Source organism: Alosa sapidissima, chromosome 7, assembly GCF_018492685.1.
Source record: "Alosa sapidissima isolate fAloSap1 chromosome 7, fAloSap1.pri, whole genome shotgun sequence".
In the NCBI taxonomy this organism is placed as follows: domain Eukaryota; kingdom Metazoa; phylum Chordata; class Actinopteri; order Clupeiformes; family Clupeidae; genus Alosa; species Alosa sapidissima.
This window is the reverse complement of record NC_055963.1, coordinates 2,226,580-2,281,385: the sequence shown is the minus strand read 5'-3', so window position 1 is coordinate 2,281,385 and position 54,806 is coordinate 2,226,580. Positions and strand designations below refer to the sequence as shown.

The 54,806-nt window shown below is 40.5% G+C and overlaps 1 protein-coding gene and 1 long non-coding RNA gene across 3 annotated transcripts; both read right to left on the bottom strand.

Moving 5' to 3' along the window:
- Positions 1–7,224: 7,224 nt before the first annotated feature.
- LOC121713296 lies at positions 7,225–50,324 on the bottom strand. 2 transcript variants are annotated; one of them, XM_042097820.1, is made up of 11 exons: positions 50,152–50,324; positions 49,780–49,985; positions 49,561–49,698; positions 15,815–15,944; positions 10,601–10,772; positions 10,147–10,288; positions 9,838–9,990; positions 9,164–9,226; positions 8,906–8,982; positions 8,389–8,527; positions 7,225–7,521 (listed from the first exon to the last, which is right to left on the bottom strand). In XM_042097820.1, the coding sequence occupies exons 1-9, from the start codon at positions 50,272–50,274 to the stop codon at positions 8,952–8,954; spliced, it is 1,158 nt and encodes a 385-aa protein (XP_041953754.1). In that variant the 5' UTR covers positions 50,275–50,324; the 3' UTR covers positions 7,225–7,521; positions 8,389–8,527; positions 8,906–8,951. The 2 variants fall into 2 exon arrangements, with proteins under 2 accessions (XP_041953754.1, XP_041953755.1); XM_042097821.1 differs by lacking the exons at positions 7,225–7,521; positions 8,389–8,527; positions 8,906–8,982; positions 9,164–9,226 and adding an exon at positions 9,757–9,771 and having other exon boundaries at positions 9,808–9,990.
- Positions 50,325–52,568: 2,244 nt separating this feature from the next.
- On the bottom strand, positions 52,569–53,801 carry LOC121713305. The gene is made up of 3 exons (XR_006032781.1): positions 53,626–53,801; positions 53,463–53,536; positions 52,569–52,960 (listed from the first exon to the last, which is right to left on the bottom strand). It is a non-coding gene; the product is annotated as an uncharacterized LOC121713305 (long non-coding RNA).
- Between the last annotated feature and the right edge of the window lie 1,005 nt (positions 53,802–54,806).

Below are 54,806 nucleotides of genomic sequence, written 5' to 3'. Positions count from 1 at the left end.
AGCCTACATTATTCAACTCACGTACTGTCATCTGATCTTGGGCACTGCCAGTCAAAAAAACCAAACAGGTGCGCGCTCTGCACCTCTATATGCAAATCCGACGCAACACTAAATATGAAGATGCCCTGCTTTCAGAAGATAACTTCCGTCCCTTGGTTGTGTAGGCTATATGTGATATAGCATATCTATAGCCTACACTGTATAGCTTACATTCAAATATTAACATTAGTTAATATTAATTAATATTTACTTTCTGTTACGAAGCTGGGAATAGGCCTATGAGCGCAAATTAGGATGTAGTGGAGGCTAAACGCGAGTAAACGCAGTTTATCCACCTCGGAAATTTCAGAAATAGGGTTTAGGCCTACCCACTTCTTATTAGAGTTTATCCACCTTTATTCACTTTTAACATTCAAAACTGTATTATCCAATACTATCCTATATTCCCAATACTGTACAATAACCTCCACCATTATCAAACATGTTCTGAATGCCTTTTTAAAAAATCCAATACCGCATGGCGCAGTCCACCTCACCGAGATTGCAGAATTCATAGTTCACCCACCTCTTATTTTACGACAACCTCCCTGGCACAAATGTACTTTTCCTCTCCTAAACAAGGGCAATTAGACATATTATGGTCAATATTAGATTGGTGAGAACACTAAATATACTAGATCACCTGTAAGAAATTTCAATCATTCTATCGTAGGTCTTGATGTTTTTTTTAGATATTATGAAATAAGTAAGCTATATGTTTTTTCACTTTCTTAAGTGGGCTATAGTTCTCATTAGCAGTTTGTCAGGAACCTGCCTGGACTTTGACCATCCTGGTGGTCATTCTGTGTATTACCTTGTGTTTGTGTCTTATTCCCTTGTGCCATGTGTTCATGTTTACCTGGTCAGGGGTCCGTTGCACAAAAGCAGAATTAAGACATCCGGGATAAGTTACTGAGCTGCGCTCAATGAATCCAAAACAAGAGCGTACAGGCTTAATTGGTTGCACAAAGACCAAGCCAGGATGAGCAGACACGGATTCATCAAGCCAGGTGAAACCTATCCTGGATAAGTGCGCGTTCACGGCTCCCTCAAATAGACCCCGCCACCGATCACAGATTCACCATGCCAACTAGCGGCTTCATTGCTTCTTCTACGGTGTGAAGTGGGTAGCGATAGCCTTTTCACAACAGCAACAAACAGCAACACCTCTGTTTAGGAGAATATTGCAGCTAGTGCCACGACCACCACGCGCGAAATGGTTAGGCACTCCCGTGACCAGGGTAGGAATTTCACGGCAGCCACGACGGCCATGGCCGTCGTAGCCCCTTGCGTTGGCCGTGAGGCCCCTTTGAAAATCAGAGGTTTACAGGCCACGGTGGCCTTGGTGCCTCCTTCTTTCAATATTCTGCTTTGCGTCCTACTAATAGCAATTTTATTTAGCCTGTGGCCTGTCAAAATAATCTTAGCATTTACAGCGCAAATTTATTTAGTCTTTTACGCAGTGGAGAAAGTGACAGCGCAAGAAAGAAATTGCGTCCAAATTCACCCATTCTCAGTTGAACTACTCGCGAAGTAGCCTATTCATCACACAGACATCACAAGTATCACATGAAAGAGCTTTTTCTCAGCTTTTAAACGATGTTAGCCGATAATTGCTGTGTTGAACAGTTCGCGAGAAAAGTAAATAATATAATTCAATTTAATCATACATTCTACTGAAGGTTTTGCGTCCCATGATCTCCCTACCCATTCATCTTGGTGGAATACTTTACGAACCCTTCTTTTAACACATGACAAACCATATATCAGAATAAACAGGAGATCTTACCGAACACAGTCCCCTGTACAGTTAGCCGTTCCAGAGTAATCCAGTTTTGAGTTTGCAGTAAAGTTCGACATACATGGATGTCTCCAAATTTGGGCTTTAAGTTTTACAATGTGTTTAAATTGTTCCACATGATTTCATAACGGGCCAAATACAAAATAAATGTTACAAATATCGCCTAGATATTGGTAAATCAGAGTACAGCTGACTAAGAATTTGTGAAAGTAGCCTTAATGATCACAAAATGCTAAGCATGCATCTAGGCTATTTGAGTTTCTTAAAGCTGAGCTGTGATTAAATTGTTCAATACATGATTTCATAACAGGCCAAATATAAAATAAATGTTATATATAGCCTAGATAGTCAGATGATTTACAGTTCTATGTAATATGTCATGTTTTCATTTAATGTTTTTGTAATGTTTCATACAGTGATGCAGGTCTACTGCAGTGAATAGGCTAAACTTTGATCATTGTTATAGCCTACTACTGTATAGTTAACTTTGGCCTTGGTGCCCTGACATGTGGCCTTTGTGCCCCCCACCAAATATGCCTAACTGAAGGCCAAGTGGCCTTGCCCCCAGAATGGTGAAATTCCAAGCCTGCCCGTGACGTCATATTGTCGCATGACAGGTCAGGAATGGTGAGTATGTAACAGTTAATTAATGATCACAAACGTTTAAATAATGACAGTGGGTCTAGGTATATGTGATAACAATGTGTAGTGGGCAGTGGAATAACTATTGGTTTCCGTTTGTGGTGACTGCTGACTGAGATAAGGGATGAGATTAAATAGATCCTGGAACTTAGCCTGGTCTGGAGCAGGCTAGCTCCACAGAATAAATCGCCATGGTAACTTATACCATAACATATCCTGCTGCCGCCTATCCCGCTTTTGTGCAACTGGATCACGGATAAATTGAGCCAGAATAACCAAGATATCCCGGCTTAATCCCTTATCCTAGTTTTGTGCAATAGGCCCCGGTTCTTGCCCCTTGTGTATTTCCTGGTTTGTCATGTGATGCCTGTGCTATGTTTGTCATGAGATTCACTTCCTGTTCTTTGTTAGTTTGCCATGTGCTTAGTATTTCCATTTTCCTGTCCTGTCTGCTTGTCCCCACCCCTTGCCATATTTGGACTTCCTGTCCTCCTGTTTGATGTTTGTCACCTGTGCCCTGTTATATCCTCATTGTCTGTAACTTGTCTTGTATTTAAGTCTTGTGCCTGCCTTTGTTCTCTGTCGGATTGTCGTCTTTTCTGTCTGTTGTTAGTGCCTGGTAACCAGTGGGGTATTCCAGAAAGCAGGTTTACTGGCTTAACTGGGTATGTTAACCCAGAGTTTGCGGTAAACCTGGGATTTCAGTTCCAGAACGCTCAAATATGATCAGGCTATGTAAGTAACTATGGTAACATACTGTAGGCTCTGAAGTTAACTGGGTACAGTATGTAAACCCAGAGTAAACGGTAAACCTGGGATTTCAGTTCCAGAAAGCTCAAAAATGATCAGGCTATGTAAGTAACTATGGTAACATAGGCTCTGAACTTAACCTGGTAGGGGGTAGGTTTTGTTCAACTCATGTTCGGTTATTTCAGTGCATGTTCAACCAGGCCGCTATTTTTTCACTTGTCACACAATGACGTTTCATTTTGAAGAAGGTCCGATTGACAAAGAAGCACAAAATCATGTAATATTTATCTGTGGAATTAGCCGTGAGAGGGCGATAAGACCACAACATCCCATGATAGCCCATCCTTTCTTTTCCAAACGAGTTTTTCAAGAGCGCTAGAGTTTTTCCACTGAATCCTAAATTTGGCTACTTGAAAAGCATTCTCGACTCCATCCCTACATTAGGCTACGCATGGATTAGACTAGAATAAAATAAATCTTAGCTAGCCAACACCATAGTGGACATTTGCCTTTGGATCATCAAACATCGGATGGACAAAAAACATCTCAGACACACTGAAGATATAATTACAGTGCAGTAAGCTACAAAAAAGGGAAAACCTATCATATAGAAAATGAATAAATAAGTTTAAATATAGACTACATAACAGCTCAGCCAGGTATGCGTGTTGTCACTATGGTTAAGAATGTCGATGGCATTTGGGATAAAATAGTTTTACAATAGGCTACACTTTTTGCCTCTCCAAATTATGTGCATCGATGATCGCTCTCCGACTGGGAGTTTTTGTAACGTTAGTGTTGGAGACGCAGAGCAAGCTGTCGGTCTGTGCGTAAAGTTTGCCTTGTGCTAAAGCAGTTCCTGCGCAACTTCATTCGTTTTCCTGGACACAAACCCACGAGGATCATTAAAGTGTAGTTTCACCAACTGGCAGGTCAGCATCACTTATTAAATTTTCTAAATGTGCACCGAAATGTGTCCAATAGGCTACCCATGCCTTCCGACATTCTTCACCCTTCCGATGATGGAGGCGCAAAAGTGTAACTTGGCCCACAGCTGCAGAACCCGCGTTAAAATAGAAAATTACATTTGGGATTCTCAAAGAATTCTATGGCCCACTCAATCTGTGACAACGTAGGCTAGTTTAAGAAGGCATCATTCAAAGCAGTCAATACAATACGTGATGTCCACTGAATTATTTAATTGTGCTTTTGGCATTAAATAGGCTATCCTAAACGTACGCATTTACACGGTCAGTTAGGCTATTCTCTGCCAAGCAAGGTCTCGGACGCAGACGTTTAAGTATCGCTCTTTTTTTGTTATTACAGTTCTCTCCGCCTTGTAAGCCTCGACTACTCCGCCTCTGAAAAATACGGTGCTCCTAGTTTTGGCGGTTTCACTCATGGTTTCGACTCTCAACCCTTTATAAGTTCGCCGTGAACGCGCACAACTCTAGGTTATCTAACACAGGGTTGATTGAACTAACTGGTAACCAGTGTTTTGGAACCGACAGCTCGGGTTTAGTTGCCACAGGTTCAGACAACCCAGAGGTTAAGTTTTATCTCAGTGTTTGTTAAACCTCCTTTCTGGAACACCCCTCAGTAAGTTTTGCTGAGGTTTTTGATTTGTTTTGTGATGTTTGTTTGACCCTGGAATCCTGTGTTTTGCTGACATATGACTCGGTTAATAGTTTTTGATTCAATAAAGTTCTTCTCGGAGAAATCCACATTTTTGGCATCCTGCATTTGGGTCCTCCATTAAGAAACGTGACGCTGTTTTATGCTAAACTATGAAACATTAAGCTGCGTCCAAAAACGTCTTTAAAAATCTTCTGATATTGATCATGCATATGGCAAAGAAAGACATGAGATCGTTGGTCTTGGAATTTTGATCGCACTTAGACCTCAGATTACTTGCAGTACCCCGGCATTACCACAAGGAAATGGTCGTACGTCAAGTTGGAACCTGACGTGGAAATAAGCACTTTTCCAAGTCCAAGACGTTTTTTATAAATATGAACGTTGGCATGGATTTGAGCGTACGCACCGTCTAAGATCAAATCTGTGCGTAAGAATGCTTTATAAATGGTCTTTAATAGCTGTAGAGACAATGAGACCCTTTGTGATAAGGTCGAGGGTATGGCCGAGAGAATGTGTTGGCACCTGTACATGCTGTGTTGGGGAGAAAGTCTCGATTAGTGCAATTAATTCCTTGGCATAATTGTTTTCAGGATTATCCACATGCAAGTTTGGATATAATCCAAATATATCCCCCTTATTATATCCCCAGATATAATAAGACCGTCAAACTCTATGCAAACGACTGATAGCAGTTCACCTAGCTCTTCAAGAAAAACTTTAGCTGAATGTTTTGAGGTCTGTAAATTGTCAGTAATACAATCTGAGGAGAAGACTTAATGCGTGCACACAGATATTCAAATGAAGTGAAGTCACCGAATGACGACTGCTTGCACTGAAAAGACGTCTTGAAAATTGTGGCTATCCCCCCACCTCTTTTATTTGCTCTGGTAGCACTCAAAAAACTGAAATTTTGGGGAGCTGATTCAATGAGAGAAGCAGCACTGTTTGCTTGATCTAACCATGTCTCAGTTAAAAATAAAAAAATCAAGGTTGTGTGTGCAAATCAGATCATTAATTAAGAATGATTTTTTTTAAAGAGTTTTGCTGTAAGTGTTGGGGAAATATGACCCACGGGGGAAATCTGAGGTTGTTGTGGTATGGGTATGAGATTTGACTGGTTTAACCTGTAAGCTTGATGCATTTGTCTTCTATTATTTGTCTTCTATTATATCTATCTCTGCTGGTTGTATAACAAATTGCAGACACCTTGAACAGGCGTATATGTAATGGTCAGTTCACTTCTGTTTGTTGGTTTAGTAACTCTAACACTCTTTCTCTTTGAACCTCTTTGGCTGCAAATCACTCTGTAAATGTTTGCTTTTTTCAGCATTACTGACATGGTGCAGAAAACTATAGTATAAAGCTAGGGCTTCATCTTTCATTCTCATAGGGAATGCTATTAAAATCTAGTAATCTGTAAAAAGTAGTAATAATGAGGCGCATCACAATAATGCTTCTGTAACAAGGTGTCGCTCAGCGTTCCTGAGAGACATTTTCCTGTTCCTATATTCTGTTTATGTAGGCTTATGTATTTGTGAATGTAGCCTACACAGTGCAAAGAAATAAAAGATGAACTATGGCACATTTCCAATATGAAATAGAAACCTATGACAACCATCACTTTCTCTGTGTGTGTGGAGGGTCAATAAAATTCTATGATTGCCACTGATGTGAATGATCACACAATATTCAATATTACTGATGGCGTCAAGGTGGTGGGGGCCCCCAAACCAAATTTCAAAAAATCGCAAAGGTATGGAAATCAAGATTCTTCACTTGGTATTGAAACAATTATGTTGGTATTGTGACAGCAGGAGTTGGAGATGTGTCCCCACCAAAGCTGAGACCAAACCTATGCCCTTGCATTATTGAACCTGTTGAACTAGATGTGTTGAAACAGGTCTTTGCTGGATGCCTTAAAAAAGCAGCCAAGTTATTGTTCTGTGGTACAATGAACAAGCAGAATGCCTGCAGTAGGGAATCAGGAACATCAAGTGCTAGTCATCAGGGCCAAAGGAGGACAAATGGCAGAATGAGAGTGTTTACAGACTCATGCTGCAAACCCCATCTGTCTTGTTTGTTCTGCATTACATTGACATGCGTTTTGCACATGGATACTTGTAGAATACATTAGCTTTACATTTAGAATCATCCCTGTGAGGTTGAACAAATATTCAATATGCATATGATAAATCAGGATACGTTGGGGGAAAAAAATGAAATATCACCTGATGCATGAAACATGGCATCAGGAGTCAGCTTGTAAATGGTATACCTGAGTGATGTCAATACATGGTTATGTATTTTGCAGGATATAAACATTACATTAGTAAAAACTAATAGTGTTTTTTTTCCATTAAAACAGCCTACATTAAAGTTTCTTTTTGATTGCTTAAACACTAAAATCAAGTATTCCACAGTTAGCGACACTAAAGGAGCAAAACATCAGCCCAGATTTCACAACTATGAGCACACTGTAGAGAAAGAGGAGTAGGGGGTAGACCTGGAGGAACATGTGAACAAAGACAAGGATCACATGTCAGATTTGAGCAACATTGGTTGTAGAGATTGGGTTAGTCACATGACATGTGTCCAAATGTATGCAAGGTCTGTGAAATGATGTGTATAGGATTTAAGAGAAGGTCAACATTTTTTAAGATGAACTAGGAGTCCTCTATTGCCCCCTAGTGTCTAACAAAGGCATTGCAGCCCGTATGGATTCCTCAAGGGTTGATCTGATGAACTCGCTTAAGGACTAAATACAATTGGGAACGAGACACAGAGGCAATGGAGGTGGAGACACAGGTGAAACAAAAACACTGAAACAATAATCAGGGACAGGTGAGGGGCGGAGACAGGGAAAATCAGGAACAGAACGCACAGGTTACCATCGGAAACATAGCCTGAAAAAAGCAACACTTACCCCAATAATGTTCGAATAACTGAATAAAAAACGTTTATCCTGCAGAGGAGTTGCTTACATCTCGTGACAGTGCGTCTTCAGGTGTGCTTCATATTTGCCTCTCGCCTAATCACTTTTAAACGTCATTACCAATTTGCAAATGATGGTGAGTAACTACTCCTTGTGAAAAAAAAAAGTATTTCGTAATGTCTTTATTCTAATTATGTTTCCCATTGTAATCGTGTAATTTGTAATGTTTTGCAAGGATGTGCGCCTGTGGATGATAGAAGGATGGTGCGTTGTGATGGTGCGCCCTTAAAATAACAAATAATAACACGTCATGGACTTCTGACCAGGTTTCTCTTGGTCGGTGGCGTAATTAATTTTTTAGTAGTGTACGATAGTGATTTTTAGAGTGATTTTTTTTTCAGGGTATAAAATGAATTTAGCACAGTGAAACATGCAGTCAGGAGTAAACATGCAAATTATATAGGCTACCTGTCAGTGATGTCAAATGAACATAACAAAACGGGTACAAAAATGAGGAGAAGAAGAAGAAAATTTGAGAGATGAACATGGAAGTGCACTAGGAACCTCATTAGTTTAGGAACAAGATAAGAGTCCTCTATTGCCCCCTAGTGTGTGGCAAATGCATTGCAGCCCGTATGGATTCCTCAAGGGTTGATCTGATGAACTCGCCTCAGACTGAGAGTGGTGCTGTTGGATAGACCTTTACGGATAAGCTCCTCTCGAAACTGACAATTAAGAAAAACAGCAGTTAGAAAAGACAGTATGGAGTTTGTCTGAAAGTAATTAATTTTTGTTATAATTGGCAACAAATCACACTGTAAATGTTTGCTTTTTTCAACATTACAGACATGGTGCACAAAACTATAGTGAATAGCTAGGGCTTCATCTTTCATTCTCATACCTGTGAAATCACAGTTTGTGGGAATGCTATTAAAATCTAGTAATCTACAAAAATGCCTTTAAAATAGTAATAATGTGGCGCGTCACAAAAATGCTTAAACAAGGTCCGCTGCGTGTCGGGGTCCGGTTCGCCCTGTCGGGACTTATTTTCCCAATAATGACCAGCGTTCTATACATTATCTCTTACATGTTGAGGAGCTCACCTGCTTTAGGACGGTTTCTTCAATCTCCCTCTCAGTCAGTGGAGTTTTAGACCGAACCCTCATCCTCAGGCCAACCACTATCAACATTAAAACACTCTAACTGATGAATGGCAGAAATATAAAGATGAGTCATCATGTATTGCGTTTATATTTTAACACATTACATTTGCATATTCCCCAGCACAATGATGTAATGAAACAAAATGAAGTATCTATTATATATATCCAGTTCATAACAATATGAACAAACAAGAGTACAAACCCGCTTTGTCTTCAACTTCAACAATGATGCATCTCATGTCAGATTGATAGTAGGTGTTGCTGAAAACAACAGCAGAATTAAAACTTGAATTTGTGTTTTACACTTGATATGTATTTAGAATAAAGGAAAGATTGCACAGCATTTGCCAGTATTCGATTCCTCATTTTGTAAACATCTGCAAAATCAATGTACAAGTAGATAAATATTAAAACCAAACTTAAGTAATTGTCTCTGACTCTGACTGGGGTGGTTCAGAATATTGGACATGGGACCTCATTTCCAAGTTAGCAAGTGTGATATTTATCAGTGGAGACCATTTTCAACACATTTCATCCAGTCCTTCTACACAGACATTTACATCGATAGTCTGCCGTTATAATTTATTTGCCTCGGGTGTACTGTGGAGTGGGTAAGACTGTTTTTAGTGGCAGGCTAACACATGCTGATGACTTCCACTAGCCTAGCACCTGCGAACTCTGCAACTAGAAGGACTGGATGAAATGTGTTGAAAATGGTCTCCACTGATAAATATCACACTTGCTAACTTGGAAATGAGCAAAATCCTGAACCACCCCTTTAAAAACCTGATCAAATATGAAGTAAACAAGCCTATTGAATACTTTCACTAAAAGTATACATGAAAAACAAAAGATATCCTTAATTTCCATACTTCACTTGGTTACTTTCAGCAATGAAACAGATTGGGAAATATTCCCCAAGATCATCACTCCTTGGAGTCCACCTCAAAACAAACTCTTCAGAGCCGTCTGTGTACTTGTCAACTGTGATGTTCAGGGGTCCACTTATGATGATACCACGAACCCTTCAAGATGGAGGACATTATGCCACAGTTAGTCAGAAACCCAGAGGTGTTGTTTTCACTGTTGTTTTTACTGTACTGTATAAGCACTGCAACTCAGAAACCCAGAGGTGTTGTTTTCACTGTAGTGTATAAGCACTGCAGCACTGTAGGCCTTACCCCACTGCAGTGGCTGTTGCCTTGACTACGATCTCAAGCTCCTGGTTGGTCACAGCTTGAATTTGCTCTCCATTCTCAGGTGTCGGGTGAAGGAACGTTGGCAAGTACACTCCCTCATCACACGAGGCAACAGCAGGGTCAACTGTACAACAACATAACTGGATTTGTTATTACAAATCATGCCAGAAGGGCTGAGGATAGTAATGCAACATGTCATATTCTTTAGTTACACATTACTGTCTTCAGTGGTAGAGGTGTAGGATGTAATAAATGGAACATATGAGGTGTGGATGTAGCTCCACCCACATTTCCCTACCAGTCAGGGTCACTGGTCTGTGGCTACATATTGATTTCCTACCAGTCAGGGTCACTGGTCTGTTATGATTATACACCGTTAGTGGTAGAGATGTAAGATGTAAATAAATGGAGCATATGAGGCATCAGAAAATCTCACCCTTGACAGCAAACACCTGAGAAAGTGCAGCAAGTGCTGAACCTTGAGGATGTTGAACGTTGGAAGAGACGGAGTGGGTGACAGTGACAGGTTGTTGGAGGAGATCTAACACAATCAGGTTTACCCCATAGAGTCCAACTGAGGCATTGCTGTAACTCACTGTGCAGAAATCCTAAACAGAGAAAATATGTTCAAAGTATGAAATGCATGTCTACCCAATTTGCTTATAATGAGTTTATAGCAGGATGCCTAATTGGCAAGAATGTTCTGATTGGGCAAAAGCATAGGCCTCAAATAATAAAGAAAATAATAGGTTCTCAAAAACTTTCTAAGGTCCCGTCCCCTTCTTAAAGGAGAACTATGCAACATTTTAAACTTAATAAAATAGTTTAGAAATAATTTTGATAATAATAATGCTTAAATTTCTATAGCGCCTTTCAGGATACCCATGGTCGCTTAACAGAGGGAAGTGCAGGTATGCATGAACATCAGTAGATGATGAATAGCCTACAGTAGGTAGTTACACTGACAAGATTCAGCATCAAAAAAGGATGAATAGCCTACAGTAGGTAGTTACACTGACAAGATTCAGCATCAAAAAAGGATGAATAGACTACAGTAGGTAGTTACACTGACAAGATTCAGCATCAAAAAAGGATGAATAGACTACAGTAGGTAGTTACACTGACAAGATTCAGCATCAAAAAAGGATGAATAGACTACAGTAGGTAGTTACCCTGACAAGATTCAGCATCAAAAAAGGATGAATAGACTACAGTAGGTAGTTACCCTGACAAGATTCAGCATCAAAAAAGGATGAATAGACTACAGTAGGTAGTTACACTGACAAGATTCAGCATCAAAAAAGGATGAATAGACTACAGTAGGTAGTTACACTGACAAGATTCAGCATCAAAAAAGGATGAATAGACTACAGTAGGTAGTTACACTGACAAGATTTAGCGTCAATAGAGGGTGAATAGACTACAGTAGGTAGTTACACTGACAAGATTCAGCAGTAAAAGAATCAATACGCGACAGGGAGGGTATGCATACAATATTGACAGGGGTCCAAGGTTTTTTTTTTTAAATTCTGGCTGCTAAACACACCATTTTAACAATTTGGAAGGGGCAGAAATGTAATTTACATTACATAAGAATACATATTGAATATTGCAACCCCCCCAGACTGTTTTTTTTTTTATCTCTTTTGGGGGGTCCAGGTCCTAATCCAGGAGCTATTGGTTGATCTCACTGCCGTAAAAGGAGGTTCAACCAGTAATTAAGGGGTTAAATCAATTAAGTCAAGGGTTTACATACTTTTCTCACTGGCATTTTAAATGTTTTATGGATGTATTTAATAAGGACATGAAAGACAATAATTAATGTTACACATTCACATTTTGGGTCCATTTAATGCAAAAACCAAATCACAAAGGTTTACAAACATTTTATTTTGAATGTATATTTGATATTGACAGTCTTTGTTAGTAAGTAAATAATTTCCAGTCACAGGACATACAATTTCATCGTTTAAATTTAGTAGCAAAGCATGCATCATATTTTACCCCCTACACTAACAATTTGCTTGACTTCAGGAACCCCATGCCATTTACCGTGTCTGCTGTCCAGACACGTTTACTCAAATGAACATAGTGTATGTGAACATAAATAACAATTGTCCTAACAACAATAAAGAAACCTGTGACCTCCATCATGTGGAGAAATATCTTAAGGGATTATTTCAACAGTAATTCACAAAGGCCTAAGAAACCAAGGCAGAACGCCGTAACTCCCGATACTCTGGTACTCTGCCTTTGTTTATCTATGCGCTAAAGTTGAGTTAAGGAACTTCGCCTTTGTTTAGCCGCGCATCAAAGGTAAGTTACTGTAGGCTACTGCTTAATTTAGCTAGCTAGGCTACTTAGTAACACATACCAAACTGCTCCATATCCAGTGTTGGGAGTAACGTGTTACTGTAATTCCACTACTTTTAGCGGTAATGAGCATTTAACAAACTATTAAAATACTTTACTTTAAATCAAGTAACGCAGTTACAATTACTGAATTTGTTATTCGCTCTACTCTGTTTATCTTGTGTGAAAAAGGATGACCTCAGAATCAGCAGACAAGATGACAGATGCCCATTTGCTGCTTCTGATCTAACGTCACCCGACCTTAGCAGTGTTTCCTGTTTCCATTGCAGATGCATTCTTTACAGTGAACAGCAGTCTCCCACATTCCTCTTCCTCATCTTAAACGCCTTTCCCTTTTGTTTCCAACTCATAAACTCCAAGTGGTAGCCTGTAGCGACTCTCCAGGCCTACACATACACAAACTCTTACATACATACACACGTACATACAGTATATATAGTAGGCGTTAACGTAAACCTATTTTAACGGCGTCAATTTTTTTATCGCGAGATTAACGTTCTTTTTGGTGTAACAAACTTTGTAGTTTTTTCACATGCTGTTGCAACAACTAGTAACGTTAGAACAACTACAACACCACACCGGATCTAGCTAGACCGGAAACTAAAACAATACACACTGACGAATGGAATGGAACGTTGTATGTGCTGCATGTACACGCCCCCTTTTAGGGGAAACTTGTGCTGCATCAAAGTAGGGAGCGAAAAGGGCTTATAGTAAATTTACTAAATCTTGAAACAAACGTGAATAAAAGGCACAAAATAAGGTTGGTGTAAGAGTTATCTGTGTGTTTATGGGATTAATGTGACCATGTTCCTATGTTTTGCTCTTTCCAGTTTACTAACAGGAGTGTCACGAATGTATCGATAGGCAGGCACAGTCAAACTGCCCGTGGCTGACTATAATTAAGTTCAGCAAGCTTAACTTTACAGGTCATAACATCAACTAAACATAAGTCACACATTTATGCTATCACTTGTAATATGAACGTAGCCTATTTCCTAAAACTAGGTGAGATAATTGGCTATGTTATACTGAATTTCCACAGTTAGCTAGCTAGCAAGCTAACCGTTTTGCATGGAATATTATGGTAAGTGTAGCTACAAATTTGTACAATACATGGGGTATTGCAAACGAATAAGGTTGGTAATGTAGATAGTTTCGACATGAGTAAGTTACATAAACATAATTCTTCATAACTTCCGTGTTAGTATATATATATATATATAGTATATAAACTATGTACATTACCAACCTAATTCGAGCAGCCGTGGCCTACTGGTTAGGACTTGTGACCGGAGGGTTGCCGGTTCGAACCCCGACCAGTAGGCACGGCTGAAGTGCCCTTGAGCAAGGCACCTAACCCCTCACTGCTCCCCGAGCGCCGCTGTTGTTGCAGGCAGCTCACTGTGCCGGGATTAGTGTGGGCTTCATCTCACTGTGTGTTCACTGTGTGCTGAGTGTGTTTCACTAATTCACGGATTGGGATAAATGCAGAGACCAAATTTCCCTCACGGGATCAAAAGAGTATATATACTTATACTTAAGTATATGGGATATACTTTTCCCAATCCAGACAACCAAGCAATGTTTGGTAAACAACAACGTTTTGGTTAGGTTGATGCCCGGAGGGGTATTTCACAAAACCTAGATAAGGGATTAAGCTGGGATTTTTATAGCCTAGAAATCTAGACGCACCCTAGCGGCGGCAAATTAATTTGCTCAGCCTGTACGTCTAGTATCAAACCATAGGGATTTCTATTGGCTGACGCCGTGGACGTCATCCAATCACAGCACTCTATTTTGTTAGAGCGTCTTAAGGCGGGCTTAACAGGATTAACGACAGTCCTGTGACGGTGAACAACAAGGAAGGTGGCTATGGCGAACGAAGAGCGGTTGTTTGAATCGGCGTTGGCGTCAACTTTGGAGGAGTTGGACTTGTGCTTTTCTTTGAAAGTTGAGCAACACAATGCATTTAAGTCATTGCTTTCGAAGAAGGATGTATTTGCCGTTTTGCCGACCGGATACGGATATGGTCGTAGCGCTGGCCTATTGCATGCCTAGGCAGTTTGAAAGACAATTCTCTGCACGCCCCTTGGATTAAGCGAGGTGAATGGTTCGATTCCAGACTATACATTTCAATGATATAGGATGGCCCGCCAGGCTAGGATTTTTAGGTTATCCTGGATGAATTTAGCCTTGACTTGGTTTCACAAAAGAGATGGCACATAAGTTACCATGGGGATTTATTATCTGCACCTAGCATGGTCCCGACCAGGCTAACAGCTAAGTTAATTCTAATGGTAATTATGTGGTCTTATTGGTTCAGCTAGCTGTCATTCACATCAGACCTCCGTGCTAATTTTAAGGAGCTTTATTCCATTTATAAACTATTTGGTAAATGTATTTGCTCGCAAAACAAAACAGATTGTCTGCCTACTACCATATGGTTATTTTAATTGTGATAACCTTATAATTATTAACATAGGCCTAGGTACTCATTGTTTGCTTATTTTATTGGAGGGGCAAGTTTTCGAAGGTATTTTCAACTATAATATTGAGGTATATCATACTATGTGCATCTTTGTAGTGGCAAGCGCTTTCTTAATGATGTTGCGTGCCGAGACAAGGAAGCACTCACACGTGGGTGCATACGTAAATTTGCATTCAGTTGATCTACCACGCCTACTTCTGCTGTTTTACAGAAATAGCCATGATTCCCCATTCCAAAAAGGATAACTTGTTAGTCTATATCAAAAGCGGTTGTTCACTTTGTGTGAATGACGCTATTTTCCACTTCTTTTTTATTCCAACCGTGGGCACTTTGGAGCAGAAACGAGAACGCGCACAGCCGCACACATCCTGAATTACTTACACCTGGCTTGACATAGTTGCTCCTACTCATCCTGGATTGGCATTAGTGAAACGAGTGGAGCTAGGATGACCAGACAACGCTATGTCAAACCTCGCTTTATCACTTATCTTGGATGTCTTAATTCTGCCTTTGTGAAATACCCCTCGGGTCAGCAATCCCCCCGCCCTCCACCACACACACACACACACACACACGCACACATACACACACACGCACACATACACACACACACGCGCACATACACACACACACGCACACACACACACACAGAAGGGAACACAGGAGTAATGATAAGAATAATAATTATAGTACAGGAAAAAAATAAAAAGTACCCTGAGACAAATGAGGGGATTATACATGACAATTTCTAACGAATTGGCTTAGGTGAGAGGCATGTTGACATACCTTCTCTTTGATTCTGGTTTGGCTCAGGGTAAACCCTGCAGGAATCTCATTCCACGCCCAGCATGTGGCATGGTCCTTGTCTGGATCAAACATGATCAGCTTGTAGGTCCGTAGGCAGTTCTGAGGGACTCTAGAGGGTGAATCAGTATCATTAAATGCTGTTTTATATGTTACTGTATGTAGCAGAATGGTATACTGTGTTCGTGCACCTTCCGATTTCCGGTTTCATGTAGGGTTGCCAACTTCCTCACCCCCCCCCCCCCCCCCCAACCATTAAAAAAAGAATAATAATAATAACTAGAAATGCAATTCCAAGGAATTACCAGTGCATGAAAATGCTAAAGTTGTGATGTAAAATATCATGTATAGTTAAAACAGATAATACAGAGATGGTTACTACGGTGATGCTAGGATAGACATGGTGGTTGCATAGCTTAATAATAGTTTAAAAGTAGACTGTTTAAAAGCTGAATGTAGATAGTTTAAAAGTTGTTGATAGACAGTAGATAGTTTAAAAGTTGTTGATAGACAGCTAGTTTAATAGATAGTTTAATGATAGTTTAAAAGTAGACCGTTTAAAAGTTATATAGGTATTTAAAAGTTAAAAGTTATATAGGTATTTAAAAGTTATATAGGTTAAAAGGTATATAGTTTAAAAGTTGTTGACAGACTGGAAGTTTAATGAATGTTGATATTCAAATAGTTTAATGGCTGTGTATAGGTAGATATTTGACGATAACTGAAAGTTGGAATGGCTCTAATGTTTGCTAGCAGTTATGCTAAGATTTTAACTATGCTAACCATGCTACTTAGCTAATGTTTTATAGCAGTGCTAGCAATGCTAACATGCTAACCATGCTACTTAGCTAACGTTTTCTAGCAGTTTAATGAATGTTGATATTCAAATAGTTTAATGGCTGTGTATAGGTAGATATTTGACGATAACTGAAAGTTGGAATGGCTCTAATGTTTGCTAGCAGTTATGCTAAGATTTTTAACTATGCTAACCATGCTACTTAGCTAACTTAACTAACATTTTCTAGCAGTTTTGCTAAACATGTTAACTATGCTAGCAATATGAACTATGTTAACCATGTGACTTAGCTAACCAAGCTTATCATTTTAATAGTTATGTTAACTATGCTAACCATGTGACTTAGCTAACCTAGCTAATCATTAGTAGTAGTTATGCTAACTATGCTAATTAGCGTGCTAACAATGCTAACTATGCTAACCATGTGACTTAGCTAACCTAGCTAATCATTTTTAGTTGTTATGCTAACTATGCTAACTATGCTAGCCATGTGACTTAGCTAACCTAGCTAATCATTTTTAGCAGTTTTGCTAAAAATGTTAACAATGCTAGCAATGCTAACATGTTAACTTTGCTAACCATGCTAACTAGCTACAGTGGGTAGGAGTCATAGTTGATGAAAAGTGTTGACGTAGTTGATGACAAGTTAAAAGTTGTTGTTAGACAGCTAGTGAATGTATATAGTTTAAAAGCTTAAAAGTTGAATGTAGATAGTTTAAAAGTTGTTGATAGACAGCTAGTTTAATAGATAGATAGTTTAATGATAGTTTAAAAGTAGACCGTTTAAAAGTTGAATGTAAAAAGTTCAGTAGTTTAATGGGTTACATTGTTTAACAGTGGATTATTGTAGTGAGGACTTTTATTTTGAAACAGTTTTGGGCAGAGGAAACAGTTGAATAGGATGTGTAGTCTTAATTGACTCAGATTGTATGCTTAAAGCCTGAGGCTGCAGGTGGCCTGAACACCTGCCATAGGATTCTAATTGCTTAACGGCCGTATTATGATGTCACAATCGGCAATGTTAAGTCTATGGGGATTTTCAAAAAGTTTTTCTTTAATAGTTTAAAAAGTATAAAAGTTTCAAAGTTGAAAAGACATAGCAGCTTGGTCCGTTTGAAGACCTACGTTACAAAGTTTGAACGAAGTTTCTAAGTTAAACTGTTCAAGAGAAATTGCGTACAGAAAAAGTGGTAAGCGGAATAATAATAATAAGTTGTTGTTGATGTTGTTGCCTTGGAAGAACAGTACAGTAAGAAGAAAAAGTTGTTGTTGTTGCCTAGGAAGAACAGTACAGTGCATTTTCATGCACTGTAATAATAGTATATGTAAGGCAGTGTATGTGTAGCGCCACTAGGTGTCTCTGCAGGACTATGTATTATTTATATTTTCATTAGTTTAACTCTGATTGTTCCTTTTGATACACTGTAGGGTTGATGCGTGTTTAGCCTAGAACGCCATCTTTTCTTTAGTATATGCCATCAACCTTATAGGTAAGTCACATTATTTTCATGAGTTTATAAAATAGAAATTATCTTGGGTAATACTACTTAGAAAGTTCGTTTTGTTGAACTATTGTTTATACGTCCTGTGCGTGCAGCCCTTGTGGCTACACTTGTGCAGTTAATTGGAGTGCGAGTCAGAGGGTTGCATGCACAGACCAGTGGATGGGGAGGCAGAGATTTGAAAGGAACCCCTTCTGTTCTGTGGACTGTTTGTGCCGTTTGTGTGTTCAGAAACCGTAAGTGTTGGCATTTCTTGTTTGTGCAGGACGTGTTTAATGTTCGTTTGTAGAATGTCATTGTTAATAACCGCATAGTTGCCGACGTTTGCGTTTATAGCGTGCACCACGTGTACCGCGGTTAAGTTAACTTATAATTAGTAACTGTTCCTGCCGTGTAAGACGGAGATTATGTTTCTAATTTGATAATTTGGTGTCTATAACGGTGTAATATAACGTGTATGTCTAGATTTAAGTGGATATTTGGTAATTTCATGTAGTAGTGTCTGTTAAGCTATTCTCCATGTGTGTCAGTGTATGATTAGCCATGCTTAGCTATTAATATTGTAGTCACCATGCATACGCTTCTAAGAGGCACTGTTGCATTTGTTTTACTTGTAGAAACCACAACTTTAATGTCAGAACTACTGTCATCTACAATCCCAAGCACAATTGTGAAGCTCCATAAGACAATAACCTCTCCACTGTAAATTCCACACGTTTCAATAAATACTCTGGACCTGTACATCATGCCTGCATTTTAATCAGATGCCCCACGGTGGCTCCTACAGATAAACTTACTAGGATCAATCAAAACAAATGGTGCCGAAACCCGGGAAGAGAAGTTGCCGTGTAAATTAGTCCATGATGTACACTGATCAACCCAGCCATCCAGCAGATGTTAGGCCAAGGCGTGAGAGGAGGCCACCAGCGTGGCTCAATGACTATGATGTTGAGTATCCAAATTATGGTCAGTATTCTCCTCCTTCCCCCCCGGGTAGCTGGAGTCCAAGACAGAGGCGCCCTCTGAGATGGATCAAGAGATGGACCCTCTTGCTCTCTACTTACCCACACAGCAGTCTGATTATGCCGGTGCCACCTCAAGAAGCCCAAACCGGCCTGGGCTATTCAGACCACTGTACCAGAGCACTCCAGCCTACCCTGCTGCAGCAGCCCCAGAGGCTACATCTGCAATATTGGATGCACTTAGACAGTTGTAAGAGGATAATAAGAAGCTACATCACACAGTCATTCAGATGCAGCGACAAATAAACACCAGAGCTTCAGAACTCGAAACACTGCCTCCTCCTCCTCCTCCCCCACCTGCAGGTTCTGAATGGGATTCAGTCAGTAATGCGCCATCACACAGAGGACGGCCTATGCCTTCACACCCCAGAGATTACCAGCAAGAGCGGGTGTACCGCGGACCTAAGCCTAAGATCCCCCATTTCACGAAACCTGACCCCAGAGAGTTCAATAGGCTCAAGACAGCACTGGATAACCTATTGCCTGATGATGCAACAGAACGATTTAAATATAAAATTTTAGTGGATCATTTGAAATTTGAAGAAGCTCTGCTTATTGCAGATTCTTATACCAACTCCAAGAGGCCATATTCAGACACAATGGCATCCCTCACTGACCACTATGGACAGCCTCACCAATTAGCCCTGCGACATATCGCTGAAATGATGGATGCTGCCAATATCCGCGCTAATGACACTGGTGCGTTCAGATTGCAATGTGGGTCTCACGTGACGAGATTGCTGCTGAAGCTGCCACAAGACCTGAGAGTGCAATTCAAGCATTACCTGTACCCTAAGAACATCCGCATCCCCACCCTGCACCATTTTGCTGAGTGGTTAGATTTCGAGCTGAAAATGCAGGAGACTGTGTTTGAAACACTCAGCGTGATTGGGGCTGCTGACGACTCCAAGAAGGAGAAGCGAAGGGAGCCAAAGTCCAACCGTGCCACCAGTGTTCTCCATGGGGCCGAGCAAGTCAGCACAGCTGTAAGTGAGAAACCCCCGGCACCCAGCAGCAAGCAAGGTGAGCGACAGGCCTACTGCTCTTACTGTTCCAATGATCAGCATTACCTGAGTCAGTGTTCCAACTTCAGCCAGCTGACCACTGAACAGAAGAGGAGTTGGATAACGGCAAACAGAAAGTGCTGGCGATGTGAGCGTGCCCATCAAGCTTTGCAGTGTCGCCTCAAGACCACCTGCAAGAGGTGTAAAGGGAGGCATCTGGAGATTCTGCATGATGTCAATGCCAGGCCACCCTCTGATGAGAGCAGTAATGCAGTCACTAAGCCAAGTGATGTGTTCTACCTCGATCGACGGTCAGGTGGCAGTCCGGTGATGCTGAAGGTGAGCAAAGTAATCCTGCGCAATGGAAAGGAAAGCATGGAGGCATACGCCATATTGGACGATGGCTCTGAGCGCACGATTCTACTCGCTACAGCTGCACGAACACTGAAGCTGCACGGCCAGAAGGCCTAGTCCTGAGAACAGTGCGCCAGGAGGTGAAAGTCATACAGGGTAATTCTGTATCATTCTCCATATCCCCTGTCTGCCAGCCAAACAGAGTATTCAGGATCCGTGGAGCCTTCACAGCAGAGCCATTAGGCCTAGCAGAGCATACTTATCCTGTGAAGGCACTGCAGCAAAAGTACAAACACCTCAAAGGGCTGCCGATCGAAGACCTCAACCGGGTCCACCCAGTCATCTTGATTGGATCAGACTACCCCGAGCTTATTACGCCCATTGAGCCTGTACGACTAGGTCCCTCTGGTGGACCAGCGGCCGTGAATACAAAACTTGGATGGACATTGCAGGGGCCAGCCAGGTTAGTTCAGCAGCAGCTTCAGTCAAGCCAGTGTTTTCATGTGTCCACCCTTTCACCCTCCACTGAGCTGTTCCAGAATGTTGAAAGGCTTTGGCAACTAGATGTTCTACCATACAGGAGCGAGAAGCTTGTGACTCGGTCACGCCAGGATAAGGAGGCCATCGCCCTGCTGGAGCAGAAAACTGTGCGAGTAGATGTGGAGGGGACACAGCGCTATGCCACACCGCTGCTGAGAGTCAAGAATATGCCCAAGCTGCAGGCTTGTAAGGAGGCAGTTCTCCCCCTACTGCGCAACACCGAACGTCGCTTGGCAAAGAACCCAGAGCGGACAGCTGCCTACCGTGAGGAGATAGAAAAGCTGGAACGAGCAGGGTACATCGTGAAAGTCAAGGAAGAAGAGGTGAGCAGTGATGGTGAGTCATGGTTCATCCCTCACCATATGGTAGCTCACAATGGGAAGAACCGTATCGTGTTCAATTGCTCATAATGGAGCTAATCTGAATGACCTGCTTCTCCCTGGCCCAACCTTGACTTCCAGCCTGCTCGGTGTGCTCCTGAGATTTCGCGAGCATTCCATCGCTATCAGTAGCGATATAAAGGGAATGTTCCACCAGGTGAGGTTGCTGCCCCAAGACAAAGCACTACTCCGGTTCCTGTGGTTGGACTTGCAGAAAGACACCCCCTCAGCATATACGAATGGCAGGTTCTTCCATTTGGGACTATATGTAGCCCGTGCTGCGCCACATTTGCACTGCTGAAACATGTGAGCGACCACAGTCAGCCTGAGGAAGACGTCCGTGTAGCTGTGGAAAGATGTTTCTACGTGGACAACTGCCTCCGAAGTGTGCAAAATGTGGATGAAGCAAAGTCACTGGTGGACAAACTGCAGTCCCTCCTGGCAGAGGGAGGATTTCAGCTGCGCCAGTGGGCAAGCAACACTCCTGAAACCATCGGCCACCTTCCCAAGGACCTAAGGTCAGAAAGCAACGAGTTGTGGCTGAACGCCACCGAGACTGATCCTCAGGAGCTAGCACTAGGCCTACGGTGGTTCTGCCACTCTGACACCCTCAGCTATAAATGTCGTCTGCTTGGCCACGAAGTACCAACGATGAGAAACATCTATCGGGTGCTAGCTAGCCTCTACGACCCGCTGGGATTCATCATTCCCTTCACCACAAGGGCTAAAGTCTTAGTCCAGTGTCTGTGGAGCAAAGCAAGGGACTGGGATGACCCAGCGTTGCCTGAATACGCCCTGCTGATGTGGACAGAGTGGCAGGAAGTGTTACAGCGACTGCCTCAGATATCCCTGCCACGCTGCTATGTGAGCCCTCAGATGGACAGAGAGGCTTGCACCAGAACAGTTCACATCTTCTGTGATGCCTCCGAGCGTGCTTATGGCGCTGTTGCTTACCTACGCACTGAGGGTCAAGATGGACATGTGAAGACGTCATTCCTCACAGCACGTTCCAGAGTGGCTCCTAAGAAGCAACAGTCTATGCCACGCTTGGAACTTGACAGACAGGAGCCCAAGTAGCCACTCTGCTCCGAAGGGAGCTCACCTTGCCTCTCCATGATGTCAACCTCTGGTCAGACTCCACAACTGTCCTGACCTGGATCCAGTCGGAGTCATGCAGGTTTAAAGTGTTCGTTGGCACAAGAGTGGCTGAGATCCAAGAACTTGTGGTGTCAAATAATAATTAACTGATTCAAACTCAGAAGAATTGTGACAAAACAATAGAATACTGCAGAAGGTGTAGCTTTAATCCAACACAGAGCATAGGTTCATGAAGCCAGCTGCTTCTGACTTTCTGTACATGGTTCTTATACCTTCTCATGTCGTCACTTGTTTGTGTGAACTCAGAATAGAACAGAGCTCCTATGTCCTCCTTACCTCTTTTGGTAATACATATGTGCCTAGGTATTTATTCTATTTCTACAAAGGACCTTTGACCCTGGCTAAACAACTGCTAGGGATGTTCAATCTCTCCTATGCATTCATATCCTGATAGGTAAACGTCTGGCCCCCAAGCTTGTGCATACCTTAGCTATAATTACCCCTGCTCTTTGTTTCACCCCATGGATTTTAAACATATCCTAATGTACAGAACATCTTTTAGCACAACTACAGAATATCTTATCAGGAAACTTACAAAAATTCACCACAAACTGACGAGTGAATGCTCTTGGCGCTATGTCGATACCAGTAACAACCCTGCAGATGACATCACTCGTGGCAAGACCTTGATGGCCGATGGAAGGATGGACCACCATTCCTGTTGCAGTCACCTGAATATTGGCCCACAAAGCCTTCAGTGGCTGTAGCAGACGACGAAGCAGAGACACGGAAAACGATGTTCTGTAGCCTGGTCACCACTACTGCGCCTCCAGCCCTCCCTGACCTAGAGCAGTTCTCATCATTCCGAGATCTGGTCCATGCGGTTGCACTTTCTCGCCATGGGGCGGCCGCAGGTCAAAGCAGTCCAACAGCAGAGGACTATAGGGCAATAGAGATGGAAATGCTCCAACGAGCGCAGCAGGACAGCTTTGGAGAAGAGTACGCCCTCCTATCTGCTGGTAAACCCTTGACATCTACCAATAGGTTGCTCACACTTGCTCCAGAGTTGGACCAGGCTACTGGACTGATAAGAGTTGGAGGCCGTCTTCGCCGCAGCCAAGACCTGGAACCAGAAACGGTCCATACAGTGGTGCTAGATCCAGCACATAAGATCACAAGACTTGTAGTGCATGACGTGGATGAAGACCTAAGGCACCCTGGCACAGAGCGCCTCTTTGCCGAGCTTAGGAGGAGATTCTGGATATTACATGGCCGCGAGGCTGTTAAACGACATCAACAGTTCTGTCCAGAATGCAAGCGGTGGAGAGCTCAGCCCAAAGTCCCCCTCATGTCAGACCTCCCTGAAGCCAGACTGCGCTTGTTTAAGCCCCCCTTTTACTCCACAGGAGTTGACTGTTTCGGGCCGTTCACAATCAAAGTTGGACGGCGCTCTGAGAAAAGGTGGGGAATACTGTTCAAGTGTTTGACAACAAAGGCAGTCCACATTGATGTTCTTACAAGTCTGGACTCTGACGCGTTTCTGATGGCCTTGCGTCGATTCATCGCCAGAAGAGGGAAGCCATCAGAAATCCTATCAGATCAGGGCACAAATTTCAAGGGCGGAGATCGAGAGCTTCGTGAGGCCTTCCAAGCCTTGCATCCTGACCTGAAAGAGCAGTTGTCACAGCACCAGATCAGCTTCAAGTTCAACCCCCCCAGTGCACCTCACTTCGGTGGCATTTGGGAGAGAGAAATAAGATCATTAGTTGCCAAGAATCAGAATGCCAAGACACTGACATTTAGGGGAACTTCTTTGTTCATTATTTTTCCTTCATCATTAAGTCTATCATATTTATATTTCATCCATTAGTGTTCTTCTCTACAAATGTCTAATTGCCACAGAATTTCAAAAAGATTTCAGGTGTACTCTTTTAGGAAAGCCCTTCATTTTATTGTCAAATGTATGCTTAGAGTTTTTCTTGTTGTGTGTTTACCAATACACATTTTCACCATGTGAATGTGACTGATACTGGTGCCTTGTACTGGTGATCCTTAGGTTGAGAGTTCAAATCCCACTTGAAGCATTAGTGTTAGAATACTGTTGGGTTGTGGATGTTAGCATACTACAATAGAATGCTGTTGGGTTGTGGAGGTTAACACACTATAACATTACAGCTACTTATCAATATGGACTTGTAGTGCAAGTGTAACTGTATAATTATAGGCTGTTTATCTTATTGACTCCGACACAGTTGTAGCCTATAATTATTTGTTATTCTTATAATATTTGTCATTTCTTATACATATTTAGTCGGCTCTTCCACTTGACAGAACAACTCTGTATCGGTTAAGGATGTCACGCATGAAACAATGCTGCAGAAACACGAAAATACGACTTTGAGTTTAGTAGGCTATAATTTTCAGTTCCTGTTTATCTATTGCACGATGGGTAATAATTTAAAGGAATCATGTTGCAGTCTTGTAAATAGTGACCCTGCAAGATCCCTAGTCATTGCAAAATCATAGTCTGTGACTTAAAACTCTACTACTTGTCTTTAGATGTGAGAGGGTCTGAGACTGTAGTCTTTCAAAAATCTTTTCCAAATCTTTCCAAAGTCTGTCAGTGTAAGGAGGGCTTGTGGTGAAAGTGCTGTGGAGAAATTGCAGGATTGTTTGGCTCTGCCACCTAACCACACCCAGTTTACCTGCTGGGAAACCCTGTAGGTCCGGAGCAGGGGCTCAGACCAGGATAAATTGTTTGCTCGCCCTCAGTTCACTCTTTTGTTCATCTCAACCCAGCACTCCAGTGTGTCCAGCTTTGTGTGCGTCTTTGAGTTAACGTAAGTTATCACTTTAATGACCCTCACTTTGACTTTTGTGATGTTTATCAGTTTGTAGAGTAGCTCTGCCATCATGTGTAAAGTTAAGGTCTTTGTTTGTTGGTTTGGTGTGTTGGAGTCCCATGTGAGAGATGATTAGGTGATGTTGGTTGACTTGGGATGTCAAGTATTGTTTAGTTGTACCTTATATAGCCATATGATTTCAGTTTATTGTTCAAATGTCAATTGGTTTGTTTGTGAGTTGGGATCTGTACTGATTTACCCCATTTCACTGATTACTCCATTTTCTGTTTGTTTCCTCTTTGATGCAGCACACATACAAGTAAAGAACAAAAGAACAGATGAATTGAAACTCAAATAAAGTTCACTTGTGTTGCACCGAAACCTGCCATCTCCGTGTCATCACTTCATACCATTGAGCCTTCTGACCGAGGCTCTGCCTGCTCGCCACACACTCACTCTACCTCGACCCACATCGCCCCCTACAGTTCCTTCAGCTGGGTTGTGGAGTTTAGCATACTAGAATAGAATACTGTTAAGAATACTGTTGGGTTGTGGAGGTTAGCACACTATAACGTTACAACTACTTGTCAGGACTTGTCGTGCAAGGCAAGTATAACTGCATAATTATAGGCTGTTCATCTTATTGACTCCAACACAGAACCCACCCCCAACCCCCTTCACCTGCCACCACAAATACAATTCCATTCTGTGGGAAACACTGCCTTCCATTAACAGACACTTCATCTTATCCATGACAAATGCATAGTCCTGTAGAATAGAGTATTGTTAGAATACTATTGAGTTGTGGAGATTAGCGCACTAGAATACTACTGTTAGAATACTGTTGGGTTGTGGAGGTTAGCACACTAGAATAGGGTATTGTTAGAATACTATTAGGTTGTGGAGGTTAGCGCACCATAACGTTACAGCACAGGGTAATCCTAATTTTATGCATCAAATTTATTCCAATCCAACTCAAAAGTTTTGAACAACTCAAAGTGAAGGTTTTATCCAGATCAAAACCAAGAATAGATTATGTGATCTAATCCAATTTCAGGATCCTTGTTTCCCTTTGAACAAGCCATTTTCAAGATTTGATCCAATCCGATAGCCGAAATCCGGTAACTGAAATCCGATAACCGAAATCCAATCACGTTTCTTTTGAACAATTGGGCCCAAACAATCAAAACATATGTAAAACTAAAAAGCTATGCTACCTCATGTTCGTTTTGCTCGGACCCCGTAAATCACCGCTTGCGGTTATATTTATTATTATTATTAAGTGTGCTTGCAAAGCAGCACACTTATTGTTCTTCTTAAGTTTTATTATTATTTTTCCCGTCTCCCTAATTTTTTGTCAGCCCTAGCGCCTAGGCCCTTTGAGACAGAGACACCGTTCCAACTTTAAAACGTCCGGTCAGTACCGGTGTAAGTTGGTCGCGAAGATGACGTCAGGTGGGCGTGCCGTTCGTCCGCCATATTGGATTGAACAGAAAGCGAAACTAAATTTTCACAGGTCACAAATTTGGTCCGAACGCCACGAAACTTGACGTACATTATCCTTGGACCAAGCCTCACAAATGTTAGCGGAAGGATTTTTGATTTTCGAAAGCGTTTGCCCGTCACAGCCAAACGAAATCGGCGGCGAAGCTCCGAAACAGGAAGTCGTCCATATCTCAGGAACACTGTCACATATCGATACCAAATTTTGTATATGAACTGGGGACTCCAGTGTGAGGGTGCATAGGCAAAAAAAAAAAAAGAAATATTCCAAAAGTTTCCATCATTTGGCAAACCACCCACAGGTATTTGGTAACTCACACCATCCACCTTTTCAACATTCACCTTCTATCACAATGCCTTCCATGTATGCACAATGTCTCAGAGCAGACACAATGTCTCCAGGCAACCTTGCCCAATCATGAAATCCTTGCTCTGCTATGGGATAGTATGGACTTACGAACTGAAATAGCAAGGAGAACAGTAGCTATATATAGCTTACATAATAGAGTTGTTTTCACATTGACGGTATTCAAATTAAATGTTTCATTATTGTTAAATATCATGATGGGAGAGTATTATTAAAAATGTTACAAGTATGCAAATGCATATGTTTACGGGCATTTAGGTTTTACTGTGTTGTTTTGTTGTAAAGACATGCAAGGCATTCTGGGCCGTAATGAACAGTGGTCGGCAGCACTCCATAGGCTACGTATTAATATGAATAGGTGTTTCTGTAAATCTAGGGATAATAAACAGCTATCTCTGTTACAAAAACGAGCTGGTAATCGCTCATTGAAGAGGGTACTATGATAAAAAGATTGTTTTCCTAAAAGCATGGAGTTGACGAAAGAATAAACAAGCAATGTCACGTTAATGTTAAATAGCCTACATCTGGACGCTAGGTGGCAACGTTGTATTACATTTCACTAGTGTAGCCTACTTGAAATACGGTGTGAGATTCACAAGTAAGGAAGGTGCAAATATTATGTAATTTATCATGGGAAATTATTGGAAATGTTATTTCTTGTTTATTCTAATTGCAAACCACACACATCCATTCGGAAGCACACGTACACATTTAATACTGAAAGACTATCATTTCGTTCAGAGCCATATAAAGGTAACCTTTATATGGCTCTGATTTCGTTTATTTGATGTTGCCTAGCAATACAGCATTCAGAGCAAAGATTCTAGAACAGGGCTTCAGAGAGACACGTTTTGAGTTTGTGGCCAAGAACCTAAAATATCGGTTTCCATGTGTATGTGCTGTATGGTGTGCGTCCTTTATGAAAGTAAGTGTTTTATACAGTTAACGTTACAGACATAATGAGTCATGTTGTAGTGGTCAACATAAATGTGCCCCTTCTGTTATTAGAATGCTAAGCGGAGAAGCTATGGGAGAAGCATGCTAAGCAGAGATTTAGTATCATTAATTTCTTGTGTGGCTAGCTATAGGGAGGAGATGTATGTTGCTAATTGGGATTTATGTTGTTTAGCGTAATGCCATGGTCATTTGATATGAGATGCTTGCACTCGTAACTTCCTCACTTGTAACTTTAGGACTGCTATTTTTTTTTACTAACAGTAATTCACGAAGCACTTTAGCCCTAAAAGTAGCACCTACGTCTGTGACAGCTTAAAAGAAGTGGCAAGGCTTCCAATTGCGAGGGAACTTGCATTGTAGGCATAACTAAGGGATGCAATAACACCAACAACAACCAAAACTAGCCTACTCATTGTCAACATGTACATGAAATGTAACGTTTCATGTGAATCAAATTAAAATGTTTTCTTTGCAAACGTAGGCATAGGCGTATGGTGACAGATTAATTACAGTGCATGAAAATGCACTGTACTGTTATTCCAAGGCTTTTTACAGTGCATGGAAATGCACTGTACTGTTCTTCCTAGGCTTCTTCTTATTACAGTGCATGAAAATGCACTGTACTGTTCTTCCTAGGCTTCTTATTACAGTGCATGAAAATGCACTGTACTGTTCTTCCTAGGCTTTTTACAGTGCATGAAAATGCACTGTACTGTTCTTCCTAGGCTTCTTATTACAGTGCATGAAAATGCACTGTACTGTTCTTCCTAGGCTTCTTATTCTTCTTCTTCTTCTAACGCGTTTAATGCAGCTTCAACCGTTTAACGTAGAAACTTCATTCAAACTATGTTACGTAGGTCTTACTTAGGACATGGGTGCTATGTATTTTTCAACTTTGTAACTTTTATACTTTTTAAACTATTAATTAAAAACTAATCAAAATTTCCCCATTGACTTAACATTATGATTATGACATCACAATACGGCCGTTAAGCAATTAGAATCCTATGGCAGGTGTTCGGGCCACCTGGACCAACTGCCAGTCTCAGGCTTTAATCATACAAACTGGCCCTATTAACCCTTTAGGCGCCAGAGGTTTTTTTCCGAAACGATCAATTTTGACATCTTCATTTCAAAAGGCTATATCTTAAAAGTGATAAGAGATAGAGACTTTCTGTAAATTAGAGAAATATTAAGGATGACCCAAAGTTTATGTAGAGATTAAATGTTTATATCTAATTTGCATATTATGACGTCATATGGTGGCGGCCATCTTGGATTATAGAATTTTCATGAAAAGTCGCATGTTTGAATGATAAAATGCACCACTTCTTTCCCCCCAAAATGTCCCTCACCTTCTGTATGCTATATTGCACAATACTGAATGCTCAGGTAAATAGTAAGTAGTGAACAAACTGTGTAAATCATTACTAATAAATGGCCGAAACAAACCAAATGCATGTAGCAGTAGACTGGCCTTTTGCTGTAGAGATTTTCCATTTACTACATACAGTAGGCACTCTGATTCCATGTATGGGGCACATATAGATTATTCAGATGACACACAAACACAAGTAGACAAGACCTGTTTAGTTCAAAAGCTCATTTGCCACGGCAAGGCACAGATCAGGAGTGAGATGACGAGACAAGACAAGAGACAATGTTAGTATTTTTTTTCTTTTTGTTGTTTTTGTTGATGTTTTTTTTTCTTAGCTGACAAAGACACACACATCACAAGGACATGAACACACAAAAAGGAACACATAGTGTATGTCCTAAATGATCAGGGAAATAGATAGCAAATCAACAGTGTAAATCATTACTAATAAATGGCTGACATTTTTTTTTTTTATGTAGCAGGCCTTTTGTTGTAGAGATAATGACTCCCTATCCATACAGGGCCGGCATTCCCATCATCTTGTGATAGACTATGCATGACCTAATGTGTGTGTGTGTGTGTGTGTGGGGGGGAGAGGGAGAGAGCGTGTCACCACCTCCACCATGCGAGCAGCATGGCCAGATCTGCCTCGCGCGCGTCGAGTGGAGAGAATTTGCGCAGCTCGGACTAGGCCTACTGTCATTCTCATTGCGACTCCCCACACTGCCACTACGTTCCCCCCTAACTCTCCTATGAGCACTTCGACCTCGTCTAACATACCCAGTCGCATTAGACAAAGGCTCCACCACGTTACTGTCGCCGCGATTGTGGAGAGGCAAAAGACAGAAGCTAGCGCTATTAGGCTACCTCCAGCCTTGTTCGCCACACCACTAACACCCTGCTAACTTCCCGATGAACACTCCGAACCCGTGAAACATTATTCCCACCAGTGACATTGGGCAAACGATTCAACGTTTGTGCTTGGTGTAAGCTAAACTATGGAGTAAACTCTCACTTTGTCCAGCTGCATCATTGAAGGCAGGGACGCATCTGAAGCCTCACTAAACGAATCACCGTCATTTCCTGAAGGCAGATATTCCCCTTCAGAATCAGGGTCCGCGAATAGAAGACCCAACACTTCATTTCAGGTAAACTTTTTTGATGGCATTAGACGATAATCTAATGCAAATACTCGCTAACGTTGACAATATCGCTCTGACTAAGTGGCTCACACGCACACTAGCTCCGGTATTGCACGCACTGATTCAATACGCTGTAGCTCAAAACTTTTGTTTAAACCATGACCTTTTTCGGACTCGGGGATGACGTATGACATGTTTGCCACCTAGTGGAGTGGATGTCGAACGAAATATGACACCCTATTTGACTAAATCGGCCGTTTTATTCAGTACCGCATCTTGTCGAGTAAACTCGACAGTGGCGCCTAGAGGGTTAAGACTACACATCCTGTTCAACTGCTTCCTCTGCCAAAAACTGTTTCAAAATAAAAGTCCTCACTACAATATTTCACTGTTAAACAATTCAACCCTTTAAACTACAGAACTTTTTAACTGTTCAGCCATTGTAACTGTTACTTGTCATCAACTATGACTCCTACCCACTGTAGCTAGTTAGCTAAGTTAGCTAAGTAACATGGTTAGCATAGTTAGCATGCTAGTTAGCATTTTTAGCAAAACTGCTTAAAATGATTAGCTAAGTTAGCTAAGTCACATGGTTAGCATAGTTAGCATGCTAGCATGTTAGCATGCTAGTTAGCATTTTTAACAAAACTGCTTAAAATGATTAGCTAAGTTAGCTAAGTCACATGGTTAGCATAGTTAGCATGCTAGCATGCTAGTTAGCATTTTTAGCAAAACTGCTAAAAACGATTAGCTAAGTCAGCTAAGTAACGTGGTTAGCATAGTTAGAATGCTAGCATGCTAGTTAGCATTTTTAGCAAAACCGCTAAAAACGATTAGCTAAGTCAGCTAAGTAACGTGGTTAGCATAGTTAGCATGCTAGCGCTAGCATGTTAGCATTAGCTAAGTAACATGGTTAGCATAGTTAGCATGCTAGCATGCTAGTTAGCATAGTAACTTTGTTAACATTATTATCTTTGTTAACATAGTTAGCATAACTGCTAGCAAACATTAGAGCCATTCCAACTGTCAGTTATCGTCAACTATCTACCTAAATAATTTAACCATTTAAACTATCCACCTATTTAACTGTTCAGTCATTCCAACTATATTAAACCTCATCTACTTAGCAACCAATATAGTTTGTTTTTACTCTGTATGATATTTTACATCATATTTTTGCATTTTCATGCACTGTATTTCCTTCAGGAAATGCTTTTCTAGTTCTTATTCTTCTTCTTCTTCTAACGCACTTAATGCAGCTTCAACCGTTTAACGTAGAAACTTCATTCAAACTATGTTACGTAGGTCTTACTTACGACATGGGTGCTATGTATTTTTCAGCTTTGTAACTTTTATACTTTTTAAACTATTAATTAAAAACTAGTCAAAATTTCCCCATTGACTTAACATTGGGCCTTTATGACATCACAGCAATTAGAATCCTATGGCAGGTGTTCGGGCCACCTGGACCAACTGCCAGTCTCAGGCTTTAAGCATACAAACTGGCCCTATTAAGACTACACATCCTGTTCAACTGCTTCCTCTGCCAAAAACTGTTTCAAAATAAAAGTCCTCTCTATAATATTTTACTGTTAAACAATTTAACCCTTTAAACTACTAACTGTTCGGCCATTGTAACTGTTACTTGTCATCAACTATGACTCCTACCCACTGTAGCTAGTTAGCTAAGTTAGCTAAGTCACGTGGTTAGCATAATTAGCATGCTAGCATGCTAGTTAGCATTTTTAGCAAAACTGCTAAAAATGATTAGCTAAGTTAGCTAAGTAACGTGGTTAGCATAGTTAGCATGCTAGCATGTTAGCATGCTAGTTAGCATAGTTAGCAAAACTGTTAAAAATGATTAGCTAAGTTAGCTAAGTAACATAGTTAGCATGCTAGCAGTTAACATGCTAATTAGCATTTTTAGCAAAAAAACTTGGTTAACATTATTATCTTTGATAACATAGTAGCATAACTACTAGCAAACATTAGGGCCATTCCAACTGTTAGTTATCGTCAATTATCTACCTAAATAATTTAACTATTTAAATGATCCACCTATTTAACCGTTCAATCATTTCAACTATATTAAACCTTATCTACCAAGCAAATCATTTAACTATATAAACTATCCACCTATTTAACTGTTCAGTCATTCCAACTATATTAAACCTCATCTACCTAGTTCAGTCATTCCAACTATATTAAACCTCATCTACCTAGCAAATAATTTAACCATTTAAACTATCCACTTATTTAACTGTCCAGTCATTCCAACTATATTAAACTTTGTCTACCTAGCAAATAATTTAACCATTTAAACTATCCACTTATTTAACTGTTCAGTCATTCCAACTATATTAAACCTCATCTACCTAGTTCAGTCATTTGAACTATATTAAACCTCATCATGTTGGTTGCCAATTAGCACATCATCTGTTTTAACAATATATTTCACACCATATGTTTTGCATTTTCATGCACTGGTATTTCCTTTAGGAAATGCTTTTCTAGTTCTTCTTCTTCTTCTTCTTCTAACGCAGTTAATGCAGCTTAAACCGTTTAACGTAGAAACTTCATTCAAACTATGTTGCGTAGATCTTACTTAGGACATGTGGGCTTTGTATTTTTCATCTTTGTAACTTTTATACTTTTTAAACTATTAATTAAAAACTAATCAAAATTTCCCCATTGACTTAACATTATGATTATGACATCACAATACGGCCGTTAAGCAATTAGAATCCTATGGCAGGTGTTCGGGCCACCTGGATCAACCGCCAGTCTCAGGCTTTAAGCATACAAACTGGCCCTATTAAGACTACACATCCTGTTCAACTGCTTCCTCTGCCAAAAACTGTTTCAAAATAAAAGTCCTCACCACAATATTTCACTGTTAAACGATTTGACCCTTTAAACTACTGAACTTTTTAACTGTTCAGCCATTGTAACTGTTACTTTTCATCAACTATGACTCCTACCCACTGTAGCTAGTTAGCATAGTTAGCATGCTAGCATGTTAGCATGCTACCATGCTAGTTAGCATTTTTAGCAAAACTGTTAAAAATGATTAGCTAAGTTAGCTAAGTAACATGGTTAACATATTTAGCATGCTAGCGTGTTAGCATGCTAGTTAGCATTTTTAGCAAAACTGTTAAAAATGATTAGCTAAGTTAGCTAAGTAACATGGTTAACATAGTTAGCATGCTAGCATAGTTAGCATGTTAATTAGCATTTTTAGCAAAAAAACTTGGTTAACATTATTATCTTTGATAACATAGTAGCATAACTGCTAGCAAACATTAGGGCCATTCCAACTGTTAGTTATCGTCAATTATCTACCTAAATAATTTAACTATTTAAATGATCCACCTATTTAACCGTTCAATCATTCCAACTATATTAAACCTTATCTACCAAGCAAATCATTTAACTATATAAACTATCCACCTATTTAACTGTTCAGTCATTCCAACTATATTAAACCTCATCTACCTAGTTCAGTCATTCCAACTATATTAAACCTCATCTACCTAGCAAATAATTTAACCATTTAAACTATCCACCTATTTAACTGTCCAGTCATTCAAACTATATTAAACTTTGTCTACCTAGCAAATAATTTAACCTTTTAAACTATCCACCTATTTAACTGTTCAGTCATTCCAATTATATTAAACCTCATCTACCTAGTTCAGTCATTCCAACTATATTAAACCTCATCTACCTAGTTCAGTCATTTGAACTATATTAAACCTCATCATGTTGGTTGCCAATTAGCACATCATCTGTTTTAACAATATGTTTCACACCATATGTTTTGCATTTTCATGCACTGGTAATTCCCTGGAATTGCGTTTTCTAGTTTAATAATGCTGCTGTGTGAATCAAGGTAAGCGTGCAGGAAGTGGCCACTTCTTAATGGGACCCACTGTATGGAAGTGGGCTAAGTAAAATAGAGATGTTTTAAATAAGATAAGGTTAATCAGAATTCTACTATATGCCTGCTTGACAACGGCAGAGATAGAACTGGCCTTTGTACATAGCAACCATCCATTTAGAACGACTGGCCTTCATAGCAGCCAAAGATCTGAGCTGTGTTGCAATGTGAGGCAAAGTATAGAAAGGTGATGAAACATACAGAGACAGGTCAAGAAATATAGTGCAATTTAGACAGTAGTATACAGTTGATTTACAGACGGTGGTTTAGAGTAATATGAAGTATTCCTTTATTCTAAGAGAGGCTACATCAATAGGCTCTCAAAACAACCCCAGGCTCACAAAACAATCCCAAACAGACAAGGTCTTTATAGAGCAAATCCATATAGATTATTTGTCAAATAAACCAGTAAAACATAATTTGTGGGATGGAATATATAACATTCACACTCATAGCTCATATTTTTTTTAAATAAATCAGTGAAAAAGTATCCTGACAAACAAGCAGCTTTTTAATGCCTTGGTCATATTTCATAATTTCAATTCCTCTGTAGGTTACCTGATAGCCCAGTTTGAGAGGCGCAAGACGCGTGACATTATTTATTTTTGCAGCCAATCACTGCTGTCATTTTATTTTATTGATTTGATCTCAGTCATAGAAGCTAAATTCGAAGGCATGCCAAAGGTAAAATCCAACGAATCACATTCAACCCGCAAGCCAATAGTTGAATAGCCCTCTCCTAGAGCTTTTGAGATATTGCCACTGCTCCAACACTGAAAGGCACCGTTACAATGCCTGGATCAAGCCAGGTTCAGCATAGCGTATGCCACTGTCTGCTCACGTTGCTGACCGGACCAGGGCAAGCACACTTTCGCAGTTCCCGCCGGAAATGCAGTCTAGTTTAAAATGTGTGTCTTTGCATACACCGCTCAAGTTGTGAACAAGCAATATCCTACAAATAATTTAAAGTTCTCAAACTATGAGAGTTTTATGAAGTGCTGGCAAAAACATCTGAAATGACCACTATTCTAACTTTCACTCACCTGATGAGAACTTTGTGAATTTGAAGAGTGAATAAAAATAGAAACTAGATGTACCGCATAGCGGTACAAAATATGGCCGCTGCTCAGTCCTGTACATCCGTTCCGCGAAAATAAATCACAGAGGTGGAAAAAGTATGAAAATATTGTACTCGAGTAAAAGTACCAATACCTTGATGAAATATTACTCAAGTACAAGTTAAAATGCCGATCTGAAAATGTACTCAAGTAAAAGTAAAAAGTAGTTCATTTAAAATGTACTTTAAGTAAAAGTTACTTCGTTACTTTTTTTGGGGGGGGTGGGTACCAGAACAACCAGTTTTACCAGAGACTTTCTAATGAGGAGATACAGCACTTAAAAAATCCTCCATAGTAATGCATGGGGTTAGTTTGTAACAGTTGTCTACACATATCACAACCCTTCCGCGGCAAAACGTTGACATGTGAATACATTGAGCCAATCATGTGGTGTGTTGTAAAATACATTGAGCCAATCATGTGGTGTGCTGTGAAGACATCGTGCCAATCATCTGTTGTGATCTCGCTGCTGGAGCAAGATTGGTGTCGTGAAGCCTTACGCACACGCATTTCTGCCGAAATAGATGTATGATAAGTGCCCAAAAAGTGTTGCAATATGGCCGCCGAGTGGAGGTACTTGCCTGATAAGGATGTTGAGAAATGGAGATCTTCGTGAAAAATCAGTTCTCCTTTAAGTTTGAGCAGTAGTTGATTTTCAAAGTTAGTTGCACTCATCCTTGGGTCGCTTTGCAGTGAACCAGCACAACTGAAAAGCCCCTCACAGGCAGCTGAGGCAGGCAGGCCAATGTTGAGTTGCAGAGAGTTTTTTTTATATTTGGAAACGAGCAGAAGGTTCAGCAGATTAAAGGGCGTCGAACTGGGGGGGGAAGTATAGGGCAATGGAGGAGAGGGCCCTTGAAAAGTGGAATACAGGGTGCACAACATTTTCATCAGGCATTAGTAATAACTCAGGTAATCCACACATAAAAAATCCAAACAACTCCATAAGTAGAGTCATGTGTAATGAAGTGGAATAACACAGGGAAAAAGTATTGAACACGCTAAGAAAAAGCACTAAGGCAAGGAAAGGGAAGGAACGAGCTGGAATCTGTAAGTAGTTAGAGATTAGTTATCCTTTCTATCTGCGCAAATTAATATAAGCTTGGTTAGTAGCTTACATATTGATGGGCTATAAAAAGGTTTTTCATTACCAAGGTGTCACACAAGAAACATTTCATGATGGATAAAAGCAAAAAGCTCAAACAGTTCTGGAAGTAATCTGGAACTAAAGATCAGGATTCACAAGAGGGACCCCTGGAATCTGTTTAGAACAATGGACCAAAATCACACCTGATACTGCGACTAATAAGTTTTGTCATACAGGAAATGTCTTGAAGCTGTCTTTACAAACAAAGGCTTTTCCACAAAGTATTGAAGAAATTTCAGTAGGCACGTTCAATACTTTTTTCCTGTGTCATTCCACTTTAATACACAAAACTCTTATGTTTGGATTTTTTATATGTGTGTTAATATAATGTGTGGTGAAAATTTTGAATAGACTCACTGGAAGTTTAGGCTAATTACTGAAAAAAAAAAAAAAAAAAAGCGTTCAATACTTATTTCCACCATATATTTATTTTACCTGAATATTTTAACTTCCAAATTAAATGTAAAAATGAATGTCAGACGAAATGTAAAGTTTGACTGACTGGATTTTGTATAACGTTACAAAACATAGTGAAAACTGTCTAAGGTCACTCTCACTCTCCCTTGCTAAAGAGCTAAATGGTTTAGTCCGCCTGCACGATTCATAAGGTAGTCTATCTTTTGTTTATTTAGTTGAGCATCGCTAGTAGTGGACCGCTAATTGTTGTGCTGCTGGTGCAATGTGTTTCTCGCCAAGAAAGCCAAGTCAGGTTACTAAAAACAAAGGCCAAAACAGGAAAAAGAGAGACATCAAAATGAGGGGAAACAACTGCTAATAAACTTCTTTCCATAGAAAGGTGAGCACAAACGTCAAAACACGAAATCCCATGGTGTTTGCTTGAATATCTCCGCAATCATTGGTGCTAAAACGAACTGAGACAACCCATTGGAATAGCAGAAAATACACTTTCATAGGTTAGGCTAATCTGATGCATCTCCTGATCCAGCTCCATCTCCATCACTTTCAGAAAGACTGCATGGCGCCAGCTTGATTCATGTCCTGTTGTAGGCTACACGCTGATCATTATCACTAGGCTAGTGGTTGGGCGCGATTTGTTTTCTCCCTTTCTGTTTTCGTTAGTCTTAACTTTTTTTTTACTCAAGTAACGGATGGGATTTTTGATGTAGCGAAGTACAATACTTCACTCAAAAAGTAATCAAGTAAAATTTAAAATACTGATTTTATAAACTACTTAAAAAATACAAAATACACAGAAAAACTGCTCAATACAGTAACGTGAGTAAATGTATTTAGTTACTTTCCACCTCTGATAAATCACACTTCAATTTGTCTCCATATTTTACTCCATCCCCCACTCTTGAAACTTTTTTGTATGCTTGTTTGGCATGCCTGAGTGTGTGTGTGCGGCTGCACAGAAAGTAGCCTACTGGTGCTGAAAAGGTGAATAGATTGTAGAATAGCCAAAGAAGATGTAGCATTGTTATAAAACCTTTAAAATCTCTAAACAATCACAAGTAGGGCAGTTCATCACAGTTCATCCATTGCAACTGGATTGATGAAAGGTCACTTACACCTGTAGGCTACATTGTATTTGGGAAAAGCAAAAGGTATCAGCATAATTTTATTTATTTATTTATTTATTTATAAACAAAAACATCTCTGTCAGTTCCATGCCGTTTTCAACAGCTATCAAAAACAAAGGTCATTTTTGGATGGATGGATTTTTTGTGAATGTTTCTTCTTCTACATAAGATTTTAGTCATCTTTAGTTCATGTAATACTTTATTGTCAATGCACAAATTACGTAACAGTAGTCTGAAACGTTATTGTTAATGCACAAATTAAGTAACAGTAGTCTGAAACGAAATGCTGTTTTACATCTAACCAGTGGTGCAAATAACTGACATGTCCAAATGGGCCTTGATGAAATGCGTCGCTAGACTGTTCATACACATTTTAACGGGCCAAAGTTGAAGAGCTGTTGTCCGTTATTGTTCGTGCAAATATAGGCTGATTCATGTTCCCTTGCATTGTGTAACTGAGGTCCATGGCTAGTCTGGCTTTCACCAGACCAAGCTCAATCTTTTAAGAAATCAAAAAATAAATAGCGGGCAGATCAGGCTGGGTTCACCCAGCCTAGTCCATAGGCACCCGATATTGTTTAATTTTCCGATTGAGATATCCACGCTCTGGCTATTCTAAATGCAAAAATGCATCAGGGAGTTATGACAAAACTGTAACTAACAAACTAGATCCTAATAGAAAGCTGTTAGCTTCCCCAAGCTACAGGTAGGTTTATAAGGTAGGCCTATTTACAACATAAATTGTCAATAGGCTATGCTGGCGACACAAATAAAATCTCCTTTGGAAACCAATGGCTTACGCCTTACAGTATCAAGCGGACTTAAACTGTCATATCGTGGCGAAAAGTTGTAATAACATTCACGCAGCTCCATGAGTCAAGGAAAGCGCGAATGAAGTAGCCACTTCTAAATGGGACCCACTACACAGTAGCTTAAGGTGTGTTGCTAAAGCAGCCATAATGAAATGAAGGTGTCATTGTTTGGATACTTCACACACACATGCTTTTTAATTTCACAGACTACAACTACCAAGCTGGAATCAAAGCACATCGATTCCCCTCTCACACCCTGCACGCACTTAAAACAAAATAAACAGGCGTCTCAGTCTCACGCATGTATAGGCAAAACTGTATCAGACCGGTGTAACGTTGGTAAATCTTCCATTGCACAGAATGATTTTTGTAGCACGTGCAACAAATGACAGTTGAAAGATACAATTACAGTGCTGATATCAATTTGCTTGGTATAACCGCATTTATAGTTTTCTACAAATGCAATCAATCAAATTGGCCTCCATCACTCAACTCAACCAACGCTAACGGTAACATTACCTAGGTCCTTATTGATATTATAAGATTAACGTACCTGCAGTAAAAACCAAGCATGTCCGATAAACATCCTCAGATTTATTTCGGCTTCAAGAAGAAATGGGAATTACATTTCATGTGAACATCGTCCTATCCTTATTAGACGTTCTCTGCGGTAAACTACAGTCCTTGTAGGTTCCATTGTTTTTCCAACCCACTTTTAACTTCCAACAAAATTACGTCTCACTGCAACGATGCGCCATCTACTGGACAAACGACTACTTATCGCCAATACTGGAAATGCAGCCATGATGATGAATATTTATTTTGGCTTTCTTTTAATCCTACTGAATTTGTAATTATGTATCGGCCGTTCTAATACCGATAGTATGTGGGTGCCTGTGTGTGTGTGTGCATGTGTATATGTGTGCAGCGCCATCTACAGGCCAATGAGTGTACAGTCACTAAATGTAGACATAACCTACATTTTTTAAGACCCCCCCCCCCCCCCATGGATAAAATTCTACGAAACTTGGCATACCCCCAGAGAATGCCAGGTCAATCATACACAGAAAATTTGGTGCAGTTCTCAACATCTTAACTGAAGATAGGGGTGATTAAAGCTGAATGATATTGCATTTTAATTTTTTACCGGGGGGGTGCAAATCACAAATGAGTGATTATGGGCCAGGTTGATGTGGGCCCTTGAGACCAACATACCATAAAAAATTATTCATCCTCAGTGCCACGGTTCAGGTAGTTATTTAGGAAAAACTGCATTTTTTGGGTTTTGGGGGGCCCAGTGCGGTGGGGAAATTTTGGGAAATTTTTCCGTAAAAGTCTAGTGGGGCTACATACCCACCAAATTTCATGAGCCCCGGTGTTTCGGTGTCCCGGGTATCGTTGACCAAAAATTCAGGAAGTAGATGACGGGAAAAAAAAAAAAAAACATTGACAATCCCTATATGACCGCTTCGCTAGCGGCGGTCATAATAAGTAAAAGTCACTATGGACATAAAAGGACATAAAAAAGTGCATAAAAACTTTACACCCCACACATATCCCACCCATACACATCCACATTCGTAAAATGTGAAACATAAAGCTATGCTATGGTAGCACCGTTCAGTGAGATTATGGCTGTAGAAACTGTAGAAACTGTTTCTTAGCCTATTTGTCCTGGTTTTTATGGATCTGTATCTCCTGCCTGATGGCAGTAGTTCAAACAGTTTGTGACCGGGGTGTGATGAGTCTTTCAGGATGGAATTGGCCTTTTTGAGGCAGTGGGAACGGTGCTGTTCATCCAGAGAGGGAAGAGGGCACCCGATGATTTTCTGTGCTGCCTTAATGACCCCCTGGAGCCTCTCCCTCTGTGCCACAGTGCAGCTTGTGAACCAAGCACAGAGGCAATATGTCAAAATACTCTCAATTGAGCAGCGATAGAATGACACCAGCAGCTTTTGAGGGATGATGTCGTTCCTGAGAACTCTCAGGAAGTAAAGTCTCTGCTGGGCCTTCTTCACTAGCCCTGTGGTGTTGACTCCCAAGAAGCAGAAGTCTGTGACCCTCTCCACACAGTCCCCCTTTATCACCAGTGGCTGGATGTCCCTCTTTTTCTTCCTGTAATCCACAATGAGCTCCTTGGTCTTAGCTGTATTAAGGAGCAAGTTGTTGGCCTCACACCACCCCACCCAACGCTCCACCTCGTCTCTGTAGGCGGATCCCTGGGAGGGGAGTCCAACTACTGTGGTGTCATCTGCAAATGACCAAGGTGTTGCTGAGGTGAGCGGGGGTGCAGTCGTGGGTATAGAGGGTGTAGAGCAGGGGGCTCAGCACACAGCCCTGGGGGGAGCCAGTGCTGAGGCTAAGGGCGGTGGAGGTGTGGTGCCCTACTCGTACTCTCTGAGTGCGGTCTGGACATACACACACAGTCCCCCTCCTCTGCTCTTACCGGAGTCCCTTGTCCTGTCCTGCCGTTGTGCTGTGTAGCCTTCTAGTTGTATAGCCGAATCCATGATGAATGAGTGGAGCCAGGTTTCCGTGATCAGAAGGATGCAGCTGTCCTTGATGTTTTTGTTTAGCGCAACCTGAAGCCTCAGTTCATCCATTTTATTCACAAGCAACCTGGCGTTGGTGAGGAAAATGCTGGAAAGCGTAGTCTTGCTAGCACGCCGGAGTTTCCTCTCCTGACGCCGCCTTCTCCGCCTGCCCGCTGGGATGGTAATCCATGGTGAGCCAGGGCACCGCGCGATTTCTGGAGAGATGCTGTGTGAATGCAGAAAGTCCGATGAGACGCCCTGCTCGTGGCAAACTCCAAACTTGAGGAGATCTCTGTAAGAAAAGAAACTCTAGATATCTGTAAGAAATGCCTAGGCCTACAGCGCAACTTGGTTTGGACTAGATGCTACCTAATGTTTCACAACTGTAATTAATTAAATAATAAATAAAAGGGGACGATATCTATAATGTCCATAGAAACATTTCAACGCAGTAACGCAAAATTAGCCTAATGTACAGTGGGTCCCCGTTAAGTTTGGACGGGTTCCTTCAGGAATCACGCACCCCATTTTCTCAGCAGAAATGGCACAAACTGCAGTTGACACAAACAACCACAAGGTGTCACTTTGGAGTTCTGCCACTACTATTTTTGATACGACTTGACTTACTGCTTCCATGATGCATTTTCCAAGTCAGTAGAACAATCAGAGAAAGCTGAGCCATTACCAAACATATATGATAATACAATAGCGTGAGTTTATATATCTTATTTGTCACGGTTACTTATAGATTTGATAGTGTAACGATAAGCGCATGAGACTTTCAGCGGGGGCATGGGAACTTAAATTGATCACGGTAGTTTAAGCTTACACTTGACAAAACATTCTAATATGAAAATGTAGATGCAATTGTTGTAAGATGGTGCAGCTCCTTTAAGAAAGCACCGTGTGCAGGGATGGAGAGAGAGTAAGCGAGAGGGGATATGTGTTAGAACTTAGATGCGTGTGGAAAGTGCTGTTGAGACTGGAGCGAGTCATATTCAAAATAATGCAAAAAATAAATCCGCAGATAAAACCAATTATCCTCATTCATTGCAACCGCAGCATGCCTGCTTGCCGACGTTCAAACGAAAAATATATCAAAGCACCTTTTGCGTTTGAATGTAGCACGAATTTAAACAGCTTGACAAATGATTTAGCTAATTGATTATAGCCTGTACAGCAATTGTTGAACATTTACCTGTACAAGTACATTGTTAGCCTACAGACCAATTTCCATAGTGCACATCTTATCAACAGTTTGAATGTCGTGTGTTTCTGCATTGACTACCGTTCAGCACAATGATTCATGCCCAATTAATTTCCCCTGTTAAAGTGTTCGCCTTTGTTACATATTTGGTTTCATGATGTAGCCTATGATAAACACCATATGGCCAAATACTCAGCTAATGTTATAGGCTATACAATTTCCCCTCTTAAAGACAAGCTGGTGTAGCTTATTAGACTAGGCTACTATTAAAATGCACCGACGGTAGCCTTGGCTATGTGTAAAGTAAGCTATCGCATGATTTCATGCACGTAAGTTCATGCATCTGTCAAGTTCGTACAGGGCCTCGCACCCCCTTGCGACGGCCCTGCAGCTCCTCCTAAGACAGCGAGGAAAAATTAAAATACGCGATAAACCCGGGAAAAGTTGACAGGTTTGTTTCGGTCCCAGTGATTATTTGTGAAATTGTGCAAACGACAGCCTTTTCAAGGCATTTCAAGGAAGGAGTCGTAGCATGCAAGCTCCCAAATTGACCCAGTAGACAGAAGGCATCAATAGCCTAAATTGTTGGGACTGGGGAGGGCCATGTGTTTTTTCTCAATCACTTTGGAGTGTCATAGAAAAATGTCTTGCTGGCGAGGGAGGGTCACGTCTTTTTTGACTAACGCTCCCAAAACTCCTCCGGTAGCCCCTTAAATAAATAACGAACAGTCCCTAATTGATAGCCTGTAGGCCTACACCAGCAATTGTTGTACCTGTACAGGACATTGACAGTAGCTCAGCCTAACAAGCAGATGTTGCAAAAAAGACGCAATTAATCAGAAATAAATAATGTAATCTGCATCGCTTTATTTAACAAACTGCAAGCAACAAGAGGGTTGAGTTCGCTGTGAGGCCAAACCCAAGAGCAGAACCTGCTAAGGCACTCGATAGGCTATAACGAGCTGTGTGCGCCTGGAAAGACAATAAGATGCTTTCTGAATAGCACAGCGAAGACGGCTCTGGTCATCCCATACCCTCCCCCACTTCCTGTAGCCTACCATTATGACTTTGCCGTTTTGGGACATTAAGCTTTTTCACGTTAAGCCCCCCTCCCCCACCCCCTTCTTTCACAAGCAGTGGGGGAGCGCGGGGCACAAAGTAACACTTTTTGGTAGACAAAGGAGGGTTCTCCGCGCTTCTGTCGTTTGGCCACAATCCGGTGCAACCAGGCCAGGCCAGGACAGCAGGGGTGTCAAACTCATTTTCATAGAGCGCCACATCATTGAATTTATAGGTTACTGAGGGCCACATAATCGGCGAACATGTGCATGGTGCAACCATGAAATCGGTATTGCAGTATGGCTTATTCAAAATTGGTGTGTAATGGTCCTAACCACTTTAAAACAGTGTGGCTGAAATAAAAAACAAACAGCCTACAACAGTAACATTTTCAAATGCAACTTCTAGGCCTACAGTATTAGTTAACAACTGATCAATATGCATTCATGGACTGACATTGATGAGAATACTGCAGTCAATAATGTGCATAACAATGTCCATAACACATATCACCACTAAAATTAACTGTGGCTAAGAAAGGTACTGTGTGTGTGTGTGTGTGAGAGAGAGAGAGAGAGAGAGAGCTATGGTACGTACACCCACCCACCCCCACCCCCAAACTGATACAGCTATAGTTACCTTTAGTTTTGTTCTAGCGTACCGTGACATCTGGCTTTAAACAGCTGTAATCTAACGTTCTGACAAGCACACCAATTGCCTACCTTGTTCTTGCCCATCTTGAATAGCTCCTCTAGCTTTGCTGCCTCCATCCTTTCTGTTTTCGTTGTTTAAACTTGTGATATCCATAACTAGTGAATTAGCCCAACATTGTGTGCTGATAACCATATATAGATAGCCAAGTAAAAGAAAACAAGTAGCCTAGTTGTGCCTGCGTGCGCATTCTGTCTTTAAAGTTTAATAATGTTCTGCACCTTTTACTAAAGAATAAAGAAAATTAAGAAGACATCTGAGCTGCACCGGCGTCTCTCCTTCTCTCTAACACTTTTTGGCTTTGGCTAAATATTTCTAAAATCATTTGAGTTTCACTAGTCACATGTTTTAACAAGCAACACTTCTTATTGAACTAATAACAGACGTGTGTTGAAAATTGACTTTATTTTCCATACGGAGAAATAACATATGCAGAGTCTACCAAGGTCAATCTTGGCAAAATAAGCCCTCAAACCTGAAAACACATGAGGCAAAAGTGCAAAAAATCACAAAACTAACTAAACTAACACGCGCATATTTTTGTATTGCAATCATTGTAGCCTACAGTTGTAACAGCGCGTAACAGTCGTTTTACTCCCCGTAAGCGCTCATTATAAAGAACGTTTAACGTGTCCCAAAAACAGCTCAATTAATCACCAAACGTCTTATAAACAAGTATTGCCAGGAGCAACACCTTGCAAAAAATGATAACAATAGGCCTAGGCCTTTATATGGCTCTGCTCCTGCCTAGAATCGAACTCAGAACTGCCTGAAAGTTGCAGACCTGTTCTGGATATACGTGCATTAACCCACTTGACCGTCAGACAACGCTATCTGTTTCGAGTAGCCTATTGGGTAGGAATGTAGCCTACACTGGTTGCTTTGGCACAGTCTTGAGTGACCGAATTCGTTTTCCTTTGTCATATGAATGCTGTCATTTTGTTAACATTACTGTTAAGGAGATGCTGTAGGCAAAGGCTATATTTCAACCTCGTTAGTGTAGTAAAAAAAAATCAGAACTATTCACAAGGTTTCTGGGCAGCATATTTATGTTCTGTTAGCAAGCGAACTTCTCATGACTACCGACAAAGTAGCCTACTGCCAGCTGACGAAGCTCTCATTTTAAAACATTACTGAGAGACAGGCACTGTACAATCAAGAAATCTTGCCACTGAATCCAAAACTATGTTAAACATTATGTACAAAGCTTAGGCTACAGTGGACTAGCATGTTGCAGGGGCTGCTAAAAACACAGAGAAACGCTGAAAACTTGGCCAATCACAGCCGTTGCTGTCGAATGCGCTGTCCGGTTCGACCGTGAAACGCCACAGCAGACTATGCTGCCCCCAAGCGGCTGCAGTTGTACTTACATTTCACCCAGCTGCGTGAATCACCTTGATCGTGAATGAAGTGTCAATTTTTAACTGGGACCCACTGTGAGTTGTTAATCCTCATAGAGAGTAAAGAAGTAATGCAATAAACAACGAGTAGCCACCTGCAGGCCCAATGGCTACAGACGCTAATCATTTCAGATATAGACCACACACGCATTTGCCAGGGGTTCAGCCCCGCATGTAATTTCAAAAGTGGACAGACAACGTCTATGCTATTTGAAGTTAAACAAAACATACCGTATTTGAGTGCGGTTCATGACGCTGCTTATCAAAGTAGACGCAGCAGGTCTCTTTCAAAATGTCCTGCTGCTTCCGATTGTTCCGATGTTGACTATTTAGAGCTTAATTGACAGCATTTGTGAGCTTCTGGTAGTAACTTGCTAATTAACTAAAGCAAGACTTGAGTGATATCACACAAGGCGCACAGAAGTGAACCCACCCAACAAACCCAGAGACGGCTTAGTAGATGTTTCGGATAGATGACAGCACCTTGTAACCGATTAATAGCCCAACTCTCAGTTGTGCAATAAAAGCAGTATCATCATAGCAGTATTATCATATCATTGATAATCGTTCACATTTTACTATACGCTAATGACAACCACAGCCCCTCAGCTGGAGTTGCAGAGGGGTCTCCAAAGTACAGGGAGACAGAACTCGAATGACTTGAGTATGAACTTTTTGAAAAGGGAAAAAAAGATGAAGACAATGAGTAAAGGGCGAGGCTAGAGTTGAGGAATTGTGTCTTATTGCTGTAAAGGAGAACGTGAAAATGACTGCCGCTGACCCACGTAGGCTCAAAAGTAAGAAGCATAAATCAGCCTTAAACTGCATTAAGATGTCCACACGAAATGGGAAACGGGGACACAGAAAATATAAATAAATAGGTTAACCTGGTCTATTTGAACATTGCTGGTAATCTTAAGTGATAAACCTTGCGAAAGCTTGTTAGCTTAGGCTACATGTTTCGAGTACATCACGTTGCGCATGATATTAATTGAATCTCATGTCGCGCAATAGTCTAAATGTGGTTATCCAACAGATTCATAACTTCAATAATTGCTCAATTAATATAGGCTAATGGCAACCACTGCCCCTGGAAAATAAACGAACAGTAGGCCTAGGCCGCAGATACATTGAAAATTTGAAGCCATCCCGAGGTGACAGCTGGAGCTGTAGAGTTGGAGTCTCGATGCACAGGAGGACATTACGCTTAACTCAGGAACTTTACAATACAATCAATCATACCAGACCAGAATAAATGTTACTGGATTTGGCTACATTTCAAATGCATCCCTCCACACATGTTGCATTGATTGAGAATGAACGTTTTAGAGTGGAGCGCTGTCTGCTCCCTGGGGGTGTTGCCTGGGCGCTCTGCTGGTGTTTTGCTCATCGGTTTTGACCCATGGGCAGAAAGTTTAAGGTATTTCAACAGTGACGCTGCACAAATAGCTTTAGGCTATATTAGATGCAGGCTACTACTGCTATAATGGTTCACACCTCTCTGTTTTTTGCGCGGAGGTTTTTTTTTTTTCGAGGATGATTTTGTTTATTAAAAGATATTTTGAGCCAAAAGTGAGGGCCCCCTGGCCACTGTGCTTCTGGCGCCTATGTGTGCATTCAATGCAAAATAGTAATGATACAAGCACCAGTGTATAAAGTCAATTGCGCTGTCAGGGATGAAATTGTACAGCGTTTTGAGTGCAGAATAGAAAAGCACTATATAAATGCAGTCCATTGACCATTTATTTGTTCTTTGTAAATCCAATTAGTTAGCCTTCATCTAAGGTTATATAGTACGGACCAAAATGGAACCTTCATAGCCTTCTAATACATCATCTTAATATGTTACTACTCACTGACACTATAAGTGTTTTGACTATCTATTTTAACTCTCTATTGTATAGTGTTTAACTCTCTATTTTGACTCTCTATTGTATAGTCTTTAACTCTCTATTTTGACTCTATTGTATAGTGTTTTAATTCTCTATGTTGATCCAGACTGTATGTCAGTAACCTTAGACCAACTTGGTTCTTATTAAAGAAACGATAATGACTCTATTAAGTTGCCTTCAGTAGGTTACCTACTACTATAACTAAACACAGGATTATGACTATTAAAGAAGCCCTATGCAGGTGTGGTTATTCCTTCGCTGTTTCTGGGTTTTCGCCTGATTTGGGCTCGCATTTTTCATGACATAGCTCCCCTTGCAGCTTCGGTAGCTAGTGACTGCTACACTAAACCCCCACTAGCTAGCGAGCTAGCTATCAAGAAACCAAGCTAAACACATATAGGGCTCACAATAAAACGGTCGAGCAAACACATTGTTTAAGAGACTATCAAGCCACATTACAAAAACTAAGTTCACCCAAGGGTAGGCTACTTACAATTTCAACAGCAACAAAGCCAAGTTGGAGTCCGTTTTGCAGTCTTCTTAGAAACTACAATCCGACTACATTTTCGAGGCGCAATTGGATACTTCCGCTGAGTCACATCCGGATTTGTTCGGACCGAGACCAGAAAGTTGCATATTTGTTTTTTCTACGGAGAAGCACTAGGGGGAGACGAAGCACCCACCAAACGACCCAAAAAGTGTTGTAACCTTCAGAACGACTCTCAACCTGCATAATTAAAGGGACACCAGGCAACGTTTTCATGTTAATTACTCATCTTCGTAAGTCGGTATATGGTTAAATGACTCATTACAGAGTGAATGAATTCTCTCTCGCCCGCCCCTCCTGCCTGTAGGAAGAATATCCCGCTTGCAAGTTCAGTGTATCGTACCCGCCGACCGAAGCAGGATCAGTTTACATCCTGCATCCACAGCACAGAGGCAGGCTAACGAAATGCTAGCGATTGTTGCAAACGTGTGTATAATGGCAGAGCCGGCGAATAAGCAGCGAAAACCCTTGACGGAACATGCAAAGAAAAGGAAAAGAGCTTCAGACCAGGTGAGGGGGAGTTTCGTAGAGAAAAAGCATCAGGCTTGCCTGGTGTCCCTTTAAGGTCATTTTTGCTAAAATTGTTGCATGGGGCTTCTTTAAGGATTTAACAAGAATAAATGAACTAATAAGTGTTCAATAAAGACCTAATACACTGTAATACATGTGCAATGTTGCTTAATACAGACTAGAGCACTAATAAATACATATATTAGCATATATATTATTATATTATGGTGGTTAACATGTGTTCCTTAAAGTGTTGCCATCCATGTGTATATATACCTATGTATTGCTCATTATACATTGGCAAGTGAAATAACACATCCCATTTATCCTACTCCTTAATCTAAAAATACATTTCAGTACATACACATACAGTACATGTCAGTGAAAAACAGTGAATCTGATAATGATGTCGTAGCATTACCTGACAAATGATATGCTCATGCTGACTGGGGGTCTATTTACTTTATTTGTGTCTGATCGATTTCCATGGTTTATGTATGTGATTAGATCCCAGTAAGTGAAATGATTTGTGAGGTCCACCCAACAGCAACCCAAATCTCTGTAATGAAATGTAAAATGCTGAGTGGTACAAAATGCTCTACCAGTGATATGGCAGCAGAATGATATGAAAATAGGTTACCTCAAATATAATATTTCTTGAGTGGGAATCTGAAGTGTCATAACCCCTTCTGTCTGGCACCAGTTGAAATTGACTGCGTTCCTCCCACTTGTGTTGTAGATGACACCTTTCTCAAGGCTTATTACAGATCCACAGTCTCCAAAGTAGCAGTTGGTCCAGTTCAAATATTCACAACTGTCAAATGTTTGCTTGAAGTGTAACTCCGCCTGGAATTAAGAATCAAACTGTAATTATAGTAATAGAGAAAACTGGAGGCAAAACAGAGTTGTTTTGCCACTAAAAGAATGAGTAAAACAGAGTTGTTATGCCACTAAAAGAATGAGTAAAACAGCTGTTATGCCACTAAAAGAATTCGTAAAACATTTACATTACCTTGTAAGACCCATCTGGGTTGACTCCTTTAGGGTAGTAAGTCATTGATCCTCCCCAGAAGCGATTAGCGAAGGTTACAGCAAAGGCCATTAGCAAAGGCAGAAGAAGACTATAGAGAGACATGGTGTCTGATCTTCTCAGCTTACTCTAGTGAATTGGACTGTGTCTCTAAACACACTCTCTTTTGAATACACACATTCTTTCATTACTTCCTGAAACACACCCAGATTAAGACCAAGATGTAGACCTGAGATAACTCAGAAGATTGCAACCAAAAATGCCAGGTTTAAAGGCAAGTCTCATGCCTCATATACTGCACGCCCTATGTCTATATTTCATTTATTCTTTATTTTACCAGTGTGACGGCTGCAGGCCGTTCTTCCTGCTTGCGCGCTCTCTTCTCTCTCTGTCTCCCTTGCTAACTAACCAGCAGGTGTATTAAGGGTACACGGTGCACCCCTGGAGGGGGGCTGGGCTGCGTTTGGCGTTTTGGAGAGCTGCCGTCTTATTGCATCCACGCATTCACGCACTTACATCTCAACATACTTTTGCTACATGCACCCTTGCGAACATACTGACACTCATTACTGATGAACATAACGTATCATTTAAGTTATTTAATAAATACGTTAAAAGTTGGTCCTTTTCTGGTTTGTCCTCCTTTGTTTGGTTATGGCCTTTTGAGCCAGGCTATAACAACCAGGAAGGTCCCAATGGGATAGAATATCTCTTCTTTCAAGGAGTCTTCATCAAGATGGCAGCAATGTCACTTACAAATATAAACAGACAGACAACATTAAACAGAGCAAAACACAGAAAGCAGCACACTACAGACTCAGAACAGACACAGAAAGCAGCACACTCAGAACAGACACAGAGACATAAGGACAACAAAGACCTAAATAAGCCATGGAGACAGAAAAATAATAGCAATATAAAAACACTTCTCTATGCTGTTCTATGCAGACCGTGTTTAAGACACTTAAAAAAAATATTGAAGGCAAAAAATCCATGTTGAGAGTGTTTTATTTTTATTTATTAGTTTATTTGCCAGAGACAGTGCTGTGCACATTATCACATACATGATTATCACAGTCAAAGCCATAACAACATACACATATGTGTAGATGTGTTGCATAAAAGGTGTCCAGCCAATTGGCTAATTTGCAATATATATATATATATATATATATATATATATATATATTTGTAAGTGAAGTGCAATGTTGATTGCATGGTGAACTGAGCGGTTGGGTCTGTATGGAAATTGAAGGGGGTCGGTGGATCCTTGAGATAAGAGAGGACCAAGCGTTTAAATGCTTTCATGACAACAGAGGTGAGGGCGACTGGTCACAATGAGGACCTCAATTTAACCTACTCTTTGTGATAAGTGCCATGGGATCTTTAACAACCATGGTGAGTCAGGACCTCAATTTAACATTCATGCAAAGGAAAACATCTCCTGCAGTACAGTGTCCCTGTCACCGCAATAGGACGTTGGGATTGATATTTGTTTGGTGGCTTTTGGCCAGAGGGAACAGTGCCACCTACTGGTAAGTCACCAACACCGCTTCCAGCAGGAACCTACTCTTCCAAGGAGGTTTCTTATCCAAGTACTAACTAAGCCTGCTTAGCTTCAGTAATTCAGCAAAGTTAGGGTATCTGCTGGTCTGGCTGCTGGCTAAAAACAAAAGGGGAAAGGCATATAGGATTCTAACTGTCTCACTGAATTGCATAATGCACACTCAATTCTCACTGGTATCTGCTAGACAACAAGTACCAAAACATGATTAGTTCATAGATTTCACATGTAAAATACATTTTTTCCAATCCCCATCTTGCCTGTTCATAATTCTGAGAAATTCTTGAATTGTGTGTGTAACCCGCACGATGAGGGAAGGCCTGTGCTTGTGCGGGAACAGTCTAGTTCTAAACTCTAGGTTCAAAAGGAGACTGGTTTAGGTTATTACTAGACCACAGTTCAATGACTCACCCCAAGACAACACACCACTCTCAAAGATTCTTCTTTAAATACAAAATATATTTATTTTAACATTCAAATATCATTCAATTCACTCTATGCAATCATATATTATTCTATTCTAAGGTATCAGTGGAAATATAAAAAACTATTGTGATATATATATATTTACTATTTCATTTGACTGTATTATTGATATTCTATTTAAAATCTATTTATAGTCTATTTAAACCCTATTTGATATACCCTTTATTTATTGATCTATTTTAATCGTTATATGTTATACTATTTTATTTGACTCTATATTCAATTTATTACTATTGCTACTTATTTGATTTATATACTTATGCCGTTAAATCACTTTTTCTTATACAATAAAAATACAATTCTTAACATATAACTATAATATCAGTTTATCAGAAGTGCCGGTAACTTTTCAATAAATAATTCCCTTGAGATCTCTGAACTTAAAATAACAAAATAAACATAAACCCCAAAATAAAAGAGAGTGCACTCAAAATAAATAATTAAATAAAAAATAGTGGTGGATGTAATTCCTTAATGTCACAGTCCGTGGGTGTGGGTGTATTTGCCCAGATCCTACCACAGTCACTGGGTGGAAAGTGGATGAAGGTGGGGGTTCAATTTCTGGGAATATTGCAAGGAAGAATGGCGATGAGGATGGTCCAGGGAAGGGTATCACAGCAGGGAATTCGAGGTATCCAAGGCGTAGACACAAATGGTCCAGGGAAGGGTATCACAGCAGGAAATTCGAGGTATCCAAGGCGTAGGTCAAGGAGTGGTTGAAGGGGTAATCAAAAAACCAGTCTGTACAAAATTGTACAGAATACTAATTAATGCAATGGATCTCCTTCTTAATCATTTCTATAATAAAACTATCATAGGTATATCATAACCATAGTACTGAGGTCAACCAAGTTCATAAAATGCTAAAGTTCAGAATATTATTTCCATGAATCCATTTACGTTACCAGTTTGTTTGGTTGCTATGGGTTCACATGGTAACCGCAGAGCGGTTAGCTTGAAGGCTATCTAAGACAGCTAACCAGCACTTTGGCTTCCCAGAATAACAAACACAGGATACCTTTTTTTTGTTTTAAATCCTAAATTGTTTGTAACATCATACATTATAAAATCGATCTCATTAAGAGGTTGTCCTGACTGGTTTTTAAAAAGTATATCACTCACGAAAAATACATTAGGGCGTATTTAGGGTCATTAGTCTCCAGTGTAGGTGGCTTAGCTTAGGTTAGCACAACATAGAAAAAATACAATTACAAGATAAACATTAAAAAAATTACTAGCTCACCAGGATTCAAGTGATTAATATGTTTCGATCTGTTACGATGGTCCAACGAGGTCTTTGTTCAGGAAGTGGTTTATCTGTAACAGTTATCAGGATAATAACGTTGTCTTTGTTAAGTGACTTGGCAACCTACATAATAAATAATTATTTGGGGTTAGCGACTCACCAGGATTGAAGCTTTTCGGTCAAAAGAAATGTGTTTGATTTCTGTTTGGTCATTATTATTCTTGTTTTGATTAATATTCTTCTTCTTTCTTTCTGTATCGTTAGTTATCCGTTCCGACGTCTGTCTCTAATTTGTAGTAGCAGTTGTTTATTATTATTTGATTGTTTGAACCTGTCTCGTGCTCCCTCTAGGGGTCACCAAAGAATTATTGGTACATCACAATGGGCAAGTTGGCTATCCATGTGGGTTACATGTGCATATGTGCGTGTATGTTTGTTTGTGTATGTGTGTGTGTGTGTGTGTGTGCACACGTGCATGTGCTTGTGGGTGTGCCTGTGTGTGTGCATGTGCATGCATGCGTACATATGTCTACTGTGTGTGTATGTGTCATACATATGATTACTGTGAATGTATGTGTGTATGTGTGAATATCTGTTTATGCACGTGTGCGTATGGAATGGGTTAACATGACCCCTGAAGGCAAACATATGCAAAAAATTGGTCATCCTAGGCCCTACGGTTCTCCAGATATTCACAGAAAACTCTGTTGGTGTACGGTCACTAAATGTACACATAAATTAATTTATTGTATTTATTGTATGGCACCCCATGAACGAAAGTCCACGAAACTTGCATTCGGAGGGTGTCATAATGATCCTACACTTTCAATTTTGTGCAGTTTTGCCAGAGATATTGTGAACACCTAATTTTTTGCTTTTTAATTTTTAACTAGGTGGTGCTATACTGTACATGAAATAAGTGGTAATGGGATGGGTTGACATGGCCCATTAAGACCAACATACAAAAAAGGTGGTCCTCCTACAGATCAAAACGAAAAACGATAGTTCCATGCTATCCATGCCCATACATGCCCACCAAATTTCGTGTACCCCGGTCTTTCAGTGTCCCGGGAATCCTTGACGGAAAATTGGCCATGCGAAAAAAAAAAAAAAATATCTGACTAAACCTATATGACCGCCGCTTCACTGCACGGCGGTCATAATAAAGAATAGCAAAGGGCCTAATATCGAGCCTTGGTGTACACCACAAGTTATTTTCATGGGTTCAGACAGGACTCACAAATTTGATTTCTTTCTGATACATTTGATTTAAAGATGCCCTGCCACACGTATTTCATTACTTTGTGGTCATGTCTGAGGTTCTACCATGGACTCTGTAAC

What these genes read in the sequence shown, in the direction of transcription:
- LOC121713296 (XM_042097820.1), bottom strand. Translation starts at nt 50,274, where the DNA reads ATGTCTCTCTATAGTCTTCTTCTGCCTTTGCTAATGGCCTTTGCTGTA. An exon ending in CAAGAAATATTATATTTGAG is followed by an intron (nt 49,699 to 49,779) that starts GTAACCTATTTT and finishes ATTTCATTACAG; the next exon opens with AGATTTGGGTTGCTGTTGGG. An exon ending in TCAGGTGTTTGCTGTCAAGG is followed by an intron (nt 10,289 to 10,600) that starts GTGAGATTTTCT and finishes GTTGTTGTACAG; the next exon opens with TTGACCCTGCTGTTGCCTCG.